At 45.0% G+C, this 72,089-nt stretch overlaps 1 protein-coding gene across 1 annotated transcript; it reads right to left on the bottom strand.

The window, feature by feature from the left end:
• Positions 1-12,852: 12,852 nt before the first annotated feature.
• LOC138292221 (keratin, type II cytoskeletal 80-like) lies at positions 12,853-69,458 on the bottom strand. The gene is made up of 9 exons (XM_069230665.1): positions 68,769-69,458; positions 64,016-64,236; positions 40,996-41,056; positions 39,790-39,885; positions 25,447-25,611; positions 24,631-24,756; positions 23,349-23,569; positions 15,024-15,070; positions 12,853-14,912 (listed from the first exon to the last, which is right to left on the bottom strand). Exons 1-9 carry the CDS (start codon positions 69,120-69,122, stop codon positions 14,806-14,808), a joined length of 1,398 nt encoding a protein of 465 aa, XP_069086766.1. The 5' UTR covers positions 69,123-69,458; the 3' UTR covers positions 12,853-14,805.
• Between the last annotated feature and the right edge of the window lie 2,631 nt (positions 69,459-72,089).

The raw sequence follows: 72,089 nt of genomic DNA, 5'->3' as shown, positions 1-72,089 counted from the left end.
GTGTTCTGACACTCTAGACTGGTATGAGTAGTGTTATAAAAACAAATTAAATACATATAAGAGGGGCTAGGGAGAGATAAGGGGCGCTGTTGGAGGGTGATAGTGCGGAAATCCGTGGAGAAGGAGGTAACTGGATGGGGTGGCAAAAAAGGTTGTTGCACTGGCACCACCAGTAGTAAAGCTGGCCCTGTGTTAGAGCATCATGGTGCAGTGTTCTTTAAAGATAAGCGTACTCCGCTGTTGCTTAAAATCGAGGTGGGTGGAGGCTGTTCAGCGGGATATGGGAATATTGTTATAGACTCTTAGAGCATAGATGAAGTATGTCTTTTGCCTTATTTGCTTCATTCTATACTGAAGGTGTCCTGGCTGCAAGTGCGCAGAGAGACAGAGTAAGTGCTCAATTTGTAAAACAATAAGTGCCAGGACCCAATATTTTGTTCAGAAAGCTGTGGCTGACACTATCGAAGGTAGGAGTGCCAAATACCAACACTTCATAGTGTTGATTCCACCTCATGCCTCTTTAAACCATCATCAGCCACCCTGCCTCAATCTTGCAGGTTATTCTTCATCCCTGCTTTCTCTCATTGGCACTGTCTTTCCTTCTTTCTCTACCTTTCCCCTTTTGTGTCCTTCTCTGCAGCTCTAGAGCAAAGTCTATTGAGGAAAAATAAGTACCAGTCCCATAAATGAGTGTTGGTGGGCCCCACCTGGAACCACCTGCTAAAATTAAGCACTGGAGCTTGTGAAGTCCCATCAGATCATATTTCTCTAGGCCCTAATGAAACTTGGTGCAGCATGTAGAATGCTCTTAAATGCAGTTTGTTTCTCAGACACCCAATGCAAGATAAGGGCAAGAAAGCTAAAAGCAAACCAAACAGTTGAAAATGCCTTTACTATATAGCTTGAATTGTATTGAAGGAATTTCTTAAGTCACTATAAAATAGGCAGTGGGTTCTAGTGAGATAAATCTGAGATCTGATATTATTACTTTTTTATTTGAAAGATTATAAAGCACGAGCCAGACCCTGGAAAAGGGCAGCAGAGTGCTGTACAAACAAAATAGTATTATTTAGGACTTTCTCTGACAGTGACCAACATTCTGGAATTGTTCATGCCAAACTTACATTGTTGAATGTGAAACTACCATATTTCAATGACATAAAGCCTAAAGGGTTCAATGGCCTGTGCCCTAATCCCTGGTTACAAGACCCCTGTCATTCCTCGCTGACACCTTTAAAAGTGTTAATTATTAGTATGCACTCACAATTAGGAGGTTTCAAAGTATGTTTGCTCCCTCTCCTGGGTCTCGCAGTACTGCATCATGGCTGCCAGACCTGGGTTAAGGATAGGAGCTCAGTAATATAGGCCCTGCGTGCATAGCACCTGCAAGAGGGCCATGGGAGCATAGCCAAAGTCCTGGCAATTGGTGCTTGCAGTGAAGCTAGGAGAGCTTTACCTAAGCCTTCAGGAAGGTTTTATGTGGTTCTTACAACTGCACCACTGGGCAGCGAGCCATGTATCCCTCTGAGGAGCACTGGCAGTAGATGTGAACATGCATCACAACCTTGTGGAGCAGACTTCTTGTACACTTTCTACAGAGGAGCTGAAGTAGCATTGGTGTGCTGATTAGAGGGGTCTAGGTCTAGTTGCTCTTCATGGGGTGCAGAGGATGTAACATATCTGTTGCAGTACTGGCGAAGCTAGAGTTAGAGTTTATCTTGGCAGGAAACCTTTAAGAATGATCCCCAAGAGTCTTGTCTTCTGTTGCACTTTTAGAAGCAGCGCCACCATGGAGCTTCTCCGGATTTCATTTTGAGCAAATTCATTTTGAAAAGTGCATACCATCAATTTTGGAGTATTTCATTTTTTTAATTGTTTTGTAGTCTACGCACCTTGCAATCCCCAGCAAATCCAACATAAATTCAAATTTCCAAGTGCAGGGCAACAGCAACCAAATAAACGGACATGGAAAACTGTTTAGCACAAAGTTGATAATCATCTGCCATTTTACTACCATATATGTTATTTCACAAGTGCCATATTCAGAAAGCACTACTAGAGCATAAAATGGCCGTAAAGCACTATACAAATGCAACCAACATAATAAAGAAACAGTCTTGCATTGTCCACACGCGCCCTTCACAAACAACAAAGGAAGAATTATTTTGGCTCAGAAAAAGTTTTAAAAACACATGCTACATTAAAAGGCAGCCACCTCCTCTCTTCCTACAGGCTCACACATACCGCAGTGTTGCCACATTAGAGTACAACACAGCACCACTTGGCAACCCTCTAGCGTATTTTGCTAAGCTAAGGTGTTGAGAGGGTTATGATGTCTTGTGTACCTGGAGTGGTTGAGACCCCCGTCCCCAAGCTTCGCAGCCACTGTGTAGTGTGGATGGCCTAAGGAAAGAGAACCTCCTCTCCTTGGCCTCAACGCTCTGCTTCATGAATGTGAGGCACAGGGGAGTTAATTTAAGCTCACTGTCATGGCTGCATGTAAGAAGACAGTTTCGAATCCCTAAAGTGCACTTAAAGCTACATCTTAACACATCCACATCAACAACTTTCCTTTAAAGCTTTGATATGCTTGCATCATGGTGATACATCAGGTCTCTGATACATGTCCTTAAAGGACCTTTAAGCCCACTTTTTTGCAATACTTATCAGAAGGATAGAACTGTCTCCTTTCAGACCCTCACTATGTCTTCGTATCTTCTCACCTATTCTCTTACATCTAATTTGGAACATCACATATCCAACATGTTTATTGCTTTACACATGCACACACCGGTCTGTCTATAGGTGCCAAAATAACAGGTGTCATCGTCCCACTCTGTAGTACTCATGTCATCAAATTAGGAAAGATAGAAGGGTTGAAGGCTGAGTTAACCATGGTGAGATTCAAAGATGTCTAGAACCAAACATGCGTTTACCCTTTACTCCTGGGAACCTGGGTAATCATTCTTTTTAGAGCACAGTTGTTCCCTCTCAGGAAGTCGTAAACTTGAGCTTCCTTGAGTGTAAACAATCCATATGCACACAACTTGGTTTAAACAGAATTTGGGTGAGTAAAAATAAATTATAATTTACATGTAATAGCTTCCATGTTTGATCCCTATAAATGACTACAGAGAAGTCTTCATCAGGACTAATATGGTAGCATCTACAAAAACGGATAGGTAACACTTATTAGAAACAGTTGTGCATCTAGTACATGCTGAATGTTTTGCTCAAGTCAAAAGCTCAGCCCACTGCTCTTTCATATCATCTGATAGTCTTCTCTCCTTTATGGAGTTAACTTGACTTAACCAAAAAGCGTGATCCTAGGCAAATATTTCACACCTCTTTTTCTTTATTATCGCATAGGATTACCTTGAGTTAAAACTTGTGTTGTTAGGAAGTGTGCTGCACATAGACCTCTTGTGTTTGATTTATTAGTCCATTATGTTTCTCCAGGTATAATAAGAATCTAGGCCAAATATAGGGTGTATATGACAAATGACTTGCCTCCTTGTTCACAAATGGCAGGGTGGGGCATGAATAGCTCCAAGTTTATGTTTAAAAACGATTTATTTTAATAAATGCCTTTCTGTTGTACTAAAGTGAAACACTTCCACATGTTAAAGAAATGCACTTTTTTCAGTTTTGGAGAGAATCTGTTATATTTTTTTAATTGTTGTTGTTATTCAAATTACCTACCAAACATGTGAATTGATCAGCTTGCGCATGTGTTCTTTGAACCAAGCTAGACAGTTGGCTCAGCTCTCCTTTTTAATTTGTTGGCTATGCAGTAGTGATGCCATCTGAAGTGGGAAGCTGTCATACTATGGATTCTCCTTGGCCTCGCAGCCATAGTATATCTCTGTGAGGTACAGGAGAAGAGGGTCCTCTGGATCTCGCAGTCATGGTATATCTCTGTGAGGTCAAGGGGAGGGTACCATGAGCAGGGCTTTACGTGGACCCAGCAGTAATTGGAAAAATGACATTGAAACAGCTCCCATAGGGCCCTCTCAGGTCCTGTGATCCTGTGTTTAATATTACAGGCAAAACACTGATTGATTTCTGAACAATGACAAAAACAGTCAATGTAGTTCCTGATTATACTTCACATTTTACTTGATCTTTCATTCCATAAGGTTTTTTGCTTTTCCCACAATGTTGTGTTTCTTTTTTGTGCAGCATATTATTCTTGCATAGTATGTACTCTGAACTGAGTCACCTTAAGGTGTCTGTGTGAGTTGATGCTGTGGGGGAGAGTGCTTGTGGAAGAAACAGGCGTAGGATTCTACTTTTTCGTCTTGCTCTTCAAGATGGATGGTGGTCTGTGGTCCATCCTGAATCTCCACCTTTTGCACTTGTTTATTGGCAGGACAAGTTCAAGATGCTTGAACCAAGTCTTGCTGCCCCAGAATGCGCAGATTGTTTGGTGTTCCTAGACCTGCAGGACCCCTATTTTCACCACCTGATCCTTCCAACCCACAGACGTTACCTACGGTTGACAGAATGATCCAAGAACTGTCCATTTACAGTCCTACCATTCAGACTGAAATTTGCACCTCATGTTTTTACAATAATACTGGCAGTTCTGCAGCTTCAATGTGAAGGTTAGAAGTCTGTCTATTTCCATTTCAAAGCTTGATGACTGGCTGGTGAAGACAGTCTCCGGCGCTGGTCAAAAAGCATATACAGCTCATTAAACTCTTCTCCATGACTTGAGCTTTACTATCAACGCCCAGAAGTATCATCTCACTCCCACACAGGGACTGCTGTCACATGGGATGTCCTGAACACTACCCGTCTGAATGCTTTTCCTCCTTTTCTGAATATTCTGAAAATCAGTTAAATGTTTCTGACTTACAAGCATGTCCTGGTTCTGCACATCTTAAATCTGCATGACCTCAAGTATTCTGTTTGTGTCACATGATAGATGGTGTATGTAAGCCCTTTTGTGTTGCCTAAGAATACAGTAGCTCCACCATCAAGGGAGCTGCTCATCCCAGGTGCTTATCTTTAGTCAATCCATTTAGGTCTGTACAAGTGTCCTTCCAACCTTTTGGTGGGCAGTCCATTCTGCCCTCTACAAGTTGCAGGCTACCGTGGTTATGTATGCTTCCTCGCTGGACAAGGGCATCCATCTGGGCAAAATGATGGCTCAAGGCAATTAGATTTTGTGCCTGTACATAAAAGTGCAGGAGCTACGGGGGGTCCAACTTGCCATGAAGGCCAACTTCCTTTTTTCTCAGTAAGCACCGCAATACCACCACTATCCATTATATCAACAGACAGGGGAGGGTGGGATCATGGGCATAGTGTTGCGAGATGGTTCACCTGTGGTAGTGGGTGCACCAACAGAGGAATTTTAGCAATAGTGGCTTGTCTTGCAGGTTCTTCGAACATAAAACAAATGCTTTGAGTCACTTCTCTTTAGGTGAATAGCAGCTACACACAGAGCTGAAGCTCAATTATCTCCAGATTGGGGGTGTCCATAGGTGGAACTGTTTTATACTGCTCAGAACAGAAAGTGTCCTCCTTTTTGTGCCATACACTTGCTTCTGAATGGTTTCCTGGGTGAAGCCTTCAGGTTCATTGGGTCTCAGGCTCTGCTCTATAATGTGTTTACATCTGCCAATGGTCCTGTGGAAGAAGCGACAATATTGAGGTCAGCTGATCCTAATCATCTCACATTGGGTGAGGAAGATCTGATAAGCTGACCTGATGGACCTTAGCATTCGTCCACGTGTTCCTCTCCCACATAGATTGGACCTATCCACCATTAACATTTAGCCAGTAACTACTTCTTCCTGACACAGGATTTCAAATGTCAATGGACAGCACCAAGAAACTTTTTGCAACATTCACTGAATAACTTAAAATAATGTAACACTAACTCTTATTATGACAATTGCAAAATTCTTTACTTTGGCTACTTTTCCCTCATCTACCTTCGTCTCTCGCCCATGCACCTGACACCATGACACCTGCAAATGTCATTTCCTACCTTCTCTCCCAAACAGGCACATTATAGACTGTTGCTTTGACTACTAAAAACATCTTAACCCAACTTAGTTTCCATGTTATTGTAATGTAGTTGCCTTTATGTATCACTTTATATATATCACTTTATCCACAGATAAGGCAATGAAGGCCATTGGTGGATAGATAACATGCTATAATGTTAGGGTGCACTTGGCTGGAGGTGGTTTGAATTGCAGTATTCAAATGCTTAGTCGGTTGCATATTGGTGTCATGTGTGATGGCAAAAACATTGCTCTTATCTGGCCTTTGTTCGCTGCGCCTGAGCATATAGTGAATTGAGGAGGACTAAGGAGTGATAGATCTCATCCTCTTAAAATTGTCATGTCCAGTAGGAATGGAGTGTGTTATAAGTGTGGACTATGTGAGAAGTATTTTGGTGCCATGAGTAATAAGTAATGGAATGCAGTTCTCTTAGTGCTACAGCCATCTAGCTGCACTTATGCTTGCAGTGGAATGAGGCACAGAGAACAGATTCTGCTTTTTGAGTGCGACTGAGCTTTGGAGAAGCAGCCCGCAGGAGTACCGGCTGTCAGGGTAAATAATCTAGGCAGTAAACTGAGGAGTGACAAAGGATCAAACTATATTACTGCACTGGAGACTGACAGCCAAGGTACAATTTTTATAGAGTCCACCCAGAAGTGGCACATGAACAACCCATTCAAAGTCACTGAATACAAGAGCCAGGGAAATGCTCTACAGTTCACCCAGAGGTAACAGAGATGCAACAATCATACACAGTAATACTTTACATTTCCTCCAGCAGTAACAGAGTAGCAACCCTTGACAATACACTGATTGTAGGAACCAGGGGAAACACCGCAGTGTCCACCCAGGAGTGACAAAGGTGCATCACAAAAAAGGCCCTGGTTAGGGGCAGGTGGGGTAACCAATACAAATAGTCTAGCCAGGAGTGACAGAGGAGCATCCCATAGGAAACAGTAAAACTGCTAAGGCTTCTTCCCATAAATGACAGAGGAGCCACCCAGAGGAATGCACTTGACAGGGTCTATCATGGTAAACTCTGTTAGAGGCCACCAGTAGCAAAAGACGAAACCAAACAGGACTGCACTCTGTAAAATCAGCCAGGGAAATGCTCTTCCTGCCTGTATTTTTCCCAATCATGTATTCTAAAAACTGTTGTCTTACGTATTGCAGCATTGAAGCACCCCCTTACAATAGTACTTCTTTCCCTTTTGTTGCCTTGTAACTCCACTCATGTTTGTCTCCTAGTACCTTTACCCAGACTTGGGTATCATTAGCCAAACATGTATCATATTATCTCTACCTATGCCTACACTCCAAGGAGCATATTTATGTAGCTTTCACCCAGTTCAGCAAGCCACCTTGCTGTGCTGCGTGAAAGGGAAAGGGCAAGAATTTGCTGTATTTAACACAATTCAACACATTCCTATCCTTTTGTTGCATGGGCACCCTTTTGGATGCCTAGCGCCAATGCAGGCACCCTTACGTCGTGGTGCAAGGCTGCCTATATTGCAGACAAAAATTTTTTAGTGCAGGAAGGGACACCTTCCTGCACAAAAACAATCCTCTGAGGCTTTTCCTTCTTTCTATGTGTGCTGCAGAATGCAGCACACATAGAAAGAGGGGAAAAACAAGGAGCAATAAAGATATTTCTCCTTGTTACGCCTCAACTGGGGAGGCCTAGCATTGTAACGCATAACCAGGTTTACCAATAAGTGTTTTCTGCTGTGTTGCGTTACTCTGGATATATCAAGATGCACAGGGCCATTCAAGGTGACCTTGCGTGGCTTGATAAATTCAACTTAGGCTTTGCGTCGCCCTTGCTCGGTGCAAGGGCGACCAAAACCTTCATAAATATGCCCCCAAGTGCTTAATTTGAGCAAGTGGATGTTGGTGGAGCCAACCAGCACTCATTTTTTAAAAGCAGTACTTATGTTTCCTTATCAGACTTTGCCTTAGAACAAAAGAAAGAAAAGCACACAAGGTGGGAAGAAGGAGGAAGAAAGCAGAAAGACCATGAAAAAGAGAGAAAGCAGGGGAGAACAAGAACCCACTGGAGTAAGATGAAAGGCAGAGAGCGTCTGGGTGTGGATTAAACAGGCATGAGTTGAAATCAAGACTATGCAGCCTCGGTATTCATCACACAGGCTTCTGAGCAGAATTCTGGGCCCAGGCACTTATTCTTTTACAAATTAGGCACTGTACACACCAGTAACACTCCTCCCTTAGCCTACTTGTACCTAAATGCAGGTACCTCTACGTACGTCCTAGTTCGGAAAATTTGTTATAAGAGTTTACTAAGAATTGTGTAGTCAGGCTCAATTTTGTTTTAGGAAAGGATATAATATAAGAAGGATAATTTATAGAACACAAACTGCAAACTGAGTTGTTTCTTGGTCCTTAAAATTAAATGCTACTATCTCCCATTTCAATAGTGGTCATTTTTTTGACCCTGTAAGGACGAAAAGTACTGTCTGCACACTGGGTTCCAGAGTAATGTCCTGCATGCTTCACCCGGATCTTTTATTGACCCTGTAAGGACGAACGGTACTGTCTGGACACTGGATTCCAAAGTAATGCCCTGCATACTTCACCCAGATCTCTGAACATGACACTCAACCCACTTAGCAGTAACACCACCTGCCACCTTTTGGGGAGCACAACACAAGAGACGGAAAAAACTCTTAAAGAAGGGATGAGATCTGGTGACACAATCAAGAAAAGGCCTGGAAGAAGAGAAAAGGCCTGGAAGAAGAGAAAAGGCCGGGAAGAAGAGTGGGGAGGAGCATGTGGTGAAGCCCGCCAGACAGCACAAGCCGCAGTGATATTTTACTGTCTGCCTCCACATTGCACAAGGCCCTAATTGTTATTTTCCTCTTTGCTGTGAGTTGGAGAGAGAGAGCGTGCCAAATGAGAGATGTGCTCCGGATTAGAGTTTCAAGCCTCATTTTGGATTTCAGGATAATTACATTGCCTTTTTGAGCTGTGGATGGTAGGCTCCTCTTGTCTTGGCAGCCAATGAGGGCTGGACCCAGCACTAAGGTGGTAATGAAGACAACTGAGCAGTGGCGTAATAATGGACCCCGCAGTGGGAGGGGGGGGGGTCGAGCCCCGAGTGGCACCCTCAGCACACTACTCTGTGCCCCTCACTGGGTCCAGGGGGTCCCCGCCGGGTACTTTGCGGGGAGGGGGAGAGGGGGCCGGGTCTGTTGATCCAAAGGCTGAAGCCATCACTGTCACTTGCCAGTGAGGACGCCGCCTGTGGGTACTGTTCTATTATATGTGGCCTTTCGTCTGAACATTTGCCATGAGTTGGCACACAGGTTGAAAACATTGCTTCTCATGGGTTAACATCAGCACTGCCAAAAACTTCTTTGGTTGCAACGAGTGAGTGGTGGGAAACCTCCCCGTCTACTTTATTAAGAGTTTATCTAGCAAGATAGTATATAGAGGTGTCCCTTTTGCCAGTGACTCAAGAACAAGTTCTGCAGACACCCACCTCACCTCCCCTCAGGCGTAGAGGCTCATACTATAGGTCCCCCACCTGCCTGCATTACCTTTCCAGGAAGGAATGCGGTAAGGATGGCTGCCTTCCCAGACCACAGCCCCTGCAGGCCCTGGTTGCCACAGCAACTGTTACCATGTTTGAAACACAATCTAAAATCAAAGGAAAGTGACATCATCGCAAGGTGAGAAGCGCAAAAAGGCATGCACAATACAAGAGTTTTAGTGAGAATTAAACTGAGGGGACACCACAAAGAAAGGATTAACTGTGACATCAGACTAGAGTAAGAGAACAAGGGATTCATTGAGCAGGGACTGGAGACAGAAAGAGTTTGCCTCCAGAGTCGGGGTTCAGCTAATGGGAAAAGCCTAGAACAAGATACGTAGAGAAAAGAAAAAGTAACAAGTAGTGCGATGGAATTTAACTGTGGGCTGTAGCTTTCTGGAGGGGCCGGGGTATAACATCACATTGGAAGAGACTTCAGGCAGCAGCGTTGCCTGAAGGAGGGCTACTGAGCTATCCCTGCTGCGCTAATGCATGAGAGACAGGTGAGGAATTCAGGGCCGTATTCATACTCTGGTTGCGCCGAATTTGCGTCGTTTTTTTCGACGCAAATTCGACGCTAAACTAACGCCAACTAATGCCATATTTATACTATGGCGTTAGACGCTTCGGGCGCCAAAGTGCCCGGAGTGTGCGTCATTTTTTAGCGTGAACCCCTTCCTTGCGTTAATGATATGCAAGGGAGGCGTTCCCGTCTTAAAAAATGACTCCCAGGCCTTTACGTGGTATTTATACTCCCGGGCAAAAATGACGCCCGGGAGTGGGCGTGGCCAAAAACGGCGCATTTGCGCCGCTTTTTAACGCCTGGGTCAGGCATGGCGTTAAGGGACAAGTGGGCTCAAAATGAGCCCAGAGTGCCCTCCCCTGCCCCCAGGGACCCCCCCTGCCACCCTTGGCCACCCCAGGAGGACACCCAAGGACGGAGGGACCCATCCCATGGACATTAAGGTAAGTTCAGGTAAGTTTTTATTTTTTTATTTTTTGTGGCATAGGGGGGCCTGATTTGTGCCCCCCTACATGCCACTATGCCCAATGACCATGCCCAGGGGACAGAAGTCCCCTGGGCATGGCCATTGGGCAAGGGGGCATGACTCCTATCTTTACAATGATACGAGTCATGTTGATGGGGGATGGGCGTCGAAAAAAAATGGCACAAGTCGGGTTACGACGATTTTTTCGACGTAACCTGACTTGCCCCATTTTAAGACGCCCATACGCCATTTTCCCCCTACGCTGGCGCTGTCTGGTGTACGTGGTTTTTTTCCACGCAAACCAGGCAGCGCCGGTCTGCTTGCGCCGGCTAACGCCATTCCATAAATACGGCGCCCGCATGGCGCTTCAGAATGGCGTTAGACGGCGCTAAATTTTTTGACGCTAAACTGCGTTAGCGCAGTTTAGCGTCAAAAAGTATAAATATGGGCCTCAGTCTGCAGACCTTTCAGGGACCCGCCCCTCGTTGCTAAGGGTTTACTAATAATATCACGTGATCGTCATGTTGGGCGCGCTGCTTCATGTGGACGTTCTTGTGAGCAGCGAGAATGGACTGCCACTGGTAGTGCATCAGGGTCAAGGTTAAAATGTGAGAGTGCGTTTCAACAGTTGCCTTTATTGTGTGTGAGACCAGCGTGTTTTCATTCTAAGGAGGCCATCTTTGTTTGTGCTAAGCACCCCGGCACCACCTTCTGAACAAACTGGACTTTGAAATTAGACCTGCTACGACTTGTGTTTGCCACCGGTCTCGTCTGTGGACTCTGGATCTCGAAGAGTAAAAAAAAAAGTGATCTCGCTCAAAGAAAGACTGTGCTTTGTAATGAATGGATGGCAATCCTGAGATGGATTTGCACGTAACTGGCTTGCTTGACTGAAAGACAGTTTTGTTGTGGCGGTTAGCATATTAGCGACAATGTAGGTGATTGCTTTGAATAAAAGTACAGCTGTTTGAGCTGCCCAAGGTAATCTGAGTTTCGACGGTAGAGGATGCATGTCAGTTTTATAAGTTAGTATGTTTACTTAAGAGCTGAGTGAGGTTGTAATTAGATTCTGTCAAATTGCACTGAAGAGTTTCTTTGGGTCCTGAATGCCAAGTTGCACCTGCAGACGTTTGGTAAAGACACATTTACTTGACAAACTGTGAGGCCGAATCTTCATTTATTAGCAAGATGTGTGCATTTTATTTGAACACAAGCGCCGTGTCGGGGAGACTGAAAAGGCAAATTTAAGGCATTCAACCTGGCAGGAGAAAGAACAAGGTCGCACATCCTATAACTGGAGGTCATTCACCGCTCAGGAAAAGCCAAAATTCTGCGGTTGCGTGATGATGGCTCATTTAGCGTGTGCATCTGCTACACATACTCACGCACACAAACATACACACATTCGCATACACACTCGCACGCACGCACACACACACACACGCACACGGAGCTGGCAAAGAGTCTCACAGACCAACTAACTGCACGTTTGGCCAAAGGCTGGCAGCCACGGACCAGGCACTTAAGGGAAGCACCGCATCATAGATCATTCATGAATGGTATTGACAATGACAAAACAAAACAGATAAAGGAAGATAAAAGTGGATCATGCATCCAATGGGAAGCAAGAATAATGGAACATAGAGGGATATGACACCCAATGGGAACACAGCATTAAAAGGCAGGCAGGGATCATTCATCCAGTGGAAAAACTGTTTCTGGAAGTAAGTATGGACCAGACAGAAGGCTAAAAATGCCTCACATTTAATAGGAACATTGATTCAAGGCGCATCCAAGAGGACCGTGCCTTTTATAGCCATACTTGGATCCTTCCATCCTAAGGGAACACGGGGTATCGAGGACTGAGGAGTCAGCTTTTGGGAGACATACATGGAACAAATGGCAGGAAGGCACACTGCTGTTACAAAGTACACCTGAGCAGACATCCGATCTTCCACACTTTCATTCGGAATCCTGCAAAACAGACGCGCAATGGGCACACTGCTGTTAAAAGTCCTACGCAGGTCAGTCATCCAGTAGGAAGCCCTGCTGTCACGAGTCCTACATTGATTGCAGGAATACACAGAGGAGACACGCACCACATACCCAATGAGGACCCTGCCTCAGGAACCAGAGAAGGCCCAGAGTCCTTATGGGGAAGTGCTGTCAGGTGGCATGCGTGAAACAGACATCCTTTGGATCCACCTTGCAGGGTACTTTTTCCAGTCCGCTCCCCCTGGCAGCAGTAAACTTTGAAATGATTACAGATAATAAAAGAGCGACGCTAAAAACTAATTGTAAATATGTGTATTTGTTTCACATTTTCACATACACCTTAATAAATAAATGGTGGCGCCCGCGTTTGGCAGAGTTTTTCCTAGAGCCTGCGTTACAAATCCGCTCCTAAGCTTGAGTATAAATACATTTCTATACATGGAAACCAGAAATAATATAACAGCTAAGACTGAGTTATGTATGAGCAATTGCAATTTCCCTAAGCCTACTTTATAAATACAAATAGCTTTAAAAAATTGTAATCCCGCATGAATTTATTTTTGCAAGAGCGTCCTCGTTGTAAGAATACAAGATATATATTTCCAATTCAGTTTATAATTTCAGAATTTTCAAAACTCCGTCTGAAGCTACCTAACTGCTGGCCCTACACTGAGTAGGTTACTTTAAAGGTTGTAGGTTTAAAAGTCTCATATGTTCACGTAGATTGTCCTTGCGCTGCCACAGGTAAGCAAACGTCCAATGCTTTGGGTTTTGTCACATCTGACCCATCTACCCCAAGTGTCCAAAGCACGCATGGAAGACAATCACGCACGTCTAAGTCTGAAAAAAAGCTATTTTTTTCTCTAAAACAAAAATCTATTACCAAAGATAGAGCTATGTATAGATTTTTTCACCATTAGTGTTCGTATTGTGTACTGAGTGTGGCAAGACTGAAGAGGAGGCTGCAAACAATGCACTAAGGGACAGATTTACAACCATTTTGCGCTGGGTTAGATCTCAAAAGTGATGAAAACCAGCAACACAGTGCACTAGCCAGAAATGATGTGCTGCATTGAGTGAGGAGGAGAGCAGGAGAATGCCATATCTACAGACATATGGAACTGTCCTCTCCCTAGACGGTGCAGAATTTTGCTACCGAGCACCACGCACACACATTTGCAGCACAGTGCAAGGGTATGTGTGTGAGTCCAGCATAGGTTGTGTAGTATTGGAAGGGTTACCTTCCATTACAAAATGCTATGCCTAGACAACTTTAAAACGTTTTCTACTCTGTATGTGTGTTGTATAGTGCAGCACACCTACAAAGTTGGAAAAGAAAACAGAAATGAAAACGTCTCCTTTGAATGCCTACTTTCAAGTGACTTGAATTTTTGACACAAAACCCTGTCTCAAAATCTTAGTAGATATGGCTTGAGTCAAAAAACATGGGTGGTTGTATGCGAGCACCTATGTACCACCCATGTAATTCCCCCTTGACACTAAGTAAACGTTACTTTTAGGCATATGTCTAGTGCAAAACAATTTTTGCACTGGAAAGTAAATAACAAAAAAAAAAAACTACAATGGCAATTTGGCACTTTTGTGTGTACTGCAGAATGCAGCATACATAGAAGTACCTGTCATTTTTGAATGATTGTTTATGTGCAGGGAGGTGCCCCTTCCTGCACATAAACAATTATTCATGGCATTTTGCACTTTCTATGTGTGCTGCAGAATGCAGCACACATGGAAAAAGTAAAAATGAGGAGGAATAAAAGTATTTCTCCTTGTTGTGCCAAGCTAACACCACCCCACGGGTGGGGTTCGTTTTTGGCACTGCCACAGATTTCAGAATTGTTATAGATCTGGGGCAGATTTAAAATCAATGGGTGTTGCAGTAGAACCCCCACAGCAACACCCACTGCATGCCCTTCTGCCACAGAAAACTGTGTCGGAGACACCCATATTTACAAGGTGGTGTTAAGCTACAAATGTGACTTAGCGCCTCCTTGTAAATGTGGTGTACTGCGCAGCGCCACCGCAGCATCACAAAAAGTGATGCTCCGGTGGTGCAAGGAACTTGTAAATCTGGCCTCCTGCGTTATGCCTTCTCATTCAAGACGTCCCAATCCGGACCCAAAGTTGACTTTTACTCAAGATGTTAGTTCATGCTTGCTCTCATTTCTGTAGCGGGATATCAGAGTTCTTCAAGAACGTGTAGCGATCGAAGCCTCGGGTCCCAAGACTACATCACTTGTACTGGGGCCTGATCAACATGCTCTGGGAGCGTTTCTTCTTCTGCTGCCTGGTCTGTGAGGCAGTAGACCCGGCCCACTCTGATGAGCGACCTGTGAAAGCTGATGGAGGAGAAAAAGTGTTACTACTCCTCACCAAGCAGAACCAATGTAGAAAGGTGAGCAACACAGAATTGGACTATTGTTGGTAGTGTTAGACCAGTAAATACTTACATGGGCGAGACTGTATGCTGACCACCGTTGCTGGTGAAATCTGGATCCTACAGCAAAAGAGAATCAGATCGATATGAGGAGCTCTTTGAGACACTTACATTAGCCTCAGATATTCAGGCCACATAAGCGAGCAGCCATTGTCATCCAATGATGCATTCCAATCACTCCATGCGCTCACTCTTGTGTGAATGTGTTTTATTTCTTCTCTCAGTGTCTTGGGTATTTGCTAACATTGGGGTACACATGCTTATGATAAAAATGATGCATGAGAGATGTCTCACAGGGGATATGGGGCACATAGCAGGGTGTGATTGATGCTTCCTATGACGTGATGTGTCTTTGATGTCATTAGGTTCATGTCTGTCAGGATTAGCTCTTTGGTGTGACATTCACCTCAGGGGTGTATGGCATGCATCTGGAGGAGGACGATACAAGCTTCTTCCCATCAAGGGTAACAATAAACACTTGTTGCCTCCCAAGAGACCGTGTGTTTCCATGTGCGTGAAAATTTAAAGAGTCTATCATATAGAGACAAGTGTTTTGTTACAGTGAAGGTGTTTCTGTAACCACAAGCGACATATTGTACTGACTGAGAGAGCTATTTATGCGGAGGGGGGCGTTATAGTAAGATGTGTACGCGTCACTGAAACGAGGGGGCTAATGGGCCTCGTTTTTTCTTTTCTGCATCGTATACCGCCCAGAAAATTTTCCATATGGCAGAATTGCCACCTTCAGTAAGACCTGTGAAGCAGACACAACAATGTCCAGAATCACAGTGGCGGCTCTGCCCTTTCTCAGGCTGTCCACAGCCTCCATTATAAGGGATATCAGTGCTATCCTGATCAGACATGTCAACAGTGCCAGTCTCGAACAGAAGAAGTATACAGGTTCCCTGCCAGTGACAGAAACTCCCAGCTGCTAGTATACATAACTTAGCTTATTCCCAAGGAGGGGCCCCTGCTTCTGGGTATTTCGGAAATAACACAAGGAACAGTATGATTGCTATGGAATTACAGACCTGTCACCACTGTATTCCTTCCTCAAGTGGTTCTTGCCATTGGCATGAGACTCACTTCAAGTGGAATATATCCATTAAGCGAGAAGCAACTTTCAATTTGGCAGCCTGGACGCGGTTAGGGTGTTTGGGGATCTGTAGCTGACCATACGGCCCGCCAGACTTCTGTTTCCCTTTGTCCTTACACTGAAAGATGTCACATAAGACTGGAGCTGTCACTGGTAGTGGAATAGACATCACTCCCTGACTGACAAGGGTGTCACTGGTCTAGATGTTTCATTGAAGGTGTTAGAGGCATGTTTCATGGGATGAGACGACTTTTGCATCACTCTGAAGGGGTCTCCGCAGCTGTAAGAGACAACAGCGTGCCCCAGTAGCCATTAGATCCACCCACCTTAGAACCAGAGGTATCTTTATGCTATTATTATTTTCTGGGTATACACTGAAGTTTTACTGTAACCTTTATGAAATACCTACAGACAGAGGCTGGAAAGACTACGGCTGGTAGTATCTGGTAGTTACACCCTTTGAAAGCACAAGCTTCCTGGAACTCTGCCATTCTGTCATGGAACAGTCATCGGATTTTTGGAGCCCCAGGCAATAAGGGAATTTGCGGAGCTCCTTTAATTTTCATCCAGCATGACATATTCAGAGCTGTTAGCATCTCAATAGATGCCCCTGAACCTGCCCCTGCTGGGTTGCGGGGAATCCCGCTCAGCCACCTACAAGCACCTCTTACAGCTCATAAAGGGATGAAGGTGTGAGAGTTGTCCCCCCGTGGCCTCGCTGTGGTGTCTGGTTGTGGGGCCCCAAGATGGTGGCCTGCGTGCGGGGCCTTGGGCAGCTTCCCGCACTGCTCATACCTCGCGCCGAGCCCTGCTTGCTGTAACATTTTACCTTCTTCACCACAGGAATTTGCAAGGCTAGAGAGTAAGCGGGCTGGCAGACTGTGAACCGAGAATCTTATCTAAGACTGTCTGTGGTGATGATGAAAGTTCATCCCCACCTCGGCCTCCTCGCCTCCCTCCTTCCGACCTCACCACCCCGGTTTTGGAAAGGGATGGGCAGGGGAAAGTGGGAGGAGTGCCGGCTGACTCACTGAGGTGCAGTGGATTAAGGCTGGCGACGAGTGAGAAAATTGTATCAGGTAAATTGAGGGTGAACTGATCGCTCTGCCCCTTCCACCACAATGACTCATTTTATTTTTCCCCTCACAAGACACACGACCTACATACACATTGTTCTGTGGTTAAAAATACCAGTGATAGGTGGTCTGCCCTTCAATGTGATCTTCGTCTGTACGGAGAATCTAACACCCTAAGGCTAGCTCTGCTAATGGGAACAAGCATTGTGAAACGAGTCACCTGCAGCTGTCAGTGATGCTATGCATTGGGGCCCAGACAGGAGGAGATGTCAATGAAACAAATGGACTGTCTGCGCTTAGCGTAGATTCTCTAACTCATAAGGTGGCAACACTGCTACACTAGACTCTTCCTGCAGCTGGGCGGGTTGGGCTTCAGTTTCTAGTGATCATCTGAGATGTAGACCATGGTCCCTCAACTGACCACGCTGTATGTCCTGGATAAATCACATTATTGCCTCATGCCTCAGTTCTATTCTTCAGTGACATTCAGAACACAGAACAAAACTGGCAATCCTTCATGGGCACTTTTGCCATTTCCATAATACTCATTTGATAAATGTACATAGACTTGAGTGTGAATGGGTGCATCTGAATATTGGCAGGGTAAGACTATCCTATAGGAGAATGAAGCAGTGCCCAACGGGCTGCTCTGACAGGTCACTGTGTGGGCCGTTTTTTAGGTTCGAGCCTGCAAGTTCATGTGATAGCGCATACGTCTCGCTTGCGAGACTCTGTTCTGTACAGTAAAGAGCTTGGAGCCCAACTGTCACTCACCATTTGTTGACTTGCATGGCACTCTTCTTTACAGCCTCATAATTCATCTACTTCAGGCCTGGCATCATTTCCGTTCCTCTCTGTGGCGCAGGGACCAGGCACTGATTGATTCAATGTAATTAGTGCCCGTCCACTGCTCCCAACGTGATCGAGGTACTATTTTGTTCTTTTTAACTTCTAGTGCTCTGCAAACAAACGGGTTCTGACTGGCAATAAAGTGCCCAGCAGGACACCCAAAATTGCAAAGATTTCTTTTTTTATAGCTAAATTTATTTTATTTTGCAAAGTCACCTTTTCTCACTTTCCACTCATATTTTATTTTGTTTTTTGCTTGTGGGCATTCTTCTCAAAAGATTATCTTGTATGAAATATTGCAATGCAACATTATTTCTTTATTATGAAATGATGCTTTAACACATAATCATGCAGTACATCCTAATCCTCCCCACTCTAAACCGCCCCACTACCATCCACCCCAATCCCCCCATTCCAATCCAAACCACTTACCTCAATCTAGTCCAACCCACTCTACTCCAATCCAAAACAATATGCCCGCTCCCATCAGACCCAATCCAATACAAAATAATCTGCCCCACTCCAATACAAAACAATCTGCCCCACTCCAATCTGGCCCAAACCAAAACAGTCTGCACCACTGCAATCTGCTGCACTCCAATCCAAAACAATCTGCCCTACTGCAATGTGCCCCTCTCCAATCCAAAACAATCTGCCCCACTCCAGTCCACCTCACTCCAATGTGCCCAACTTTAATCCAAAACAATCTGCCTCACTCCAATCTGCCCCACTCCAATCCAAAAAAAAAGGTTCCACTCTATTCCTCCTGACTCCAGTCTTCCCCACTCCAATCCAAAACAATCTGCCCAAAACCAATCTGCCCACTCCAGTATACCCCACTCCACTCCACTCCAAAACTGTCTGTCCCACTCCAATCTGTCTCACTCCAATCTGCTTCACTCCAATCCACAAAAATACACCCCACTCCAATCCAATCCACCTGAGCCAAATCCAATCCACTCACTCCATCACAATTCACCACACTCCAATCCACCCGCTCCCATCCAATCCACCCGCCCCTATCCAATCCTTCCCACACCAACCCAATCCCTCCACTCAATCCACCCTAATACAATCTGCCCCACTCCAGTGTGCCCACTCCAATCCAAAGCAATATGTCCCAATCCAATCTGTCCCATTCCAATCCAAAACAATGTGCCCCACTCCAATCCAAAACACTCTACCCTACTCCAAACCAAAGCAATCTGCCCACTCCATTCCAAAACATTCTGCCTCCCTTCAATACAAAACAAATTGCCCCACTCCAATCCATTGCAATCTGCCCCACTTCAATCTGCCCCACTTTAATTCAAAACAACCTGCCCCACTTTAACCTACATCACTTTACCCTGCCCCACTCCAGTCCCAAAAAAAACACTCCAGTCCAAAACAATTTGTCCCACTCCAATCCAATCGACCTCACCTCACCACAATCCAATCCACCCAACTCAAACCCAATTCACCCCACTCAAATCTGCCACAATCCACACCACTCCAATCCAGTACACCCTACAACATTCCAGTCCACCCCACTCCAATCCAATCTATCCCAATCCACCCCAGTCCAATTTACCCCACTCCAACCCAATACACCTCATCCCAATCCAATACACCCTACTACAATCCAATCCACTCCAATCCAATCCACCCCACTCCAGTCCATTCCACCCCAATCCAGTCCGATCCACCCCACGCACTCCAGTCCAATCCACCCCACTCCAGTTCATCCCACCCCACTCCAATCCATCCCACCCCAATTTAACCGCCCCAATCCAACCACCCTTCTCCAATCCAACCCGCCCTACTCCACTCCACCCCACCCCACTCCAAACAAACCCACACTACTCCAATCCAATCCACCTCTCTCCAGTCCAATCCAGCCATACCACCCCTGTCCAACCCACTCCAGTACAATCCACCCTACTCCAGTTCAATCCACTCCACTCCAAACCACCTTAATCTACCCCACTTCTATCCAGTCCACCTCTCTCCAATCAACCCACCCCACACCAATCCAATACTCCCACACCAAATCAATCCACCCCAATCCAGTCCAATCCAACCCACACCACTCAATCCAATCTACCTCACTCCAGTCCAATCTACCCCACTCCAGTCCAATCCACCACAATCCACTCCAATCCACCCCACCCCACTTCAATCTACCCACCCCAATCCAGTCCACCCCACCCCTATTCAATCCATCCCACCTCTATCCAATCAACCACACTCAATTCAATCCACCCCACCCACCCTAATCCGCTCCATTCAATCCATTACACCTCACTCCAATCCACTCCACTCTCCACCACCCCAATCATATACACCCCAATCTGATCCACCCCAATCCTGTCCACCCACACCAGCCCACCCCACACCAATCCAATCAACCTCATCTTAATGCAATCCACCCAGGCCAATTCACCCCACCCAACCCCACCCCAATCCAACTCACCCCAATCCAACTCACCCCAAACCAATCCACCCCACTCCAATCCAGTCCCCCCTCCAGTCCACCCCACTCAACTTCAGTCCAAACCACGCCACTCCAACCCACCCATTCCACTCCAGTCCACCCCATTCTACCCTAATCTAGCCCACCCTATCCCAGTTCAGTCTATATCAGTCCAATCCAGCCAGCCTATGCCACTCCAACCCACCCCACCCCACTTCACTCCAATCCACTTCACTCCAGTCCAACCTACTCCAATGTACCCCACCCTAATACAGTCCACCTAACTGCAATCCAATCCGTCCCACTGCACTCCAATCCACTCCACCTCAGTGCAATCCAACCTACTCCAATCCACCCCTATCCAACACACCCAACCCCATTTCAATCCACCACACTCCAGTCCACTCCACCCCATTCCGATCTTTCCCACTCACTCCAATCCAGCACACTCTACTCCAGCCCATCCACTTAATCCCAATCCAATCCACCCCACTCAAACCCATCCAGCAAACCCACTCCAATCCACCCCACTCCAATCCAATCCACCCCACTCTAAGCCAATCCAATCCACTCCAATCAAGTCCACCCCAGTCCATCCACCCCACTCCAATCCTATCCACCCCACTCCAGTCCAACCCACCCAACTCCAATCCAGTGAATCCAATCTACCCATTCCAATCCAATCCACCTCAACTCCAGTCCCATCTAATCCACCCCACTCCAATCAAAACCACCCCGCCCAATCCAATCCACCCTACCCCAGCAATATAACTTAAATCCAAACCACTCACCCCAATCCAATGTCTCCGAACTTTTCCATGCCTTGCCCCCCCCCCCCCCCCGGTTGAAAAATAAAAATCATTTGGCCCCCCTCAGAATTTTCACAAATATTTTATAAAGATGGCAATGTTTAAATATGTCTAGACATATTTAAATATTGCAATTAAGTACTGGTACCTTTAAAAAATGCAATAACATGTTTCTGCTTAAAACAACACTGTTATCTGTGTAATGCTTCTTTTGGCCCGAGCCTGGTGCCCCCCCTCGGATCGGTTGAGGCCCCCCTAGGGGGGCCTGCCCCCCAGTTTGAAGAACCCTGCCCCAATCCAATCTAATCCACCCCACTCAAATCCACCCCAATCCAATTCACCTCATCCCATTTCAATCCACCCCACTCCAATCCACCTCACATCAATCTACCCCACTCAATCCACCCCACTCTACTCCAAACCAATCCACCACACTACCTCAATCTACTCCAACCCACTCCTCCATTTTCTACCCCACTCTACAACACTCTCTGCCACTGAACCACAGAACTCTACTCCAGTCTACTCAACTCTACGACACTCTACTCCTCCTACTCCACTTTATGACATTTCAACAAATCCACTCTACGACACTCTACTCCCCCACTCCACTCTGACACTCCACACTACTAAGTTTTAGCCATGCTGAGCAGCAGCCACACTGGTGTACAATATGGCAAAACACATTGCAAAAGCCAATAGCTCTTGTATAGGCGAGACCGATTGGCTTTGCCAATGCTTATTTGACTGCTTGTGGTCTGCTGGGCTGTTTTTTTTTTACTGTTGATTTCCTTATAGTTAAAACAATAGTGCTAGCAGCAAGCTCAAATACACGCACTGGTCCATACCTTGCAAAACTCGTACAGTGTCTGTCTTTAAATATTCAAGACCGCCCAATTTGCAACATGAGCCGCGTTTTTTAGCTTTCTAATTCACTAATGGGGGGCACTTTCACTTTGGTGCCCGGACCTCTTTGCTGTCCTATTCAAACCCAGCAAATTGATTGGGTATGCTGAAAAAACTGGCCAGTGTGTGTCCCTTCCTAACTGAGAACTGTGTGCAAGCAGTAATAGCTTTAAATTAAATGGCCGCGCAGAACTTCAGTCAATCTCATTCACGTTCCAGTGCTTGAACTAAAGTCACGATTAGAAGGTAGGCCTCCCGAATTAGGCCCGGATGTGCCTTCGCACGACATGCTTTGTGAGTGAAAGGCTTCCGGCTACACCTGCTAAGGAGCTTTTGGTGTTAAGGGAAAGACAAGAAAGTCCTTACCATTATTCTCACATTTATTAACCAGACATCATTGGAGTCCGTATTTTAACAACTGTATTAATTTATCAGCAAGAGAGCTGTCTCACCAACCTGAATCGATTACCTCACCAAGAGGCGGATTATCACTCAGACAGGCACTCAAGTATATCGAACTCTTATATAATATGAATTTCATTGGAATTAACTTAATAAAACATATATTTATCAGAAGTCTTGTGATCACAAAATAATTTCCTGGGCTTGAAAAACGTAACTAACAATAATGTACCTGGTATTCCTTTTATCTAAGCAGCAACAAAAACAGGCAACTTTTGCTGCCTTTTCGAGGACAGAACTTTCACCCCAGGTCTACCTCCCGTCAAACATCGCATGGTGAGGGAGAGGAGATACACGGTGCCTACTTTTATACATTGTGAGATAAAGAGACAGCTTTGTATTTTCTGTCAAGGGGACTGTAGCCTGATGATAAATCTTCTCATAAAGATGTAAGGTGTTCTATAAATGAATGTCCATTAAAATGTTATTAGAGAATAGTTATGAGCATTTATGTGTCTGGTAAACCTTCCCAAGTTTGCATAAGTGCTTCAACCTGCAAAGGATATCCTTTTCGCAAACTGGTCAATGAAATAAGGATTGCTCAGCTTCTTTATAAATATATGATGAATTATTAAGGGAGGGGTAGCTCTCTCTTTGAAATTAAGTACCACAGTCTCCAGATTACCTCGAATTCCTCACCCCAAATGAAGATCACCCCTATTTGACACAAAATGCTGTAGTTTACCTGCTTTCCTCTCCTTCCAGAAGTTTCTTATAAGTGGCTATCTCCATGTCAAGTGACAACTTGACGTTCATCAGCTCCTTGAACTCAAGCAGCTGACGAGCCATGTCCTCCCTGGCCTTCTGCAGAGCCACTTCGACCTCAGACTGCTTGGCGCTGGCGTCTTTGACGGCACGATGTCCATCACCCGTAGTATCGGCCAGAGCATTCTCCAGGTGCATGCTCTAGCAGGAGATGGAAACAAGGCACAGTTTTACTTGTGGTGGGGAAGCACGTCTCAATGTACATCACATTTCTACATGTAAGATTTTTACACACAGTTTGAAAGACTTTTCACCTTTGAAGTGTAGGACTCTTTTGATCTACAGTTTTTTTTGGTTTTGGAAATGTCCTCATTTACTTTTGGCTTCGGGCCTCTGTGTGGAAGTTAATAGATGGTTCTTGTACCATGGATACGTTCATAAATTTTATGAGAATTTGGGAATTTCATTTAATAACCTATATATTTCTGCACTGTCTCTTTTTAGAACTCTGGTGCCAGAAGGGAGCTGTTGGCCAAGTGAAGACTTTCTTTAGTGACTAACTCTTGCCAAATATACTTTTTTGTAACTATTGTGCCCTTGCACCACTGCTTTCACCTGGGACTTTCTAATTTTTACATTAAGGCCACAGAAAGCAGGTGCTTATTTAAACATCGCTACGAACCGGAAGCTGTCAGGGCAGGCTTGTAGAGGATGAGCACACACTGCATATGTGTGACAAAAGCAAGAAATCCTGTCCCAAAGACGAAATGGTCCGTAAATGCAAATCCACCACCCCCATCTGCAGATTTGGAACTTTTTTCCAAGGCAGGTTTCTCCTCCCCAGGGTATTATCACATAAATAGAATGGCAATTTTCCATCGTATCTAGTTTCCATTGTATGTGGAAGGCAGTAATGAAGGAATACAGCTGGGCGGGAGTTTACCTTGCGCTGCCAGAACATTTTGTAAGTAGGCACTCTGGAATTCTGTATACTGACCAATGTGGTCTCTCCAACAAGAAAGATCACAAAAGGGAGCGATCAGAAAAGAAGTTTACAGTGAAGTGAAACACTTAGAGGATCTTAACCCGAAAGCCTCTTTGAACTTCAGAGTTCTCATTCTGTTGAAAGTCTGTTTTCAGGTGTAGATTGTAGGACCCCTACATATTAATTTTCAGATCCCTGCTTAGGATTTGTGGACCTCCAGTTTGAGGGTCTGACTTTTGAATGTCCACCACACCCTCTCACAAGCATACAAACTCACCTGATTCTGAAGAGTCAAGATTTCTGACCTCATCTTTTGGATATTGATATTCAGATCTGCGATGGCGCCTCTGCTGCACAGCAGATCACTCCCACATTTCCGGGCTTTTGCTGCCTGATCATCCAGCTGCTCAGGAGATTCCAGAGAATAAAAATCACTGTTTGGATCAAAAAAAAGCAACCACCCACAAAACAAACAGCTTCTTGTAAAGACAACTGGCCTAAGTGTCATCTTACATGCAGCTATCCTCCTTCCCTTATTTCTTTTGTTCATTACTGTTTCACATGGATACCAATCAGAGCTATGGGGGATTGCTGTTTCTCTTCCTGACTTGTCCTTTTGTACCACTGACTTTGCTTTTGCTAGCCCTGATGTCAATGGACATGATGGCAGAAACATAAACAGAGAGCTTTAAGACACTTCTTGATGTTTGTAGTCTCTACTTCTTGGTCTCCACCTAGAACCTCAAGAGTAAATGGTGATGTGATGAGAGGCTAAGGGTGGTGCAAGTGGTCAACACTATGATGTCATTGGGAAGTTAAAGGATGCATGTTGTCACTTTTCCTACTCATTTGACCCTATTTGATGCCTGTTCTGTTTCACCTGCTTCTTCATTCTCTGTTGTTATGTGCCTCTGTGGTTGTGTCTGAAGGACTCAAAATGGGCAGACCTGAATAGTGTTCTTCTCTGGTGCTCGTCACTTTGCTTTTAATTTTTTTTTTTTAATACAAGCACGGCCTTACCCTTTCTGTTTCGTTCTGTGGCTGCAGTATACCTCTCCCGCTGTTTACATATAGGTCTCATCTCATACTTTACCTTGCGTCTCGAGAAGGCCTCGGCTTCTTCTTTGCTCTTGATGGCCAGAAGCTCATACTGCTCTCTCACTTCCTGCACAATGTGCTCCAGGTTCACGGGACACCCGGTGTCCATCTCCACGGTCACAGAGATGTCTTTGACTTCATTCATCAGCTCCTCGAGCTCCTTAAACATGGAAAAGTAGAAGCTATGAGGCCCAAGATCTGTCCTACGGGGAAAGGGGTTGTCCAACTGAGGGCAGGCGTTTCAGAAACAGCACGGATGCAGAAATTAGTATTTGAGTAAGTCTTACATTCCCTCCCTCTTTGTACCTTATTCTGAGCGCCACTGGCATTCCCACATGAGGTATTACTGCATCAGGAGTCACGCAAATTCCAGAACAAGGGCGGTGTGGTGGCTACGTGCCTTCTCATTGCTCGCACTCTTTATGCAACACACCTCGATATATTTATTTTCTTTCAATACCTCTTCAAGTGATTCCTCCCTTTTTTCCCTCCCTTTTTTTCCAATAGGGTCGCCCCTCTTCTTCTCCTTTTCTCCTTCAGTTATTTCTCTTTTTATTTCTCTCTATTCTTGTGCTCTTTTCATCGTCACTGTACAACCCTTCCGCATCTTTTCATTTTTCTCTTGCTTTCTTTTTCTTACCAGGCACCACTATGTGCATCTGTTCCCCCATGGCCATTGGCATGAAACCCAAATGCCTAGGAGACCATACAAAGATCAGTGCTGCCATATCTATAAACATTACCTGAGTGCCTCCAATTCTGCTAGCCTGGGTGACCAAAAGAGACGCAGGTGCCACTTTCTGTGGTGCACTATTCTTGAACACCTGCACTCAGCTCGAGTCTAGGTCGAGATATTCTAGAGTGGATGTAAAATCCATCTTCTCTGTCTGGCCGTCCCTGGTATGTGTTTTACTGAACTGTCTCATTTGTATTGTTTCCTAGTAGGGAGGGTATATGATCCCTTCAGTGCCATAACAACAACAATAATAATGGCATGAATAGTAATAATACTAACAGCAACCAAACAACAACATTAATAATAATATCGCACTTCTTCCATTTCTCGGCTCTGTAAAGAGAGGATGTATGTTCAAGCCATTTTCTTGGCGCTCAATTAACCGTTTTTAAAAGGACGGAAGCTGAGTCGGCCTAGTTGGGATTGGGACGCACAATCTCCAAATCTGTGAGGAGGTCAGTGGTGTGGCTTCATCACGAATGCAACCGGTGGTATTTTATTTTTCTCATCTTACTTCTCACTCTCTACATATTCCTTTTTGCAATATTCTCCCTCAAACATATTCAGTCCGTATTTTCGTGATGTAAATTCTAAATTCCCCTACCTTTGACCACTATGACCACTGTCGATCTGTTCCTTTCTGTTTCTCACTTTACAGCTCCGACCGGAACCTCACTTACCCTTTTATACCAGTCAGTTTCTCTCTCCCCTTTTACTCTATGCTGCTAACCTTTCTCTTTGTCACTCCCTGCACCTCATTTTATTTCCCTCATACCACTCATTCTGTGCCACCTTCTCTCTTTGGCGCTTCCACTAGCTCGGGCTCCGATCATTCCCTCCTTTTCCCCCTCGTGTGCCCTATTCACTAGTCCTTACAATAACACCAGTTGTCTTCATATAAACGTGCTTATCTCAACACTTTTGAGTTCTGAATGATGAACAGCGCGCCGGGCTGTGCTTGTCTGGCATTTCTTGGCCGGTTCAAGGCGCTGAAAGATTTCATTCCTGAGAGAAGGTTCTCTATTATTCGCCGGACATTTTAAATCTTTGGTAAACACCGGAAGTTTGCTCGGTCTCACTTGTACTGCTCACGGCAGGTAGGGTTGCCTGCTCGACGGAGATCAATGGGGGCAGTGTGAGTGTAAAACTGAGGTACGAGAGAGGAGGATGCAACTGGTAAAAGTTCATCCAAGGGGTGTGTTGCTGGGCTCAGAATTACTGGGTGGGGCAAATGCATTGATTCAATGGTGCATGTTATAGTCCATTTGGGATGGGATGCTTGATTCAGCACATTACTGGATTTGGGGTACTTGGGCCACTGATGTTTTGTTCAGGTGTATTCACGTCGATGCGTGACACAAATTATGGTGTCAGTCAGCTTTCACGCAAAAAAAAAAAAAAAGTTTTTGAACTGAAAATATCCATTAGCGCATCTCTAAATCACATTATGCAACATAGCACGGGCGCAAAGTGGGCAATACCGGCGAGGGCTGTGCAAATACCCGATCAATGAAAATTCATACCTGCTAAAGTCAGGCAAAGTAGCGTCAAATACCACAGCACGGAATACTAACGACAAATGAAAACAGGCAAAAACAATGGGCAAAAATTTGGGTGGGTGATAAGTTTTTTCGATGTGGAATAAGCGTAACAATCATGAAAGTTCCAATATCAAGCATTTTACCCAAGCGAAGACATCTGTTAGAATATGCAAGAGTGCTCGAGGGTATGCCACGAGTACTAAAGTCTGTTCTGTAGCCTTTGTGCCTTGGTGCAGGGCAAAAGGGCTTTCAATGTCACATGTGCACCCTCTTATTTGCATTTATGTGGCCCATTATGCCATTGGCCAACAAGTTGTAAATACAAAGTTGCACAATGTTTGTTTGTTTGTGCAAATGTTAGTAAATCGTCCCTATAGTTGGTCATCTTTTTGATGCACATAATAGGCGGAGGACTCTTGAGCGGGAGGTGCTCAGCACAGAGCTCCTTTTTTCGTTGTTTGTTCTGCTGTTAGGGAATAATCTGGATAAGGAGTACTGACGGTGGAAAATGCCTGGCTTTTTGATTCTGTCTAGCAGATGCTTGGCACATGCCCTCACAGGTTCGAGGAGATTTGCACAGGGCTCCTGGAGTGAAGATCCCTGGGTTGAGCCGCTGCTGACTGGCTGTGTGGCAAAATATCTATTTTTGAAAAGCTACTGGAGAATGCATGGCACAGGACTCGTTTTGGAGAAGATGCTGGAGGGGTGCATGGTACACAATTTATGTTGCAGAAGTTAAAGAGAGGATGTATGGTACAGGGCTTATGTTAGAGAAGTTGCTGAAGGGATAATTGGTACATGACGTATGTTAAAGAAGTTGTGAGGGCATGGACGGTACAAGGCCTTTGTTGTAAACTTTGTTGTGGGGATGCATAGGACAGGACAGACGTAGGGGAAGCTGCTGAAGTAGTGCATGGCAGGGAATCTATTTTGGAGAAGTTGTAAGGGAGTGATGATGCAGGACTTATGTTGGAGAAGTTCCCGATGGGGTGTGTGCTAGTGTTTTGTTGGAAAAGTTGCTTGGGGTGCAGGACTTATGAAGGAATAAACACAGACGGGATGCATGGTACAGGATTTGTCTTTGCAAATTGCAGATGGGGGGGCATGGTACAATTCTAAAACAGGGAGATGTTGCAGGAAGGATGGATGGTGCAGTACGTGTGTTTCATACGTTTTTAGGGGGTTCCGAACGTATTTAGGAGATATTGAGGGTGCATGGTGCAAGGTGTTGGTTACAATGCAAAGGAAATGCTTGTTAGAGAACTCATGTAAGAGAAGTTGCTGATCATGGTACAAGGCACAGTCTTGAGAAATTGCAGTAGGATGCTTGGTATTGGACATATGTTGCAGAGATGACATATGGTACCAGACTTATGTTTGAGAAGTCCTGGGTGAATGCATGATATAGGACACAAGTTGGAGAAGGTGAACAGAAATGCATGATGTAAGATCTATGTTGGGGATGTCCTCAGTGTAAATGCTTGCTGGGTGGAGGCCTGGATTGATGCTCTTGCTTTGGATCTGCTTTGCTGGTGTCTAGTGCTTTGAGGCCTAGTGGGATTGTGATTCTACAAGGATGTGCAAGTCTGAAGATTCTTGATAAGACGGACTTGTTTCATACTCTTTTTAGGGATGTTTAGATTTCAATAAATCTTTATAAATTGAAAAAAAAAAAAAAGCAAATAATTCTCGCAGATACCACCCTACCCATGCACGATAGTGACTTCACTTCTCCCACTTCATCCACTGAGCTCCCTAGGACCTCTACTAATCTAACCCCAGTTTCTGTGAAATCGACACAGGTTCCTGTTAGACCTGACAGCCTTAGGGTAGTCACCCCTAACTTTTTGCCTGCCTCCCTCCATTTTTTTGGACACTGTTTTTGCTGGTTTATAGACTCTGCGCACTTTACCACTGCTAACCAGTGCTAAAGTGCATATGCTCTCTCCCTTAAAACATGGTAACCTGGAATCATACCTGATTGAACTATTAATCTGCTTATAAGTCCCTAGTAAGGTGCACTTTATGTGCATAGGGCTGGTAAATTAAATGCTACTAGTGGGCCTGCAGCACTGGTTGTGCCACCCACTTAAGTAGCCCCTTTTTCCTTGTCTCAGGCCTGCCATTGCAAGGCCTGGGTGTGCAGTTTCACTGCCACCTCGACTTGGCATTGAAAAGTACTTGCCAAGCCTAGAACTCCCCTTTTTCTACATATAAGTCACCCTTAAGGTGTGCCCTAGGTAACCCCTAGGGCAGGGTGCTGTGTAGGTAAAAGGCAGGACATGTACCTGTGTAGTTATATGTCCTGGTAGTGTAAAACTCCTAAATTCGTTTTCACACTACTGAGAGGCCTGCTCCCTTCATAGGCTAACATTAGGGCTGCCCTCATACACTGTTGAAGTGGCAGCTGCTGATCTGAAAGGAGCAGGGAGGTCATATTTAGTATGGCCAGAATGGTAATACAAAGTCCTACTGACTGGTGAAGTCGGATTTAATATTACTATTCTAGAAATGCCACTTTTAGAAAGTGAGCATTTCTTTGCACTTAAATCCTTCTGTGCCTTACAATCCACGTCTGGCTGGGCTTGGTTGACAGCTCCTTGTGCATTCACTCAGACACACCCCAAACACAGGGTACTCAGCCTCACTTGCATACATCTGCATTTTGAATGGGTCTTCCTGGGCTGGGAGGGTGGAGGGCCTGCTCTCACACAAAGGACTGCCACACCCCCTACTGGGACCCTGGCAGACAGGAATAAACTGAAAGGGGACCTGGTGCACTTCTTAGCCACTCTTTGAAGTCTCCCCCACTTCAAAGGCACATTTGGGTATAAAACAGGGCCTCTGCCCTACCCCATCAGACACTTGCTGGAGAAGAACCCTGAACCAGAAACTACATCCTGCCAAGAAGAACTGCCTGGCTGCTCAAAGGACTCACCTGTCTGCTTTCTACAAAGGACTGCTGCCTTGCTGTTGCCCTGCTGCCTTGCTGAACTCTTGTCTGGCTGTGAAAGTGCTCTCCAAGGGCTTGGATAGAGCTTGCCTCCTGTTCCCTGAAGTCTCAGGACCAAAAAGACTTCTCTCTTTTACTTGGACGCTCCGTGCGCCGAAAATTTCGACGCACAGCTTGTTTCGCGGCGAGAAAAACGCCGCACACCGACGCTGATCGACGCGACGCTCTTGGGACGATCGAAGATCCGACGCACGGCCTCGCAAGGACAACGCCGCCCGACCTCTAGAGGAGAAATCGACGCGACGCCTGCCGTGAGATCATAATTTCAACGCGCAGCCCCGCAGATCGAAGTCTAGAGGAGAAATCGACGCGACGCCTGCCGTGAGTTCGTAAATTCGACGCGCAGCCCCGCAGATCGACGCACAGCCGGAGAACAAGCAGGAGAATCCACGCACAGACCCGGGACATCTGGTAATCCCCGCGATCCACAGAAAGAGACTGTCCACGCGCCGGAAAACGATGCCTGACTTCCCCGCGTGGAAAATAACGACGCAAGTCCGTGTGTGCTGGGGAGAAATCGACGCACACACCCTTTTTCCACGCACCTCTTCTCTTGTGGCCCTCTGAGGAGATTTTTCCACTCCTAACCAGGTACTTGTGCTTGAAAGAGACTTTTGTTACATTCTAAAGACTTAAGACACTTTATATCACTTCTCTGTGATATTTCTACAATTTTCCATTGCAACTTTATTCTTTTTGACCTACAATTATCCTGATAAATATTATATATTTTTCTAAACACTGTGTGGTGTATTTTTGTGGTGCTATATGGTGGTATTGTATGATTTATTGCACAAATACTTTACACATTGCCTTCTAAGTTAAGCCTGACTGCTCGTGCCAAGCTACCAGAGGGTGGGCACAGGATAATCTTGGATAGTGTGTGACTTACCCTGACTAGAGTGAGGGCTTTTGCTTGGACAGAGGGTAACCTGACTGCCAACCAAAAACCCCATTTCTAACATTGGTGATCAGCGGTGAGGATAGGACTTGTATTTGTGCAGTGACATACAGTAGCTAAGTATTTCACTACCTACCCACAGTTGAAGGTCAACTTGGTTTTTATCTCTTTTTGAAAATCAGTTTTTTCCTGACAATTTTCAAAAACTAAATCCTCACTCAACATGTCTCTGACTGGGTCTCAGACAGGGGACTTTGACCTAGTCCAGTTGGATACATACACGGTCAAACAACTAAGAGGATTCTGCAGGGCATTAAGGGTACCCACTCAAGGGGCCTCCAGAAAGGAGGACTTTCAAGTGGCGCTGAGGGCCTGGGCAGAAGCCCATTTAGAGGATGATGAGGAAGGGGAGCCAGAAAATGGCCCCTCAGAAGGATTTTCACTATCTATGGAGGGTGTTACCACTGCAATTGTGCACCCTTCCAGCCCAGGGAGCAGTGTCTCCATGCAAAGCCTGACCGCAGAGGAAAGGAGAGAGGAAAGGGAGTTCCAATTGCAAATGGCAAAACTGAAAATTGAGGCGCAACAGGAGGAGAGGAGGGCAGAAAGAGAAGCCAAACAAGCTGAGGCTGAAAGAGCAGCCAAACAGATTGAAGCTGAAAGAACAGCCAAACAGATTCAAGCAGAAGCTGAAAGGGCAGCCAAACAAGCAGAAGCTGAAAGAGCAGCCAAACAAGTGGAAGCTGAAAGAGCTTTGGCTGAAAAGAAACTATTGTTGGCTCATGAACTGAGTCTCAAGGAGCTGGAGATCAAGGCAAGACAGTCTGAATCCAGCAATAATGGTGGCAGCATACAGACAGGACCTGCTGGAGAAAAGAAGGTTTGTATACCCAAAAATGTGGTGCCCAGTTTTGTGGTGGGAGATGACATAGATAAATGGTTAGCTGCTTATGAAGTTGCACTAAGGGCTCATGAGGTTCCTGAAGGGCAATGGGGGGTAGCTATGTGGGGTTATGTGCCGCCATTGGGGAGGGACACACTTCTCACATTGGATCCACCGGATCAAAACACATACCCACTCCAGAAAGCCACTTTACTTGCCAAGTTTGGGCTGACCCCTGAGGGATACCGTCAGAGGTTCAGGGACAGCACCAAACAAACCACACAAACATGGGTAGATTTCTTTGATTTCTCTAGTAAGGCACTGAATGGATGGGTGCGGGGCAACAAAGTAGCAGATTATAAAGGTTTATATGACTTGATCCTGAGAGAGCATATGCTTAATGTTACTTATACAGATTTGCGCCAGCACCTAGTGGATAGTAAGCTGACTGATCCCAGGAAGCTTGCTGAGGAGGCGGACCTCTGGGTTAGCACCAGAGTGTCCAAAAAGGTACCTGGGGGGGACTCCCACAAAGGTTGTCAGGGTTCCCAACAGAAGAAAGAGGGGGGAGATAAACTTACAGATAAGGAACTCTCTAAGGGCCCCCAAAAGAATTCCCAGGGAGGGGGTGGCAACCCTTCCTTTTCCAAATTTGGGAAAAAGCCAGGGACATTTGACAAGTCAGGAAAATCTAGCCCCAAATGCATGGAGTGTTACCAATATGGTCACTACAAAGGCGATCCACAGTGCCCCAAGAGGGCACCGTCCACTACCGGACAGGCACCTGGGTTGACTAGTGTAGCACTCGGGGGGGAGATGGACCCAACTAGCTTTGGGGAGCAGGTAGAGATTTCCCTAGTGTCCCTGGGAGAAGGAGAAATGGTGCCCAAGGCCCACATGCCCAGAAATACTTCCAAGTACCGGCAGTGGGTCACCATTGATGGGCAGAGGGTGGAGGCTCTGCGTGACACAGGAGCCAGTATGACTACTATCAAGAGTCAGCTGGTGTCAGCAGAGCAGATAGTACCTAATACATTCCACCAGGTCAGAGTCGCTGACAATCGCGAGAGTCACCTACCGGTGGCTCTGGTTCCCTTTGAGTGGGGGGGGTCTCTGGTACTCTGAAAGTAGCTGTGAGTCCTGCCATGCCTGTAGATTGTCTGTTAGGCAATGACCTTGACCACACTGCTTGGAAAGAAGTGGAGCTCAGGTCTCACCTGGAGATGTTAGGGTTACCTGAGTGGGTCTGCATGACCACACGGTCCATGGCTGACCGAGAGGGAAGTCAAGGGCATCTGGAGCCTGGAACGATGGCCCAGAGAGCTGCCAGGAGGAGGGACCAGGGGTGCGGGAAACCGGCCCCAGCTGTTCCCACAGTGGCTGACGGGGCTCCTGAGGAGGAGGCTTCCGAGCCAACTGGGGAAGACATTGCCGCCCTAGGTGACTTACCTGAGCTTGCTGGCTGGCAAGTTGAGGGTGGACCCACCAGGGAGGAATTCTGCAAGGCGCAGAAAGAATGTCCCACTCTAGAAGGTTTGAGGAAACAAGCCTCAAACCAGGCAGCCGGCGACGCCTCTGGCGATCACCACCTATATTGGGAGAATGATCTCCTCTACAGTGAGCCTAAGGTTCCGGGCTTTGGGGCAGCACGAATGCTGGTGGTCCCCCAATGTTACCGAACCTTCCTACTGGGTCTGGCTCACGACATTCCCCTGGCAGGACATTTGGGGCAGGGCAAGACCTTTAACAGGCTTGTCACCCACTTTTATTGGCCCAAAATGAGGACACACTCAGACAAGTTCTGCAGATCCTGTCCTACCTGCCAGGCCAGTGGTAAAGCAGGAAAAAGGGTTAAAACCCCCCTGATTCCACTTCCTGTCGTTGGCACCCCCTTTGAAAGGGTGGGCATCAACATTGTTGGTCCCTTGGACCCCAAAACTGCCTTAGGCAACAGGTTCATCCTGGTTTTGGTGGACCATGCCACCCGTTACCCAGAGGCAATCCCTCTGAGGACAGTAACTGCACCGGTGGTGGCCAGAACCCTGATGGGGATATTTACCCGTGTGGGATTCCCCAAGGAAATAGTGTCTGACAGAGGCACTAACTTCATGTCTGCATACATGAAGTCTCTGTGGGATGCGTGTGGTGTAACTTACAAGTTCACCACACCCTATCACCCCCAGTTGAATGGTCTTGTGGAGAGATTCAACAAGACCCTGAAAGGCATGATTGGTGGCCTCCCTGAGGCCATGAGGCGTAAGTGGGACGTCCTCTTACCATGCCTTCTCTTTGCTTACAGAGAGGTCCCCCAGAGAGGGGTAGGGTTCAGTCCCTTTGAACTTCTCTATGGGTACCCTGTCAGGGGACCCTTAAGCATTGTCCAGGAGGGATTGGAGAAAGCTCCAAAGACACCCCCTCAAGATGTGGTCAGCTATATGTTGGCCCTCCGCAACCAGATGACCCGCTTCTGGAAAGAAGCCCAAGATAACCTTGAGGCCAGTCAAGAGGTGATGAAACAATGGTATGACCAGAAGGCCACCCTGGTAGAGTTTCAACCTGGAGACAAAGTGTGGGTAATGGAGCCAGTAGAGCCCAGAGCTCTCCAGGACCGCTGGTCTGGCCCATTTGAAATAAAGGAGCGGAAAGGGGAGGCCACTTACCTAGTGGACCTCAAAACCCCTAGGAATCCCCTAAGGGTGCTCCATGTGAACCGACTAAAAGCTCATTTTGAGAGGTCGGAGATCAACATGCTTCTGGTCACAGATGAAGGAACGGAAGAGGAGAGTGAACCTCTCCCCGACCTCCTCTCTGCCCAAGAAGGTGATGGGTCAGTAAGCGGGGTCATTCTGTCTGACTCCCTGACTCTAAATCAGAAAGGAGACTGTTATGAGCTGTTGGAGCAGTTCTCCCCACTGTTCTCCCTTGCTCCTGGGCTGACCCACCTCTGTGTTCATGATATTGACACCGGTGACAGTCTCCCTGTGAAAAACAAAATTTACAGGTTGTCGGATAAGGTGAAGGCCAGCATCAAGGAGGAGGTCTCCAAGATGTTGACTCTAGGGGTCATTGAGAAATCCAGTAGTCCCTGGGCCAGCCCAGTGGTATTGGTCCCTAAGGCTACTGCCCCAGGTGCGAAGCCAGAACTCCGGTTCTGTGTGGACTACTGGGGTCTCAACTCAGTCACACGGACTGATGCTCACCCCATCCCCCGAGCTGATGAGCTCGTGGACAGGCTAGGCGCTGCCCAGTTCCTGAGTACGTTTGATCTTACTTCAGGGTACTGGCAGATCGGCCTAACTGAGGGGGCCAAGGAAAGATCCGCATTTTCAACCCCGGATGGCCATTACCAGTTCCGGGTGATGCCGTTTGGGTTGAAAAATGCCCCGCTACCTTCCAACGGTTGGTTAACGGGGTCCTAGCTGGCAAGGATGCCTTCTGTGCAGCCTACCTGGATGACATAGCTGTCTACAGTTCCAGCTGGGAGGAACACCTGCTTCACCTCAAGGAGGTGCTTCAGGCCCTGCAACAGGCAGGCCTGACCATCAAGGCCAGTAAGTGCCAGATTGGGCAGGGTTCCGTGGTGAACTTAGGACACCTAGTGGGTGGTGGCAAGGTGCAGCCACTCCAGGCCAAGATTGAAACTATCAAGGCCTGGCAACCACCCCGAACACAGACGGAGGTGAGAGCCTTTCTAGGCCTCACAGGATACTACCGCCGATTTGTCAAGGGCTATGGTACCATTGTAACACCCTTGACAGAACTCACTTCCAAGAAGCAACCTAGGTTGGTGAATTGGACAGAGGCTTGTCAGAAAGCCTTTGACGCCCTGAAGGAAGCCATGTGCACGGCCCCCGTACTCATGGCCCCTGACTACTCCCAGGAATTTATCGTGCAGACAGACGCTTCAGAGCATGGCATAGGGGCAGTCCTAGCACAGCTGAATGAGGAGGGCAGAGATCAACCGGTAATCTTTATTAGCAGAAGGCTATTACCACGGGAACAGAGGTGGAGTGCTATTGAACGAGAAGCTTTTGCTGTGGTCTGGGCACTGAAGAAGCTAAGACCCTACCTGTTTGGGACTCACTTCCGGGTTCAGACAGACCACAGGCCCCTCAGATGGCTCATGCAGATGAGGGGTGAGAATCCAAAACTCTTGAGGTGGTCCATTTCCCTACAGGGGATGGACTTTACGGTGGAACATCGCCCAGGGGTTGACCACGCCAATGCTGATGGTCTCTCCAGGTACTTCCGCCTTAGCGATGAGAGCTCCCAGGAGGTCGGGTAGCTCTCCCCACTTTCAGCTGGGGGGGACACATGTTAGACCTGACAGCCTTAGGGTAGTCACCCCTAACTTTTTGCCTGCCTCCCTCCATTTTTTTGGACACTGTTTTTGCTGGTTTATAGACTCTGCGCACTTTACCACTGCTAACCAGTGCTAAAGTGCATATGCTCTCTCCCTTAAAACATGGTAACCTGGAATCATACCTGATTGAACTATTAATCTGCTTATAAGTCCCTAGTAAGGTGCACTTTATGTGCATAGGGCTGGTAAATTAAATGCTACTAGTGGGCCTGCAGCACTGGTTGTGCCACCCACTTAAGTAGCCCCTTTTTCCTTGTCTCAGGCCTGCCATTGCAAGGCCTGGGTGTGCAGTTTCACTGCCACCTCGACTTGGCATTGAAAAGTACTTGCCAAGCCTAGAACTCCCCTTTTTCTACATATAAGTCACCCTTAAGGTGTGCCCTAGGTAACCCCTAGGGCAGGGTGCTGTGTAGGTAAAAGGCAGGACATGTACCTGTGTAGTTATATGTCCTGGTAGTGTAAAACTCCTAAATTCGTTTTCACACTACTGAGAGGCCTGCTCCCTTCATAGGCTAACATTAGGGCTGCCCTCATACACTGTTGAAGTGGCAGCTGCTGATCTGAAAGGAGCAGGGAGGTCATATTTAGTATGGCCAGAATGGTAATACAAAGTCCTACTGACTGGTGAAGTCGGATTTAATATTACTATTCTAGAAATGCCACTTTTAGAAAGTGAGCATTTCTTTGCACTTAAATCCTTCTGTGCCTTACAATCCACGTCTGGCTGGGCTTGGTTGACAGCTCCTTGTGCATTCACTCAGACACACCCCAAACACAGGGTACTCAGCCTCACTTGCATACATCTGCATTTTGAATGGGTCTTCCTGGGCTGGGAGGGTGGAGGGCCTGCTCTCACACAAAGGACTGCCACACCCCCTACTGGGACCCTGGCAGACAGGAATAAACTGAAAGGGGACCTGGTGCACTTCTTAGCCACTCTTTGAAGTCTCCCCCACTTCAAAGGCACATTTGGGTATAAAACAGGGCCTCTGCCCTACCCCATCAGACACTTGCTGGAGAAGAACCCTGAACCAGAAACTACATCCTGCCAAGAAGAACTGCCTGGCTGCTCAAAGGACTCACCTGTCTGCTTTCTACAAAGGACTGCTGCCTTGCTGTTGCCCTGCTGCCTTGCTGAACTCTTGTCTGGCTGTGAAAGTGCTCTCCAAGGGCTTGGATAGAGCTTGCCTCCTGTTCCCTGAAGTCTCAGGACCAAAAAGACTTCTCTCTTTTACTTGGACGCTCCGTGCGCCGAAAATTTCGACGCACAGCTTGTTTCGCGGCGAGAAAAACGCCGCACACCGACGCTGATCGACGCGACGCTCTTGGGACAATCGAAGATCCGACGCACGGCCTCGCAAGGACAACGCCGCCCGACCTCTAGAGGAGAAATCGACGCGACGCCTGCCGTGAGATCATAATTTCAACGCGCAGCCCCGCAGATCGAAGTCTAGAGGAGAAATCGACGCGACGCCTGCCGTGAGTTCGTAAATTCGACGCGCAGCCCCGCAGATCGACGCACAGCCGGAGAACAAGCAGGAGAATCCACGCACAGACCCGGGACATCTGGTAATCCCCGCGATCCACAGAAAGAGACTGTCCACGCGCCGGAAAACGACGCCCGACTTCCCCGCGTGGAAAATAACGACGCAAGTCCGTGTGTGCTGGGGAGAAATCGACGCACACACCCTTTTTCCACGCACCTCTTCTCTTGTGGCCCTCTGAGGAGATTTTTCCACTCCTAACCAGGTACTTGTGCTTGAAAGAGACTTTTGTTACAGTCTAAAGACTTAAGACACTTTATATCACTTCTCTGTGATATTTCTACAATTTTCCATTGCAACTTTATTCTTTTTGACCTACAATTATCCTGATAAATATTATATATTTTTCTAAACACTGTGTGGTGTATTTTTGTGGTGCTATATGGTGGTATTGTATGATTTATTGCACAAATACTTTACACATTGCCTTCTAAGTTAAGCCTGACTGCTCGTGCCAAGCTACCAGAGGGTGGGCACAGGATAATCTTGGATAGTGTGTGACTTACCCTGACTAGAGTGAGGGCTTTTGCTTGGACAGAGGGTAACCTGACTGCCAACCAAAAACCCCATTTCTAACAGTTCCCTATATAGGAAGAACCTGCAGTGGTCTAGAATCTGCAGAGTACTCTAAGAGGGGGCCATGTGGTTATTGGAGATGTTGTGTCTCAGGTCTGCTGCCTGAAAGTGTGACCGGCGCGTTTCCTTATAAGGGATATGCTCAGTTGTAGGTAATGTTGGAGAGCTGCAGTCTATAGTACGCCCACAAAGGGACATGCTGAGTTTGGGAACTGATGTGCTGGGTTTGGGATTGGAGTTCTTAGTTTGAGACACTACTTATGTTGCAAATGGCCCATGTTCCAGACTCCTATCAGGGAATGTATGTTGGGTGGAACCTTCGTCTTTTGGCACCTGAAATTCTTTGTTTGAGGATCTAATAAGTGGTTGAGTTGGCTTGGGTTGAGACTTGTATCAGAGCAGTAGCTGCCTCTAGGCGCCCATTGGGAACTTACAGTCAATGCTCTTTGTGGTTTTTTTGGGGTTGAGGCTGCAGCTTTCCGGTGTATACGTGGGCATAGTTTAAGTGCTTGAGCGGATAGAAGTCATTGGTTTAGGACTACGATTGGGGTGGGGGTGATGGGCATGAATGCTCCTGATTGATGGAGGTAGTTCAGTTAATGTGTTGTCTGGGACTTATTTTGGTATCGGAGACTGCTGCGTTGATTCCATTGAAGTTAGGACAGTGTGGGTAGGCCTGAAACCCTACTGTCTGAGCTCAGGACTCCTTTTGTTGGACTCATTGCAGGTGATTTCTATTGTGTTGTTTACATCCAAGATGTAAAAAGTATGCATTGCTTACATGCTTATAAATGGCTCTCATCAGTTCCATTGTCTCCAGGGTCTCCTTCTTTCTTGCCTCCAGTTCACTCTTTTCCAGGCTGCAGGTATCCAAATCCTGTAACGAGTAATGACAGCATCAAGCCACGTACGTCTGTGTCAACAACAGACACTGCACTGTTGCATCAAGTACCACACTGTTTTCTGCGCGTATCCCACCTTCTGAGACATATGACCAGGATCTCTCACACCAAGAGCCTAGAAGTTGGCAATGAGCGAGTGAGTGAATGAGCATTAACAAAAGCTAAAGTACACCATTAGTGCATTAGAAAGTAACTGGTTAAATATCACAATTTACCAACAAAGCTGGGCTTCATGACGCACCTCCTTGGCAATGGCTATCGTATGTACAAACTGCAACAACGTCTATGTTTTTGTTTAAATAGTTACTTTAAAGATTGACTTTTATGATAGCACTAATATGATCATGTAGAATGAGAGAAAGTGGAAGAGAGCGAAACACAGTGAGGCAAAGAGAGAGACTGAGAGATATAGAGAGAGAGTTACAAGCTAAAAGAGCCAAAGACACAGAGAGATCAACACAGAGAGAAAAAAAGAGATAGAGAGAGTCACATAGAGGGAGTGAGAGTGAGCGGTAGAGAATGGGTAGAGGCAGAGAGCAGCAGAGCGAGAGAGAAAGAAAGAGCGAGAGACAGGGAGCAGCAGAGGGACAGAAAGAGATAGAAAAAGGGAAACTGCGAGTCAGAAGGAGAACGAGAAATCCAGAGAGAAGGGAAGTGATAGACAAGAGACTGAGTGATTGAGAAAGAAAGAAATAGAAAGGAACAGAGACAGAGCGAGTGACAGACAGCGGATGGAAGAAGGAGAGACAGGGAGAGATGTAAAGAGAGAAAAGGGGAGAAAGAGGAATAGAGACTGAGAGAGCAAATGACAGAGAAACACAGAGGTAGAGAGCTGGATAAAGAGAAATAGAAAGAAACAGAGAAGCAGGGAAAGACAAAGAAACAGAGAGAAAGACAGGGGGACAGAGAGTGATAGAAGGGCAGAAAGGGAGAAAGTGACAGAGAAAGAGACAGGGAGAAATGGCAATAGAGAGAAAGAGGGCAGCAGCCTTTAGTCATTGGGTGCCAGTGCATTGGTTGCATTGGCAGAAGTCTGCTGGGAAAAGCCAAAGCCGATGGAGTGGCTGATGTTGCTCACAATTTACCTTCTTAATTTGCACAAAGTCATATTCAAGCTGTGTGTGTGTACTGACTTCATCCTCGAACCTGAGAGAGAAAGTGAGAGTGAAGGTTATAGACATCTTAGAGGTTAATATTTTCTTTTCCTTTTCTGCTCTGCTTTATTCTTAGGTCATTGCGTTCACTTTAGCAAGCAGAAAAGATACATATGCTAGAAAATAGGGCATTTATTCAAATAAACAGATGAAATGCAAGTGCTACGATATTCAGTCTATGTAATAGAAAACATGGCAGTTTTGGACATGTTAACCTATGCTTGAACTATGATTTTTCAAGTACAGAAGAGCTAAATTGCCAATCTCAGAACATACGATAGCCCATCCTTGGAGAGTGGCTTTCCCATAGACAGATAGGCATAGTGAGAGCAGACAAGCAATGGTATTCCGTCGATGGACAATTAACACCCCACCAATAGAGAGGCATGATGGCAGGATGCAAGCCCTTGACATTCTGTTGGTTGACAGGTGACATCTCAATGGCAGACGGGCATGGTGCCAGGACACACGCACGCACAATGTTTCATTGATGGACAAGTGATATCCCACTGATAGGTATGAGTCAGCGTATGCACCTTCGTCTGTTGTGATTGTGGTGGATGCTGATCACAGGTTGTGTTTGGAAAGAGTGAGCAGAGTTTGTATGTGGGGATTGATGTTGAGCAGCGTTTGTTCAGCTGCGGTTGCATGATAGGTTAAACTGAGTTTGATTTTGAGTTGGATGCTGAGCAAAGATTGTATGTGATATGGATGCTAAGCAGAAGTTGTGCATGGTGGTGGATGTTAAACACATATGAAGTTGAGTCATTTGATGCCTTGATGCTTGGAGGAGTGGGTTCTGTCAGACTGGCAGATGTCAGAAGTCTTTGACAGGTAGAGCCTAGAGTGGTGGTTGGGCTTGGTGATCATCGACGAAAATGGATGAGCAATATTCATTGTCCTTCACATGGAAAAGCGACTGAAATTGCAGCTGATGTGCGGAAGTCTCGAGAAAAAAGGCAGGGTTGCTGCACTCAAGTGCCTCCATGGAAACAATGCTTGTGCCCAGAGGGCTGTGGAATCTGGCATAGATCTTTGTTAACCTTCATGTGTATTAGGGTCTCTCAGAGCTGTGGCCTAGGGGACAACGGCAACTTATTCAGACCCAGCAGGCCATACCATAGTGTAGCCCCGCGCTCTTTCATCAGGACTAAGAATTGATTTACCACTCTTCCCTTGCCGTGAGTGCCTGAAGGTCTTGGATTTTGTCACCCAGGGATCATACACAGTATCTTTCACAGTCCAAGGATCTGGGCCCTTTCCTTTTCTGGTCTATTTCTCAGATTTTATACCTCACCCCTTTTCCTCTGCCCTGACAGCAAAGCAGTTGTTGTTAACGCATACCTGTGGCTCACTTGCCAAATCCTTCGTTTAGAAACTGCTGTCATGGTGACTGGGTGGAACATAGTGTTGGAGGGCTGGAATGCCCCTTCTTAGTGGGCAGGGAAATTGAGTTGTGTTGGGTCACCCCATATTCAACAAGTAATCTCAGTACATCCTCTGTTACCCTGTTTACCATACATAGAAACATAGTCGGTTGTGGACCAAGAAATGGGGTGTCTCCGCCTAGATTCCATACCATGAAGGCCCTATGGAACAGGCTCCCTGGAGACAGATGGTTGGAAACTCGCCCCTATGATTCTAACAATAAACTGAGCGGTACCCATCTTAGATGTTGCGCTCAGGCACCTTGTTATGTGATTTCCTAGTAGCTGTAACTGTTTACGACTACACAAGATTTTCCACACCCTCACAAATGGTGGATAGATGCAAATTGCAATTTGTATTAGCAGGAGTGATAGCTCATTCTTGACGCAGGCATTGTAATTAGGGATAACACTGTGATATTTACCACTGGGCATTTTATTAAACAGCTTTTATGTAATGCAGAGTAATTAACCACTTGTGGTACTTTGCTATTACCATCTCACAGTTGCTTACTGCCACACTTTACCTAATAAGGCATCTTTCCTCTCAAGTCACTTTGCAATTTGACATCTCAGAGTGCTTCCCTTACAATGTTATGTCATGCTAGATTAAGTAATCCAGCTCAACCTTCTCTTTATCCTACACCTAGGCACCCAGTGCAGCGCCACTTTCCTTGCACCCCTTTGCGCCCCACTACCGCTGTCATGTGTGTGCCATTTTTAAAATAGTAGAAGTTGCAGGAATGCAAGACATGACTGGAGCATGGGGCTTTAAGCTCTGCCCCAGGGAGAGAACAAGGAATACAATATTAGTGCATGCATGGGCCCCTTACACAGAATGGGTCACGAGATAAATATTTGTGAACAACGTTCATAAAAGGGGTGCTACTGATTGTGGGACACATGTCTCTGTAGTTGAGCAGAAGATCCCAACCATCTGCAACTCGGAGGAGTGATGTGCCAGACAGTCAAAGGAGGCACTCCTGGCGATGACGTTGGTAGGGGCGACGGGCAATGAGGTATAGTAAATCCTAGCTTTTACAATTAATGATAGTGATGTGGGCATGGAGGCGCGGAGTCATAAGTCCCTAGAATTATAACAAAAACATCTAGGTGCCCCAACTCCGGTTAAAACGACAAACACTATTTGTACATTTCAGCCCATAGTTCGGACTAGGTGTTTAGCTGTAATATTTGATAAATATTTAAATAGGGAAGGGTGTCAGAATCTTGGGCCAGCTCTACTACAATCCCTCTATAAAGATCGAGATAAGCCAACACCTACTTTTTACCACCTATTTTCCCGCCGAAACACAAAAGGTAAACTTTGTTAAAGGCTTTGTTAGCTAGATTGCAAACAGAGATAGAGCATCGGACTCCAGTTCAGGCGAGTGGAAGGGCAAATGTTTATTTTGACTAATTTATGTAATAAGCATAGGGAGGGAATAAAGGGCCCTTTATATTCTTGTTATAAATAGCTGAGGTAAAGAAGAATGGTTTGGCCAAGCTGCAACAAGCCAGCAACGCTTTCTCTATGGTGTATACCGTGCCTTTAACGGCCTTTCCTGAGTTTCTGGTCTCTCTGCATTGTGGACCCTTTAGCTGTATATTTCACTCACCACCTGTTGCTTCAGAATGGCGGATTTTAATCGCCCAATTTCTTTTTTCTCAATTCACCACGGTCACTGAAGTTATTGATGCGGTGTACATTTCCTAACATTCAGCATCAGTGAAACTCCTGGTGCACATTTCACTCGTTTAGAGCTCATCAGGAAAATGCAGAAGGGTCTGTTTGAAAGTAGTTAGATATTTGTACATCATAATGCTTCACTAGGTCTTCATATTACAGATGGAGCTGCACAGCAACATCTCCCCTAGTGCGTGGCCACCAGCTCTGTGGAATAAGAAAAACGTGGTGTGTGGACTCTGAAAAGTTCTGATAAGTTCCTGCTGCAACTGTCTTGGCAAAACTTTCTGAGAAAAGGTTCAAAAGTGGCTTGTTCAGCTATGTAAGCTTGGCGTTTAGACCCTTGTGTGGCAGTACTAATGAGAGACAAGTAGCAGATTTTATATCAAAAATATCCTTATGCACAGCAGTGGCTGGGAAACTCTCCTATTTCAGAAATTAGAGTGCGGTTTCTCAGATGAGACCAATTTTCTGAAATCTGTAATCCCAACATTTGCATGTAATAATGCTATATCACTATCAAGACATTTCTTGATGGTCGCTTGTACCTTGGTCATGCTGTCCTTTGGCAACCTCAGAACTTTAAGGGCTAGTAGAAAAGGAATAGGGTGGGGCAGGGAAGTGATATAGGAACCTCAAAGAGCATTAGTGAGAGGGTACGTGAAGCTTCGTAGGGACACAGAAGAGAGTAAGATGGAACATGCGGGCAGGAGGTAAAGTTGGAGAGAGGAAAGAAGAGAATATGACATTATGCTTTCCTGGATGCTTGTATAGCGCTTGCATTTCTCAAAGGCTGCTTAAAGCTTTGTAGGACAGCGGATGAGAGAAGGACAGTAATAAAGAAGTACTTGCAATGCAATGGGTCTCGCATTCGCTCGAGTAAGAGCTATTAGCGTTGTAGACTCCTAAGTGGACTTTTCTTGCCGCATAAATTGAAAATGAAAAGTAAAACAGTTGACATAAGCGAGCTGATTCAAAGCGCCATAGCCGCCATGAGCATGAGCGCAAAGGAGAGACAAAAAAAAATTGCTTGCAGTTAAACATGCAATTATCCATGTAACAGGGTCGATGGCCAAGGCGGTAACAAAGCTGCCCCAAGTAGGAATAAACGTAAAGCATTTACCAATGATAACAAAGGATTTTTGAAAGGCAAGCCCATGAATGAGTGATAGTGATGAGCTTCCGGTGGTCGTGGTTAAAAGCCCACAGAGAGATTACAACAGGCTGGAGCGCTTGCTCCCTCAACCTAAAAAGGCAGGGGACGAGTGGAACAGAGGGAAGGTTAAGGTTATATTTCACGGTTGTGCTCAACAGTTCTACAGTGCTTATATGTGCCTTAGGCTACTCAAAGCACTAAGGTGGATTAAAAGCCAGACATGATGGACTGGAAAGAAAATGAGGAGACCCTAAAAGGTTAGCCTGCAGATGAAAGATAAAATGATGACAATTGTTATAGTAAAATGAATCAGATGCCATGGAACCTTTAAGAGGATACATTGAGAAAAACATGTGAAATATGAAAACGCTCGGTTATGGGGGAGGGTCCTTTCAGTTATATGGAGAGTAGCTAAGTGCCCCCAGGTATTCAGAATTACTGTGTTGCCATCCACGGTGTCTCCCAATCTCTTCACTTTTCTCATCCGCAGGGACCAGGTCTTTATCAACTTCTATCGTCCTTTCTGCTCGTTCCCGTCCAGTCTTATCTGTTGTGTCTCCTGTGTGTCTCCCGGTCCTAGGATGAGCCTTTTTATCACCTGAATTTTGGTAATTTGTGTCACAGCCTTTTCCAGTTCATGGATGCCCTTACCACTCAATTCTATGTTGTAAATGTGTCTTTATTTACAGCTGAAACCAAGCACAAATACTCAGGTACTAATCTTCCACCCAACTCAGAGCATCTCCTGGCGCTCCTCTGTGCCCCGCATACAGCGGGAGCTCGGATACGTTTTATCCTTCTCTACCAATCTCCCTGTAAACCTCATTCAGGGTCATGTGTGGGTGGAGTGCTTAATTTAATTCCAGCCATTGGTAATTACTCTGGGCAGCATTCCAGTTTATTGTGTTTTGTTTGCTAACTTGCTACTGCAGACAGGAGTCAACAATCATTTGCAAACCAGCCTTGATCCTTCTTCAAAAACAACAGTCCAACCCCAGCGTACAAGCCAGTTCCCTCTGAGTAGGAACACAAGCATCCCCTGATGGGTTTTTCAGCCTTGTTGAGCCTCATCAGCAAGACGCAGTTTGAGTCCTACATCGAACTGACCGACGTTTGGCAACATTCATAGTGTTGGTAACAATGTAAGGCCGTATGATTCCCTCTTATTCTCATAGAAGGCCATTTTATGTATTGACCCAGTTTAAGAATATATGGTAAGATTACTCTTAAGGATAACTCCGGAGTCTAAAGGTGAGAAGATGATGGTTAGGTGGGTGGTTTAAGAAATGCTGAGAGGGGTGATGCAGCAGAAGCTCCTGGGCTTCGTTCCTTGTAGTTTACGTTACTTCTTTTAATATACTCATTGCGAGGCTTCGGTTCACTGAAAACTGCTAAAGACAGGAATTTTTACACCCGATTACTACTGCTAAAGTGACAATTTGACACATAGGGGGTTATTCTAACTTTGGAGGAGTGTTAATCCGTCCCAAAAGTGACGGTAAAGTGACGGATATACCACCAGCCGTATTACGAGTTCCATAGGATATAATGGACTCGTAATACGGCTGGTGGTAAATCCGTCACTTTTCCGTCACTTTTGGGACGGATTAACACCTCCTCCAAAGTTAGAATAACCCCCATATTCATTTTCGATTCGCATTCCTAATATTAGCAACAGTCGCAGGCATCCCTCAGTATCATCTCCTGTGATGGGATATAGTATTTGTAAAGGTTTCTAGCTCACTTCCGCCCCACCCACCCCGCAAGAGAGCCTCAGTGCCCAGGAACCCAGCATAGGTGAGGTAACCAAGCTACTGAGAGGCCCACACTGAATGAGGTGAGCAGAGGGAACAAGGTGCCAGGCTGGCCCGTGTGAGCAGAGGCAGGCAGGGCACGAGAGGCCCTAACGGGAGTCGGTAAACAGAAGTAGGTAAGACACAAGGGTGCAGAGGGTCACAGCAGACTGAGGTAGAGGCCCTCACGTTACTGCAGCCGTCGAGTGTCCCTGAGCGTGGGGTAACCAGTGGGCTCAGAACTCCCGCCAGGATGATATGAGCGGATGTACACCGTAAGGAAGTGTCCCTGAGAAGAAGAGGGGAGTGCAGGTGTGAAGGGGCGTTTAGATATCTGACAGGATGAGGGGAGTCCACGTATGTTTGAAGCAGACGACTGACTATGACTGAGGTAGGCACGGCACATGGGCCCTCTGGCAGGAACAGCTGCACAGGGGAAACATGGAAATGTGGTGGGAGCAGAGGTAGGCAGGATACTGGGCATCGCAGGCAGGATGAGGGGTTCAGAGGTGGGCAGCGTAAAAGGGGTCCTGTGGCATGAACAGCAGTGCGGAGGATCTCTGGCAAGGTGTGCCGTGAAGTTAAGCATTACCCTGATGATCCTTTGGAGGGTGAGGCAAAGAGGCCCTGCCATTCTCTGGCACTGGAGTGTTTCCCTTAATAGCCTCACAGTCGGCAGAGCCATATCTCGCTGTCACACACTTGGCATCACAAGAGTAGAAACGTTTCTGAACTTGAAAAGTGGAGAACAGGTTCTGGGTGGCCTGTTTTCCTAAGGCTTTTCGTGTTTGCATTAGTGGAGGCTGACGGGAGGAGGCGCTGAATGGAAGCACTGTGCACTCTCGCTCCACCTCTCTGCCCTGCCTCTGCCTCTCTCACCTCTTCAACTACCCCTCCCTTTCGCTCAGCCACACCCTCCTTTTACCCGCCTGTCGCCAGCTTTCACTCTTCTTTTTCTCCCCCTGTTCCCCCGACAACCCTTTGCCAACTGTCTTACCCCCGTCTACCCAATCATGGTTAACGTAATATACATAGCGAGTCGCAGAGGTATTGGCAGTAAATAAACTATGTCCCCGCCTCCCGACTACATTTGTGAGTGGGGATCATAATGACAGTAATGGACTTTCGGAATTGGTGACTTCTATGTTTTTTCGTTATTCCCCATCGTTCCCATTTCACTATACATGTATAACTATCTTATTTTCCTTCTTTTGTCTGCGTTCTCTTTCTCAGTGGCAGGCCCTCTCTTCATTGCCTTTTTCACTCCCTCTCACCGCTTCCCGGATTTAGGTGAATTAAGGAGATTTGCAGGTAGTCGTTTGATCTCACACACTTGTAGGCTGGACCGTTTCGGCCCTCCCTCTATTTGCCTTTCAGGGGTCCTGGCTTAAAACGTGACTGACTGTCCAACTCAATCAGGCTTTTCACAACACCAGACCTTTGGTATGCCTCTCTGTTTCCGCAATAGCCAACTGATGGGTCCTATATGCTCAAGGAGGCGATCTAGCATGCTTGGACAGTGCTAATTTGGTGTGGTGTGCTGTGTTGCTGTAGTGCGTCTCCTCATCTACACTGCCCACTGACCTCTATTTGTACACTTCCCAATGAATGTAAGGGCCAGCACTGCCACACACACGATGAAACCCATTACAAGGGTAACCATGGATCAGAGTTCGAACATGTAACACAGAAATACTCAATGTGCTGTTACCCTCACACTGATGATTCTGGGAAACTTCTTGAACGAATATGCAGGTACTGGGCTCGCCTGGTGGGGAGAAAACAGAAGGGGAACACCAGGCGGACCAGGGCGGCAACTTTCCAAGCACTTAATCTCTCACTTTCTCGTGTGCAGGGAGTAGATCTGGATAGAAACCGAGTCATCGCTAGCTAGGACTCTAGGGCTGGAGTTTGTGCTTTAGGAGCCTTTGGAAGCATGAGAGTGGCTTGGACCACGAATCTTTGTTAAAAACTGTGGCCTCTTTAGGCCTAGTATGAGGAGGTGAAATCTTGGCCTATTAAACAGTGTAGTTTCTTCTCTGATTACCAAGCTTTATTCCTCTTCCAAATCTTTCCTCAGTCATGAAGTGTATTTTTTCAGCAGTACCCTCACCTTTGAAAAAAGATATATGTGTTCTGCTCATATCCCCTATCACATTCTTACCCGTTTCACCTATTTGAAAGCCTCTCTGCCTTGTGCATGTTGCTATATAGATTACAATGCCTTCGCTGATTACCATGTCCTTTGTGTAAAAGCACATAGCACACCACTGTCCCTCTGTCTAGGCTGGTGCTGTTTAGTTGCCGATATGTTTTAGCCTTAATCATGACTATAATTTGTGTGCTGCTTATTTCTCACACCTACTCCATCCCACTGCTAGGTGCTGCTCCCAAAGACAAGCTAAGAGTACCCATATGGTCACTGATGTACAACACTAAAATGCTTCCCATATAGCAGCAGTTCCCAATCTGTTTTCTGCGACACCCCGGTGTGCATCAAAACTAGGCAGGGGCGCTGCAAACAGATGCAGACCAAGCACATACGATCTTGCAAAGGGTGCCAATGAGAATTATTTCTTTCGTGCCCCACCCATTTCCCCCTCCACTTAGGCCCATATTTATACTCTGTTTGCGCCGGATTTGCGTAATTTTTTTTTACGCAAATCCTGCACAAACTTAACTCCATATTTATATTTTGGCGCTAGACATGTCTAGCGTCAAAACATTGGAGCTAAAGTAATTTTTTGCTGAAAACGACCTTGCGTCAATGAAATGCAAGGTAGGCGTTCCCGGGCAAAAAATGACTCAAAGGTCCTAGCGCCTTATTTATCCTCCTGTTCAAAAATCACGCACGGGAGGAGGAGGGCCTTAAATAATGGCGCTAAGCATGCTTAGCACCATTATTTAACGCCTGGGTATGGGCAGGCATTAGGGGACCTGTGGGCCTTTTTCCATGGTCAGAGACCATGGATATAGCCCACAGGTGCCCTTCCCTGCCCCCAGGAACACCACCACCCACCCACATCCACCCCTGGAGGACACCTAAGGATGGAGGGACCCATCCCAGGTAAGTCCAGGTAGGTATTTTTATTTTTTTTTCAAAGTGACATAGGGAGGCCTATCTTGGGCCCCCCTACATGGCACGGTGCCCAATGGCCATGCCCAGGGGGGCATGACTCCTGTCTTTACTAACACGGGAGTCATGTCCATGGGGGCTCTGCGTAAAACCATGGCGGAAATGAACAATATATATGTGCATTCCACCCTGCCCCTCGGTACTTAGCTTATCCAGCCAGCCTGTGTATTTAGCCCTTATGCAGTCACCACTCACCGCACATGGCTACACGGCCTCTCTGCGATCTCCGTACTTGACCTCTGCTTCTAATCACCTGGCCTTAAAGTATGTCAGCTTACTGCTTATAACAAATAGCTCCCAACTGTCTTATCCCGTACATTTAAGTACACTTAAGCCACTGGCCAGTGAACTGTCTAAACCTGCATCTGTTTGTCTTCTTTTTATACCTTGTCTGCTCAACTTGCCACCCTGGATCTCGTATTCCCCACAGTCACTTACGTGCTGCTCCTAACTTGCAAAGGCTACCACATGTGTGCTTCCACCACTGTGCTGCTTCCTACTCCTGCATGCACACTATGCGCCCCTACCCCTCAATGTGTGCTGGAAGCAGTACTAGCTCTCTGTAGTGTGCTGGCGATACAAGCCCCTTGTCTAATCAAAAATGTGTGAAGAAGGTTGTGTCGCATCTTTAGTGTAGCTGGAATTAGAACATGTTTAATTTTAGATTTGCTACAGACGAGTATCTCAAGTTGAAAGGGTGTGCTTATAGAAGATTGAGATTGTGATTCCTTCTGTTCTTGGAGTACTTTTAATTTGAACTGAATTTATAAGATTTTGTTATGAATTATCCCGCTAAGTGGCAGATGACATCCCTGAATTAGACCTTATGGTATAACCTTTTCTACTGAGTTGGAGTAAAGAAGAGTACACTATCAGGAATTCAAGCTCTGTGTTCACTTTAAAAGGAAAGATGCATTACTATCTTATCTACTAGTATGCCTTCTACAGGACTTGGTTTACAACAAGCATGTTTAAACTCATGCTAGATAGCTTGAATGCTACAGTGCCTGCTGCAGAGTTATACCCTGCTAGTAACATATTCTCAGGAAAGTATACCATTAAGGTAGCTAAGAGGCTCAGACTGCTGTAGAGATCTTAGAATAATTTGCAGATTTTATGGCAAGACCTGGAGGCTAACATTATGCAATCTCCTTTATTGCCACTACTCACAGCAGCTCCTTTAACGAATTTAGAACATCAGTATTCCAACTCAATATAAACACCGAACCTTCAATCCTCTACCTTCTTTTTTGCTGCTGCTCCTACAGATGTACCGTTGTGAGAGAGTGTTACATGAATTAAATGAATAAGAGTTTAATTACTGCTTGAAAGACTTTATATTATAATTTCAAATGTATTAAATCTCAAAGTTATATCAACAGTGAGTTTTCTAAGTTTATGGTTTCTTTGAGTTGGCTTTTGAGAACTTTGGTTGATTGTTTGGGTATGTAGGTTACTTTTTATTTTTGTAGTTTTGATTATTTCCATGTTGTTTGATGCTTCGTTTCAGTTTATTAGGATTTATCTGTTTGTTATCTATTAGTTGGCGGTTGTTGCGCGCGTCATCAGTTAAGCAACAGGCAGCATGCTCGAGAGCAGTGGTTGCGTGTTGGATGCCTTGCACCACTTTGATGTTGCTTGACAGTTGTTATGTGGCAGGCCGCGTGTAGGACTGAAAGAGTGACTACAATTTTGTTACTTAGCAACTGGTAGCGAGTTGGGCCGCGTACTGCTTGTTAGACACGCATTTAGATTTTAACACACTGTCAGGGAGTTAGCTGATTTTAGCAATAATTCCTGAAAGGTGACAGTCTTGCTACACGGGCACTCTGTGTTTATTTAAATAGCTGTTTCCGATGCACGATGGAAACTTCCTATACAAATACTGGTGACGCTAGTCATGGTGGAAATAAAGGAAGGATTACTTTATGATTTACTTAAAGGAAGGACTAATTTTATAACTTATGGCTGATGATTGGTGAAAGAATTGTGACATCATAAGGCACCCATTTTGGGAAGTTGGGCAACTTCTTTTTGATTACAGTGGAAGTATGTCTTGATAGAAGGTGGTTTGGTTCGCCAGTTACAGCTGACAGTTACTGACAGTTATTCATCGTATCTGAAGGGTTTCAACAGCGGTCAGAAGATTAAGATAGTTCAAAGATAATTTTATTTTTTCTATTGTTAAAAAAAGTATTTTTAGGCTGATTCAGGTTTAGTTATTTAGGTTTAGTTAATAAGTAAAACTTTTAAGGTGAATGAGGACAAGACTCATTTAGTTGATGAAACTTTGACTGAAGAAAGGTTAAAGGTTGCCTTGGATAAGATGACAACTGAAATGGGTAATAGGATGGAAAAAAGATTAGAGGCTATGCTACAAAGTAAGAAAATGGCCTCAGAAGAAGAGACATTTTGGTCAGCAGGTGAAACTTCACAGAAGGAGAAAAGGGGTAAAGTAGTGGAAAACAGGAAACAGCTTTCGATGGATTTAACTCACAATAAGAAAAGGAGATCTCCTTTGGCAGAACCTCATCACTGTCTTAGCACGAGACAAGGTGGTGTAGAGGACTAACAAGGTGAGCAGTTCAAAGGCCCAGAAATAGAGGCACGAGGTATAAAGAGGTGTTGTGAACACACTGTGGTTCAGTGTGATGAGTCCTCAGGGCATGCTGAGGTTGAATTGAGTTGTTCATCAGTTTTTGGCTCAGATGAGGCAGATTATGAGGAGGTTTCTAGGAAATAGGAGAATAAAGAGAATTTGAGAGAAAAAGACAAAGATGTTTTAACTGATCCCATGGGGGATTCTATTTTGACCATTTTTCTATAAGACACCGCTTATCTTCTGAATGGGTGCCAGTGGATCACCTTGCAGATTATGTGCATTATTGGCTCAGGAAACAGATTCCTAAAGAGGTCAAGATCAGACTAAGATCTGAATGTCCTAGGCCATCCTTAAAGGTTAAGGTCACTGCAACCCCAGAGTTGGATTTCAAAATCTTGGCATTCATAGGTAAAGGAGGCCACAATCCTCGTAAGGTTCTTGATAAAGCATTACGGATGTGCCAGGACAGGCTTTTGGATGTCATTGGTCCTTTGACCAAGACATTTGATATTGTAGAAAAGGAACATGAAAGCAAAGAAACTTTGGCTATTGACGAACTACGTCAATGGGAGCAACATGCTGTGTTTTTACTTGGAAACGCAAATACAGCGCTTTCTGTAGAGTGCAGAAAAAGTATATGATGAAAAATAGATCTCAAATTAGTGGATCTTGCAAATAATGAAGCTGGGCCTTCTGCAAAAGGTTTGCTTTTTGGTAATGACTTCATCAAATCTATGTCAAAATTCGTAGGGGCTTATTCATCAAGTCAGAAGTCACAGCATGATATTAAAAATGTTTTTAGTGATTGTGTTTTTGAATGGGCCGGGAGATCAGGGGTTCATTTTCCTGACGGTGGAATGGGAATTTCAAGAGGTTTGTTTTCCCATAGGAAAACACAAGGATCATGGAGATCCTCCAGTTTTTATTGGCAAAGACAGCGTAAAAGAGGATGAGTAGTCGTGGTGAACGACGGATTTGAGGATCAGGTAAGGTCAGACCTTGCTGTGATTCCAATAAAATTGAGCGGCAGACTTACCCAATTTTATCACTATTGGTCAGAGGTAAAAGCAGATTCTTGGGTTCTTCAAGTGGTGAGAGGTTACTGCATAGATTTGTATCAAGGAGCCACATCAGTTCTGGATTCTGAGGGGAGTTCAGTTCAGTGCTAAAAAGCATAATTAGTAGACAGAGAGATGTTGGAGTTGGAAAGAAAAGGTGCAATAGTGGAAGTGTTTCAAGAGCAAGGATGGTTTGTAAGCAATATGTTTCTGGTCAAAAAGAAAAACTAGGGCATGAGGCCAGTAATAAATCTAAGAAGTGTATGCATATGTTACAAGACATTCCACAATCAGGAGATTGGTTGAGTTATTTTGATTTGAAAGATGCTTATTTGACAGTTCCAATTTGGGAACCTCATCAGAGGTATCTCAAATTCATTTGGGGGCGAAAAAATGTGGACATTTGTTTGCCTTCCTCTCGGGCTTTCATTGGCCATGGTGTTTTACGAAAGTTCTACATCCGGTTGTGTCTTTTTTAAGGGAAAGAGGTATCAGATTGATCACTTATCTGGACGATATTCTGATCATGGAATAGAGCAAGTGGAGATTGATGGAGTATACATAAATGATAGTAAATCTACTACAGGGTTTGGGTTTTGTGGTCAACAGGAAGAAAACCAGTGTGGATCCAAGTCAGCAAATTCAGTTTTTAGGTTTCGAGGTGAATACGGTGGAGGGGGTCTTAACACTCCTTAGAAAAAAATTTAAACTGAAAAGAGATTTGAAATATGTTGCAGCAGGATCAGATTTCATTAAGGATGTTAGCCCGAGTGGTTGGTCTTTTGCCTTCCACAATTCAGGCTATTTTTCCAGGATCTTTGAATTATTGGGCCTTACAGAGTTTGAAAGGAATGCCTTTGAGGAGTGGATTGAAATATTCACAGGAGGTTGTTTTCTCACAGAATGCAAGAGAGGAACTCAAATGGTGGTTAAGGAACATGGATGCATGGAATGGGAGAGACATTTTTGGAGAAAGTCCAGATTTATTAATAGAATCAGATGCAAGCTTAGTAGGCTGGGGTGCACGGTGTGGTGCTGTTTAAACAGGAGGCAGTCGGTTGGAGGAGGAGAAGATGATGCTTATAAATTGTCTGAAATTTATGGCAGGTTCTTTTGCCATAAAGAGTTTTGCAAAGGACAAGGTGAAGTGGTCTGTGCTCTTGCAGATGGACAATCTGTCAGCAGTACATTATGTGAACAAACTTGGGGGTACAAAATCAAAGGATTTAGCAGACCTAGCAAAGGTTTTCAGGGAATGTTGTTCAATGAGTGGGATTTGTGTTCAAGCGGAATACATTCCAGGTGTGAGTACTGTGAATGCAGATTGGTTTCCACGGAATCTCAGAGATGCAGGCGAAGAGAAGTTGAACAGGAAAGTTTTCTGTCAGGTGGAGAAAATGTGGGGTCCATTTTGGATGGATCCGTATGCTAACAGACTGAATGCTCAGGTATTTCAGCGAGCATCTAGATCTGGAGTCAGCAGGTGTAGATGTGTTTCATCAGGATTGGAGAGGCCTCAGTCCTTATGCGTTTCCTCCTTTCTCGATGATTACTTGGGTGACCATGATGGTAAGCAAATGGAACGGGATAGCTGTAGTAATTACACCTCTCTGGAAGGCTCAGGTTGGGTATACGGCTCTATTAGAAATAATGGAGGTCTTTCCAATTCTGTTACCAAGCTTTCCAGAACTCCTTCAGGGTCCAGCAGACTAATTTCACGATTTAGTATTGTCAGATCAGTTGAATTTGGTGGTTTGGAGAATTTCAGGAGAGTATGGGCGGTACCAGGCCTTTCACAACAGGCTTCAGAACTTATTAAGGAATCCTGGGCTCCAGGAACAAGACAAATGCATTGATTGGCATGGCAGAAATGGGTTTGTTGGTGCATGGAGAGGGACTTTGATCCCGTATCAGTGTCTTCAGTGCAAGTGGTGAATTATTAAACAGAAAGGTATGAGGATGGATTATCTTATAGGACAGTGAATGTGCATAGATCAGCAATTGCTGCAGGTCATTAATTAGTCAATGGTCTTTCAGTGGGCCAGGATGTTATGGTAAGAAGGTTGATGATAAATACATCCAGATTGTCTGCCCACCAGGCTGTAGAAAATCTACATTTGTATCTCCAGACGGTCACTCACTATTCTGCCATTCTAAGAGTGGCAAAATCAGTACATTTACACACGCTAATACCAATAGGAGTGGGCACCTCTGAAAAATGCCTCAGTCTGGTTAACAACAATAGAAAAAAGTGTATTTTCTAACATACTAGAGGCAATTTCTTTTTTTTAAATAGTTTTTAAAATTTCATATGCATACCCCAGTGCTGAAGAGCATTGTTTCTGACTTAACCAATTAATGTTTGTCATCAAACAACTGTTATATTTTTTTACATCTATGATTATGATACCTTTATCGGCTTCATCTCAGTTATTTTCAGGGAGAAAAATGAAAGTACTCTGGAAGCCGGGCTTACACCCCCCACCCACCAAAACAAAATGGGGAGCTGCAGCCTATAGGTCAAGGGAAGCATGGATCAAAACAAATACAACACTCCTGCCATGCCACAAAGGGGTATTAAGTAACTAAGTGCTCTATCAGGGCTAAAAGACAATACAGTACAACATGACAAACGTGCTTTGACACCACTCTGGGCACTTTTGGACTAATGCTGAGCAGAATTCAAAGACTGCACGAATATGAAAGGCGCCCACCTTAATAAATTCACAACAAGCTGAACAGAACCGTTGTAGTGTGCTGCACTAACTTTGCAATCTGAGGCTTGACGTAGTTCCAAAATGGCATATGCACTTTCTCTTGGCACTTAAAGTGGTAACATGGCTCTACTCTGGGATGAATATCAAAGAACAATATGAAACACATTTTACAGGCTTGCAGGCAGTCTAAGGCATCACAAGAGTTTCTTTTGTTCAAGAAGATGAGCATGTTTTGGGATGGTAACCTGCCATTCTTCAAACACTAAACAGCACAGAAGCACTCATCGCAGTCTCTGAACCAGCCTTCCTTGTATGCTTCTGTAACCTACATCTTACTTTTCTCTCCTTGGGTGTATGCTCATTCGAGTCTTCATCTGCTCAACTTGTTCTCAGACTCATTTTACATATCCTATGTATCTCATTTCACTAAGCCCTAGCTTCAGGTATGTTTCTAGACACTTCCAATTTATGCAGACAAGAGAAATAAGGTACAAGAACTAATTTGTTGACCACCATGTGGGATGGGAGACTATATCACAAGTCTGCGGAAACTACAGTCAGCAACATAAACACTACATGTCATTTCGCTTCTTGGTTCCTCCTGCCTTATGCCTACCGATTTTGGTGGGACGGATGAGATGTTACCACCAAATTTAATGAGGTCATGACCTAAAGGTACTACTGATTGATTTTCATGGTCATTAGCATTTTCCTGGACACCGTGCAATTCAAACTCCAGGCTTGTGGTGGCTTGTTCAGAGCCCGTGTGCCGCACACACATCTTTGTAATGAGCTACACATATAGCGGCCATAGTCATCTGCCTCCATTCTATCCCGGCTAGAGCACTAATAATAACATGTTATCACTTCCTGGCACCACGTGGTCTCATCATCCAATCGTTCTTGAGATAAGTCATGCACCATTGCAGAGGATCTTGATTGGGCCTCAACGATCACTGTAATGGTGTCTGTTGGATACCACCACATGTTGCAGTTAGCATATGGTGCTGATGTTCCTATTTTTGCCTGTAGTGACCCTATTATCAGCGCTGAGCCCTATGGCATCAGTACTTTGGGCGATATTCATTGCATGTCACCAGATGTCGTCATGGCTACTGCTGATGAAGCACTGTTGGTGGTAAAAGGGATGGGAGTCTGGCCTGCTCTTTAACTATGTTTCAGGCAACTCAAGCTTGTATTTGCATTTTTGTATTTATAAAATGCTAACATACACTTTTGATGTAGTTCCTCCAGAAGGCAGCACACACACATTGGTGGAATGTAATAATCCAGATACAAGTATGTATTGTGATCGGCAGAGTGGCAGTTATATAGCATGCAGCAAGAAGAGACTTTGATTTTAGTATTCACTGTAACATATTCAGGTCCCCTATATTAAAATAATTATTCAAATAATTATTTTCTCATTCATGTGGTACAGATCGCACAGAGAATCGAGATAGTATTCCATGTGATTGAATTATACTCATGGAAAGCAGTTATAAAGTGTGACCACAAGGAATCAATCTTTATGTAACATCAGTGTAGATGTTCTATAAACTACATGTATGTGCACTACACGCCATGTTGTAAATACCTATAAAATGTTATTGATATTTGTACTCGGAGGTCCCTACCGTTTTGTCCAGATGTCCTGTTAAAACTATGCAGGTTGAAACGCACCAATAGATAAACTCTCAGTTGATATAATCCTCCCAGGATGCAATAAGGACACACATGAAGGTGAATGCGTTTTGTAGAGTAAAAAAAAGAAAGAGTGAGCTGTGTTTAGAGTGAATGAGAAGCATTTGATGTGTTTTATTATTGGCAATGAAATGCAGTGTTTTATGCCATGAATTAGTAAAACATACTACTATGATGTACACTGGTTTGAAGAATGAAAAGGCAACGGATTCTGACAAAAACATGGAATGAAATCAAAGCAGGTGTTCCAACGATGGCACGCAGTTTAGGTGAAGTCAATGGTTCTCATGACTAAGCCTGGGGTTTTCCCAGTAGCCCCTGAGAGTATTGAACAGGGTCACTCGCTAAAAAACATCTATAGAAGGCTCATATATTTGAAGTTTTGCTTCTATTTTAAAGCGTGAGTCACAAGTAAAATATTGAGACTCAATTATAAGTGAAATATTGAGCAAAAACTCTGCAAAGTGATATGAAAATATATTGTATTTAATCTTTGATTCATAAAGTCTACAAACTGGTTTTAAAAAGTGTGATATTCAATGTTTGAATGATGTGGTCTGCAGTAAAAAGATACCCACAATGGTTTATAGGTTTTCCCATTGACAAACCATTGACATGAAATTACATTTCAGAGTATTTGGAAGGATATCGATAATCCATCAATTAATTGCCTAAATTTACCTACAAATATATTAATCTTTCCCTAAAAAAGTAACATGCTTCTTTAGAGTCAATGGTCCTGTTAGCATGAAAGAAAATATTCTGATTTATCCCTATGAGGCTACGTGTGCGTTTAGATGTTCTAGCGTATACTCAAAAGCATCTTGGAACTATAGAATTATGCCACAATTTAATTCTACAGGGCAATTACAAAACTGTGCCTATTGATGGAAAATGTGTTTCGAGAGATATGGCTATGTTTTCAGTCCCAGTAACCATCTAGCGGTTGCATTTTGTATCCGCTGTAGCATATGTAGAGAGGATTAAGGTATATCCAGAAAGAGTGGTGGGAGTGATGGAAACAGAAGGATCTCAGGATGCCCCATGGCAAGTGGGAAGTCTTCAGACAGTACAGTTTTTTTATCATACACTGTTTTATCATACGCCAATCTGTATTTTAGTCCAGATAGTTTTACATTTATGATGGGCAAATGAAACCTGCAGTACATCAGTATACAAAGTGGTGTGATATGAAATTCCAGGATTGTTGACAATGAACCACTTGACCTTTGTGGAGGGTGGTGAAATCTAATTGGATGCCGTAGTAAATGACCTTACTGAGCACTAATACCTACGTGTGCTCATGAGCCCCGTGTGGCACCAGCAGTGTGGAGTGCAGGTTGTTCAGAATATGCCGGGTGCTCTCATGATGTTTGGAATTATGTGCCCGGTATTACTGCTGTGTATGATCAATGCACACACCGAAGTAAGTGAATTCCACCATTCTCATAATGTTTGTGACTAACTGTAGCAGGTACTGCTGGTGTTGGGCTTGTTGAATGCAGGGCCATGGTTCCATGTAACTCTACGTAGAATAGATTATTTTTTCATTTGGGAAAGTTGCTGTACTACTGCTGTTCTTTCATCTGTTGTGCCTCCCCTTCCAATGCCTTATAAACTTGCCAGGTCCAGAATGTGCTCTTGCCAAACTGTGAGCACTAGTCAAAAAGATATTGCCTCTAGCAGGACCTCCAAAATGCTCCCCACCTAACAATCACCTGCTGTCTCCTCTATGTTTTTCAGACATTCTTCTGCATCCCTCCCAGCCGAAGCTACACTTGTGTTGGGCACAATTCAAAGTGGGTCTTGTGGACAAAGAACCAGAACTGCTTTGGCTTTTTTTACAAGATTTTGGAGCTTAACATCAGAAAATAACATTTACTACCCCTCTACCGTCAGATTCAGCCTGTATCGCTCGTGGGTGTGATTGTCATCACTGCAGTGACCAGTAGCTAGTTATCTGTGTGTCCACATTTTATGATAATCTTTTCCACCAGAGGAAGCAGTGCTTAGGTTTGTCCTTGTCCATCGTGCACTTGAAAAAGACTAAATTTTTGGTTGTGGAATAAGTTTCACAGTACCTTTCGAACACTGTCCTGCCTGCAAGTTAAACTATTTGAATGATTCCCAGGCATTCTTCCCTTTTCTATATCTGTCACTCTAACTTTGTCTCCGGTAGCTTGTTTGATCTCTGCCACCCTGCACTACTTACTCCTGCATTCTTGCTCTTTCTCCTCCACTCCCTGTTTCCCTCAGCCAATACATATATATCTCCATCCACACAGCTGTACTTCTCCTTTGCCTGCTATGTCTACCTCTCGGTGACTGTCATTTTACCCTTCACTTGCTGGCTTGCTCACTTTCAATGTGTGTGTCTTTTTCTTTCATGTGTCTCTTTCCTCACTATGGGCCATATGTACTAAAGCATTTTCCCATAGACACAGAGGGGCATATTTATACTCTGTTTGCGCCGGAATTGCGTCGGTTTTTTTTACGCAATTCCGACGCAAAACTAACTCCATATTTATACTTTGGCGTTAGACGCGTCTAGCGACAAAGTCCCTGGAGTTTGCGTCATTTTTTAGCGTGGACACCTACTTTGCGTTAATGATATGCAAGGTAGGCGTTCACGTCTAAAAAAGTGACTCCAAGGCATGTGCGGCGTATTTACACTCCCAGGCAAAATTCACGCCCGGGAGTGGGCGGGTCAAAAAAAATGACGTGCGGCCGTTTTTGCGCTGTTTTTTAGCACCTGGACAAGGCAGGAGTTAAGGGACCTGTGGGCTCGGAAGGAGCCCAGAGGTGCCCTCCCATGCCCCCAGGGACACCCCCTGTCACCCTTGCCCACCCCAGGAGGACACCCAAGGCTGGAGGGACCCATCCCAGGGACATTAAGGTAAGTTCCGGTAAGTATTTTTTTTTTTTTGTGGCATAGGGGGGCCTGATTTGTGCCCCCCTACATGCCACTATGCCCAATGACCATGCCCAGGGGACAGAAGTCCCCTGGGCATGGCCATTGGGCAAGGGGGCATGACTCCTGTCTTTGCTAAGACAGGAGTCATTTCTATGGGGGTTGGGAGTCGAAAAAAATGGCGCAAATCGGGTTGAGGTGAAAAATTTGCCTCAGCCTGACTTGCCCCATTTTTTGGCTCCCAAGCTCCATATCCCCCTACGCCGGCGCTGCCTGGTGTACGTCGTTTTTTTCCACGCACACCAGGCAGCGCCGGCGGCTAACGCCGGCTAACGTCATTGATTAAATACGGCGCCCGCATGGCGCTTCAGAATGGCGTTAGCCGGCGCTAATTTTTTTGACGCAAAACTGCGTTAGCTCAGTTTTGCGTCAAAAAGTATAAATATGGCCCAGAATGGGTAAAATCCTTTGGTACATCTGGCCCTATCTTATTTACCATGTCTCAATAGTGCACCCTAGCTGTATCTTATTCATCCTGGCTGTATCTCCTTCTCATTTGCTTTCTGTCCATCATTCTTCATCTCTTAATTTGTCTCACTTTCCTTTCCTCACTCTCCCTTTTTGTCTCCTCCACCATTATTCATTTTTAGGGTCGAGCCTGCGTCGCATGGGCTTGCACATGCGTTTCACTTGCGAGACGCTTTAGGAATTAGAAAAGGGCTCGGAGCCCCGTTGACGTCACGTCAGTTGTCTTTCATTGCTTTGTGGGCTTGCCTGTTAAAAGCTGCTTCCTTTCATTAGTGGAAGGCACGCATACGTCATGCCTTTTCCGGTGATTAGCCCTCCTCGAGCGCAGCGACCAAGTACTGGAAACATGCGAGGATCGTTGATTCCCATCAGGTTTGTGGACTACTTTCTATCTTTTGTTTGCAGCGCGATCTCGCTTGGCAGAAGTCGAGCGTTTTGCATAACATCGATCCTGTTACAGTTCACTCATAATGAAACCTATTGGCAAAAGTGCAGTTAAAGTTAATTGCACTTTTGCCAATAGGTTTCATTACAAGTGAAGTGTAGCAGCGCTATCACACAGTTTTTTTCTTTCAATCTGGAACTCTGAGAAATGCAAGACCCTAGTGCATTGCAAATGCTTGTTCTAACTTGCTCTCTCTTCTCTTTACTTGGTATCTCGTCACCTCTGTAAACTTTTTCTGTGCCACCGTCTCCCTCACTCTGTGATCCATTTCAGTATCTCTTTCTCTCTCTTCATGTTTCGTTCTCCCTCTCTGTCCATTTACTCACTGTGGCCATTCTCTCACCTTGTATCCTTCTCCGTTTTCATTGCAATGCCCTTGCCTTTGTCCCTTACCACAATACCTTTCCCAAATTCGTATCATTCTCTGTTGTTCTCTTTCAGTCTCCCTCAGGATGCTTACATGTCACACACCATCTCCTTTCATTGACCATATCTTCACCGTTTTCATATCTGATCCTCCATCACATCTTCCACAACATTGCTCCTTCTCCCTCACAATGCTTCACCTTTTCGTACTCACTGGTCATCTCTACTTCTCATTTGTCCCCTATCAATCAGTACCTCCCGGCCACGCCTCCTTCCTCGTCATGTTTTCCTCTCTGACACCATGCGTCCTCTTTAATCGCCATATCTTCTTCTCCCTTATGATATTATTCTAATTCCTCATTGTGACTGCTCTTTTAATGGGACCTCCCATGCTGAGCCTCACTCTCCTTTTCTCCCACATCATATTCCTCCCTCCATCATTGTTTTCTTCTTCTTCACTGTCTCCCTCACTCATTTTTTTTTCTGCTTTGCCATGTTCCCTGGTCTCTCGCTGTATTGCTTTCTGTCTCCTCTATTGCCATAGCATGCCTTCACCCTCAGTGTTGTTTGCTTCCCATTGCCACTTTTTACCAACCTAAGTATGACTCATTGCTCCTCACCATGTCTTGCTGTCCCTCAACATGTCTCAGCTTTTCCGTCACCATTTCTCTTTCTCGCTCACAGTTTCCTACTCAATCACTATCTCACTCACCATTCCTTATTCTGCTTGTCCTTCTCCCCTCCTGCCACCCCAATTCTCCTTATCACTCACAACTGCCTGAAAATAAATCTGCACCCTCCACAGTGCCTTTTTCTCTCTCATCATATCTGTGCTTCTCTGTCACTATAGATCCCCCCGTTGCACCCTTTCTCTTTACATTTAATCTTGTAATTCACTATACTTTGTACTTTGCTATGGCTCCTGCTTCCCACACATATCTTCTCTCTTGCCATGTCTCCTTCTTTCTGTGTATATGTCTACCTTGGTTTGTCCCTGCCTCACTCACCAGTACTCCACGTCCCTCACTCTGCTTCCTTTTCTATTGACCTCTCTTCTCCACTCATATCTAGTTCTCTCTCACCTGCCTTCTTCCTCTCTATGTCTCCATCACATTGCCCTACTTACCCTCCCTACTTCTTAGTTTCCAGGGCTATGTCTTCACTTTTCCTGCTTTACCCTTTTCTCCCTCACCTTGACTTCTGTCTCTCCATATTTTTTTTTCGATCACCAAGTTTTCAACACGCTTCTTCTCTTGCTACATGGTTTTTCTGTGAACAAAGTTGAAGTTGTGGAACTCATTGCAAAGCCCAAAAGTTTCCAATCTGATGGTGTGCTGGAGAAGCTGAACATCTTCCTACAGGTAGAAAATGATGCACAATTCAGCACTTCCCCGCAAAGTCTACAAGCAAAAAAATCTTACTTGTCTTTAAGCTCATGGACAGAGCCCACCATGTTCCCCAGCTTGGCCTGGCTGTCTCCGTTGTCCTCGTAGATGGTGTTCAACTGTTTCAGCAGCTGATCGATATATGTCTTGTAGAGAGCATCCAGGTTTGAGCGACTGGAATCTGAGGAATCATCAGTAATCTCCAGCATGGACCACCGCTCCTGCAGAATCCGCTTCTCCTCCTGGAGGTACAGGATCTGCCAACACAGAGGTTATATTAAAGTGTTCCTTAAACCACATTTTAAATGTTAATCATAATCCATCACAAAGTGGATCAATTTTTTCGGGTGCATCAGTCCGCCAGCCTTTGTGCTTGAGGGTCACAGCCATACCAGATTTTTACAATAACTACTGAATATGAAAATGATTCTTACTTAGGTACACTGTTAGTAAGAATATCGCATAACTTACGGTCAGATAACCTGAAGACTGGGAAAGGATATAGCCATCATTGAACACTCATGGTGTAATCTGACACAGAAACAGATAAAATGAGGGAAGGGAAGGTGAAGCTGCTAGAAGTACTATTCTGTCTAATACCTACCATCTCCTTACTCAGAAACACTAAACTTATACTTTTGTGAAAGTTTACGATTGCTTGCTATTCACAATGGTATTTTACTAATAGTATCTTTATGACTGGGGAGTCTGAGCACATAAAAATATAGAAGTGTACTTGGCTCAACAGTCGTAAAAATTCTACTAGTAAAATAACTTTGTGAATAGCACACAGTTGTAAACATACACAAAATTGTAAGTTTACCTTTGTGACTCAAGTCCTGAGACCCTGATTACTAGTGCCCTGGAACAGTATTCGGTACTTACTGCTCCAGATAATTTCTAACACAGGGGGTTTGTTATTTATTCAATGCAACAACTAGCATTTGTCACAAGTTTTGTCTTATAAAGGGGGCATAACGTGGATTTTGATATTTACTCCACCAAAATCTGTATGTCCTGGTAATTACTGGATCCTTTTCCCTTGTCAAAATCAAGTAGGTTTGACCTATTGAAATTTAGGGTCTGTGGGCTTTATATCACCCAGTATTTACAGAGTGTGATAAAGACTGCACAACCTCTTTGCAAAAAAGGGTTTGCATGGTGGTTGGAATTTTCAATCCCACTTTGTTGAAATCAACGTGATTGTGGACTTCAGCATTACCCATAGTATTGATCCCCTGTTACTGGTAGTTATATCGTAGTTCATTAATTTCGACTGGTGCTAGTAAGAAAGGGGTAATAAACGGACACAATGGGGCATTTGAGATGCGTTGCAGAAAATGGCAGAAAGGGAAGAACTAATGCAGTAATGGTAAGAAAGCTTTCTGTGTTCTTCTTAGATTGCTTAACCTATTGGGGAATAGGAGAGTATGTTATGATATGTTAGGTTGTGCTATTTTATATTATTTATTTATTTATTTACTGTACATCTCTAAGGCCTATTAACGCTTCAGAGAAAACTGATAACTGGCATGAAAAAACCTGCATCTGTAGTTAAACACATTTACCAAACCTGTTTTAACTTGTTTCGGCTTGTAGGAAAAGGGGGGGATGGTTACAAACTTTGTCTGCTGCAACCGAGAAACTCGCTCAAGAAGGTAAACAATTCTTGTTTTAGGCACACACATTTTGAACTAATAAGCAGACAATGAGGCCTACCCTAGCATAGGCTACCTATCTTCTCAATCCAAAATACAAGGGTGTGGTCATGATGTTCCTTGACAATGATGGTCATGGCCTTGAAGATCATTCTTCTATGCACGAAAAACCATTGTAGGGTTCTAAGCCCTGCGGTGATGGGGTCCCTCCTCAGCAGATCCAGAATGAGCCTTGCAGGCTTGTTTTTTACCAGCTTGAAGAGGCATAATATTTTTGAGGCACCATCACAGTCTAACAGTAAATTGGACTTTTCATTAGAAAATCTTAATGACAGACAATAAACTCTTCCTATAGCTATCTCAGTTCATGCATTATGAGGTGTTTTGGAATTCTGTCTAAACATGTGTCAAACATGAGGTTGTTCCCCCATGAATGTACAGACCACCTAACGAGGAGTGACGGAGCTATAGAAATCCACATATTCAACTGGATACTTCTTCTGGGTGATTACTCTTTTATACCTTAAATCAAGGCATTAGCCTGTGTTCAGAACTTTATTGTAGCACTGTCAATCCACTGAAATCAGGTGGCATTGTGTGTCTTGAGCTGTGGATAAGCAAGATGGCAAAAGAAATTACACAGCGAGTCCATAAACGATGCCTCTGGAGTCAGTGATGTCAGTGCTGTCCTGAAGGGCTTGGGATTGAAGTCCAAATAACAACCAGGATGCAATCGAAAAGTTAGTCTCAAGAGAAAATAAATACCTTTGTATTGTGAGAAGCAAAAAAAAAACACAAATGATCTTCCAACGCTTGACATCAAAAGCAAGGAGGAAAACAGGATAGAGGGTCTAGGGGTTATTCTGAATTGTCTTCTGAATCAATTCCCATGCTTGTCAAGCTGCAGCCTCAAGTGAGTTTTCCTCTTCTTGACTGCTCAGCAGAACCAATCCAGAGTTTTCATAGTCAATAGGAGCAATTTACAATATTTGAAGGCTGGGACTTTAATGCTTTGGCTCCTATAGAGGCAGTTGCTCCTGTTAGCCTTATCATAGCTCCACTGGTTCTGGCTTTGGTTTCAACCAGCCATTTTGTTTCTCTTAGCTTTCTACTATTGCCATTTTCAGTGAAAAAAACTAAAACGCCAATGTTATCCCACTCTACGCCTGTGGCACCTGTCTCAACATTGGTCCTGACACCAGCATCAATGCTTGGAGTTCCTGCTTGGACAATGTCACTAACCCATAGGGCAGATATTGCACTTAAAGGGGCAAGAAACTTATTGCCAGCTATTTATTTGTTAAGAGTTGCTAGCTGTTAAGAAGTTCATAAGACCAGGGGCCTTTTCAAGGTTCCATGAAATATTTCTATCTAACTCAGAGACCCCTTTAACAGTAGGGATGAAGATGATAAGTGAGGCTAAGAACCTCCTATCGCCGAGAATTCCAGTGCAGGACTTTTCCTGGATCTGCAAAATGCAAGCAACCTCAATAGATTTTGAGGGACGCTTTCAGGGCAGAAGTGGGTGTGGTGGACACTGGGAGATCACACTTACTATTCTAACTCCAGTCCTAGAATATCTGGGGCTAGTGCAACTTTCCTCATAAACAGTCAAAGAAGCTCATTTACTATTCTAACTCAAGTCCTAGCATATTTTGGTGAACGTCAATATTCCCCACATTTAAAATAACAAAAATGTTATACAGTTGTAACAGTTGTAATTTTGCAAAGTGCTGGCCCAAGGACACTACTGAAGGCAAAATACTAGTAATACCTTGTTTATCACACCAAATTCACTCAGCAGTGCTCCATTTTCCGAATCATATCTCCACCCATCAGGTAAGTGTTTATTCCCCGTCTTACCTGTGCCAATTACTGAAGGAGGATCCTTCTTCTGTGAAGGCCTGCGCATGGGATCAATAACTGAAACATAAACAGTTGTCTCTACCAGGAAAGCTTAGAGTCAGGGTGCCCTACTGAACCACACACTTAGGGAGCATAGGGCAACAGGGGAGTGTTACAAATCATACTGGAAGATGTATGCATTTCAGGTGTCAATATTAGCAGCAAGACGCAGGTGATGTCTGCTGCTTGCTGCTATAAATACTTGATTGACTCTGAGAAACCTTTAACTGCACCCTAGACGAATGCAGAGTTTGTCACAGGATGAGCTACAACAAATACTGTTGTAATATCTCTGTCAATTAATCTACCACTGGGATAGGCCAGAAGTGAACTTAATGGAAGAAGCGGACTTTTCCAATCATAGACCTGCACTGTGGACTCTGCTCAGTGTCTTTCCATGGAAACGCTTCACAGGAGTAGATTGTGTGATAATTCCCTATATAGCCAACCTGTGAATAGTCAACCTACTTATGCATCTTTGCTCCTCCTGGGTGGGGAGCAAGAGGGAGAAAGACAAAATACAATGTTGGTCACTATGGGACTTTTATTGGAAACTGATGGGTGCGGAATAGGCAGCATGGAGAGCCAGACAACGTGATGGGGAGAAGAAAGAGGATCAGCCAAGCAAAGACAATGAAGGTGGGACAGGGAACTGTGACTAAAGAGATGGAGACAGTGACTTGGAAGCAGAAAGTAAAACAGGGACGGGCACATTGTAAGGGATGGGAAGAGGAAAGGAAGCCTGGAGAAGCAGAACTGTGTGAATGGGAGCCAGGAATGAAGTGAGGTCAAGGAACAAGACTGTGAGCGAATAAAAGCACGGGTTCACAAGAGTCTATACACAGTGGCAATCAATATTTTGAATGCATTACACTGCAGAGGGTGCACCAAGAAAGTCACGTGACAGTCATGTGGTGCAGTCATCGAGTGCCCATTTGGCCTTGTCAGCTGAATTTAGTGCCATGGGGGCAGTTTGATGGTCAGTAAAGAATGGAGTAAATCTACCCCTCATACACTCCACAGGTCTGTCTCCTAATTCTCTCGTGAATGTCTCAGGGAATGTTTTTTTTAAAATATTAAATATATGGTTTGGGGGAGGATCTCCACTCTTTCCCAGTCCTTCTCCATCTCTTCATCATTGCTAAGCACCTCTCCTTTCTCATACCTCCGATCACCTAGTCCATAATGGCATGCCTCCTGACCACCTTTAAAGACGTCCTCTTTACCTTGTCTTTGAATGACGCACACTCGTCGTCCAGGTTCACGTCAAGGCTGGCCCCATTCTCCAGAAACGTCACCTTTTTGCTGGATGACGTTTTAGACACGCTCTCAGAATCGCTGTCGGTCGACGGCGCGGAATAGCTGCCATTGAGCGTGACGTGGGTAACAGAAGAGGACGTAGCTGCGTGGTCATTGCTGCTAGAATCGGAGGCCCCGTTGACCAAGGAATGGTAGTCTCCGACGCCCCCACTGGAAGACCCTCTCACGGCTGAGTGCACCTTTACCTTCTGGATGACGATTTCGCTGGTGGACGTAACTTCGCTCCGATGGAGCCGGAATGGCTGGAGACCGCTCTCCATGGCGCCCTGTACGGGCTCTGCGGTAAGATTTCAGGGCAGGACGAAATAGCTTGCCGGGAAGATGAATGCTTTCCTTGGAAGAGAGTACAATGTACAATCCACCTTCTCTCAGCAGTGCTTCAGCGAAACATCCCTAACACCCTGGCACAAGTAATTGCTTTTAGGGTGTGACTGTTATTGCAAATTTTCCAGACCGACCTGTTGCCTTTTTCTTATTTCTCAAGCACATTGAGTAGAAAAATATACTAATTGAAACCCGAAGGCAGACAATTATGCGAAAAAAGCAGTACCGATGCATACACCTAAGCACAGATACAAAGACAGACTCGGTAATACAATATTGAAACTGAATCAGATGCATACAAGGGCGGAGGCAAACTCTCAGAGCAGAGAACGCACAAGGAAGCGCACAGACCTGCTGGCACTGCCACTTAAAGAGAAACTTACGGACATGACACGGATTAACAAAAACAAAAAAGACGTGTTTAGGCACCTCTGTTCACATGTAAACACACAGTAGACCCACGTTGAAACCCACAGATACATTTACAGACATGCAACCCAGAAAAGTAACACACGCATGCACAAACGTACAGAAGAAGCACAGAAACAAGTTTCAGATAAACATACACAACACTAATCCACAGACAGGTACAGGCTGCGGCAGAACTCAGTCGATAACAAACTTTCGCAGGAAGATAAACACCCGGACACACTGGGGCAGAGAAGGTGCTGAAGTTTATATATAATCTGCATAGAAACACATAAACATATTCAATCAGGTACAGCAACTCAGAGTCACACACGCTTTCAGATTGACAAACACTGTTGCTAAAAATTCTAAATGAGACGCACAGTCTCATTGGCATGGAAATTTACAGACCAGAATCCCCCACATGTTCTAAACCAGTAAGTCACCGACAATCCCCCAATTTTTTATTTTTTATATCTGATCCTGTTACAGCAAATGAATCTGGGTACCCAGTCAGAACCAGTAGGCCGCATGTTACACCGTTAACCTAAAGGTTCAATGGGACCACCTGGGTCAGAGAGCAACCTACAGAGCTCTGTAGTGTCCACCCAAATATACATCCATCGCTCCTTCCAGCCATACATGCATCTATCCATACGTCTAAAGAACACAATGCAATGAATCTCATGCTCTTCTTTCTGTTAAACCTAATGCTCCATTAAAATCTCTCCATGTGAGTCTGAGTTTGAGTTAACCAGTGGCCGAGGAATTACTCATTGATCCCGTTGAGGTCAATAACTCTGATTTCGGTCAATATCCCTGCACCTAAATTCAGGCATTATAAGTTATAGTTCCCCAAAGAAGAATATCTTTGCAGAACCAGAAATACCCGTAAAAATCGATGCTTTCCTCAATTCCACACATTGTTGCTCTGACAAATTTCAAATATACTGAGCAGGTGGTAAATGTTAGTGAGGGCTAATGTGCCTTGAGGGGTACTGCGTAATCACCCGACCATTTAAATTATAGCAGAGCAAAATCCCCCCTCTAAGAGCATCACTCTACCATACTTATAGTGAGAGTCTACTTGTTTGTTTTATGCATATAGTATACCTAGGCCCTAGCAATGAGGCACCCTATTTAAATCTCTATAATAATGATGAAAATTGGAAACAGTCAAACTTTATCAGGCTCTATTCAAGGGAACCACAGGCCAGATACATGCTGTTAGGCCCCAGCCATGGCATTTGAGATCGTTTGCCACTGACGCCCGAGGTCCGTTCCTACTAAGGCTGTGAAAACTGGGCCAAGTACATCCTTCCACATTTGACTCTCAGGATAACAAGGGTGAGCAATCACATACTTCCCAATGAGGTAGTGTAGGAGCAAGTCCTCAGAACTGAACAGTAAACAGGGAGGCAGGCAGACAATCTTGGTTAATGTCTACAGACCTTACATAGGTGCAGCCCAATTCTTTTATTTTCTAGGGGCAGCAGCAACCTCATTATCCCCCCCAAACAATTATTTATTTGGGGATTTTAACATTGCATTAATAACTAATTTGAATAGATTGTGTACCTCAGCCAGAGATGCTTCAGCTGCAGCAGCTGCAATCAGTGCTATAAAAACTGGTCACCAATTGATTAATTTGTGTGGCTGAGACATCTAGCACAAAAGAGGGAGTACTTGCACCTTCTCAGCCGATGACACGTCATCAAGGCTTGAATATTGGTTTTTGGAGTGAGACATCTCTTGGGCCGTAGATAGAACACACTCCAATCATGCTTTGGTCCTGCTGAAACTGCAGCTTCCAGGCCCACAGCAAATACCCAATAACAAGAGGCTATCACCAAGGGGCTTTGAGGAATAATGTATTCTGTAGCAAAATGTGCCAGAATTTTTTGAATATTTAAACGTAATGTTTGCTTCATAGCAGACATGGGCACTGTCTGGGAACCTTTCAGCGTGGTGGTCCAAAGCATTAATAAGCAAATTAGGACTTTTAAATGAGTAAGAGACTTTGTGAAATCTCTTGAATGAGATATCAAAGATCTTAAAGCCAAGCTGATGTTGGGGTTTGACTCTACAGCATTAGCCAATATTGGAATGAAATTCTAGGAATATTACAAATCCTTGTAGAGAAAGCTCAAATTCTTAGGAAAATACTCCATAGCCCAAAGTTTGGGGAGGGAGATGGCCATGGCAAATTCTTAGGTAACCTCATAAAACAGCCCCGGACCACAAATGATGTTATCTGTATTAAAGATAATGCTGTTGATATCATACTTAATGCTGAGACCTGTGAAGTTATTAATTCCTGTCTTGTATGTAATTTTCAAATATATGGTTTTATTTGTAGAAAGAATCGACGACGAGTATAAGGTCTGAAGGGCCTAGGGGACCAGCACCAACTGACTCCAAGACTCTTCTACACCAGCGCATTCTGCAGACCACATTCCGTTACACTGCCTATAAAACAAGCTCTACATTCCATT

Source organism: Pleurodeles waltl, chromosome 4_2 (assembly GCF_031143425.1).
Source record: "Pleurodeles waltl isolate 20211129_DDA chromosome 4_2, aPleWal1.hap1.20221129, whole genome shotgun sequence".
Taxonomy (NCBI): domain Eukaryota; kingdom Metazoa; phylum Chordata; class Amphibia; order Caudata; family Salamandridae; genus Pleurodeles; species Pleurodeles waltl.
This window is presented reverse-complemented; position numbering and strand designations above follow the sequence as displayed.

Bases quoted from the DNA above. Each gene is read 5' to 3' on its own strand.
- LOC138292221 (XM_069230665.1), bottom strand. From the start codon at position 69,122: ATGGAGAGCGGTCTCCAGCCATTCCGGCTCCATCGGAGCGAAGTTACG. The intron at 41,057-64,015 runs GTAAGATTTTTT...TTTCTCTCTCAG, and splicing joins GTCCATGAGCTTAAAGACAA to GTTCGAGGATGAAGTCAGTA. The intron at 14,913-15,023 runs GTAAGTATTTAC...CTCCTCCATCAG, and splicing joins CAGCATACAGTCTCGCCCAT to CTTTCACAGGTCGCTCATCA.